Raw genomic sequence first — 72,089 nt, 5'->3', positions numbered from 1 at the left:
TATACTATTTACCTGGTTCGGCGGTCGCCCAACACTTCATGCCGGAAATCTCCGGCACAGGCCCGAAGTGTCAGGTCCTCCCGGACACCTTTCAGTCATGGGATCGTGCTCCACCACTCCACTCTCTTTCTCGTCCCCTTTTCCCATCCCCCACTAGAAAGGCCTGGGAAGAGTAGCTGCTCCTCTGATTTGTCTTGTAAGCCTAACGATCCTTGGTGGCGCACGCCCGGGCATGGGCGTGCGCCACCGCGCCATACGGAACCGCGCCATAAGGGAAGAGAGGAATGTGGGAGTGAAAGTGGAAAGAGAGAAAGAGGAGCCGTAGCGGAGGGCTACGGAGTAATTTCGACTACCTGGGGATCTTTAACGTGCGCTGACATCGCACAGCACACGGACGCCTCTTCGTTTCGCCTCCATCGAAACGCAGCCAATGAGGTCGGGTTCGAACCCGGGTACTCCGGCACAGTAGTCGGGCGTCTTGCCACTGCACCACCTCGGCGGGGCATGCTACGTCTCCTCTGGGCGACCCACTGCGATCATATTTCTGTCGAGGGAACGCGCCGAGGCGCTACAGGCTTGGTACGGACCGGCCAGTCGAAAAAAACTACAGAACTGTGTCAAAAATACGACAAAATATCCTGTAGTTCTGTCGTAACCATCAGATTTTTCTGCAGTTCTGTAGTACTTTTCTGTAGTTCTGTAGTTTTTCTGTAGTATATTTCTGTTGTATGTAGTTCTGTAGCACATTTCTGTTGTAACTACAGAAATTTCTGATGTTACGACAGAATGTTCTGTTGTCACAACAGGTTTCCCGTCAAAAACCGCACAGAAATTCTGTCGTAACATCAGAAAATTTTCTGTAGTTTTTTCCGACTGGGCACTGCTTCTGTACAATGACTCATCGTCACCCGCCTCAAGATAGCTGCTGTCTTCAGTGATGAACATAGCATGTCTCCATGACGTTCTACTTCCATTTCGTAAGCGTTCTTTTCGTGGATTCGGCTAAGCTGATATAAGTAAGCCTGTCACGATTAGGGATTTGCTTCCGTGTACACTTTACCGTGTTGAAGCACTTGTATGGGGATCTGTGCGTTGTAACAAATTTACAGTTTCGTGTAACACCGCATAATCAATCTCTTAGCTTGTAACGCATTCGCGCACAGAATGCCATTCAACCGGTGTGACAAGAGAGGTCAGTTGCAGTCCATTACCAAACGTAGTTCTTACGAAAGGGCTTTGCGTTTGTGCGAGACTGTTTTCATGTTTCCTGAGCAAAGTAGTTGTCTCAAAGCATATACGGCCATAAATCGAGACACCACCTAGTACTTCTGGACACAGTCACTAATTTATATCTAATTTTTACTAACTTGTTCATATGGTTTTAATTTTTTTGTTTCACGCAAATCGTCTGAATAGGAAGTTATACTGGTATTGCACTTTAGGAATTTAGGCGCTTTTCTGGACTTCTGCGGACGGGGTGCTGCGCATGCACTAGACAATACCCAAACCGTGCTCATAAGGCGAGCTGAATCTTCATAGTCACACGATTAGCGGCCTGCTAAACGTTGTTTCATCGATCTCATCTGAAATGATGGGCGAGGTGACGTCGTTACGGAGAGGGCATAAATTTTGTTATACTCACTGACAGGTTGATGGTCGTCAGCAGTGCTGTTCTTCAAAATGTGACGCAGACAGTTGGCGTGCCGCTCACTTTGTTCCAGGCATTTGTACTCAGTCATGTAGTCTACGAAAACAATGAGTGAGTAAAATTAATACCCACCGGAAGAAAGGCAGTGCTAAAAAAATATATCCTACGACGTAAAGTTTAGTGGCAGGTCCTGTAGCTAGCCGCAGTTGCTTGAACGTGACAGTTTTATGAAACATTTTCTACATTACGCGCCGGAAACCTAAGGACAGCGCACTAGGCTGAAGTTTTGAACCAGGCTCATTTTCACGCAGCCGAAAACGTGAAATAAATTTAAGAGCGCACTCAGCTTGAACGATGGACAATACGATCGTTTCTACCCACTTGTTACATTAAAATCAAGGTGCTCTGAAGCGGCTCGTAAACTATAAAGCAAACTATAGCACCTAACCATGAATCCATCTGCTGCCAATAAGAGAAGCTAATATCGATTAACGTTGACCAGTAGTGTAGCAGTAAACAGCGAGCAAGAGTTTATATAACACGAAGAACCTGGCGGATGATCATGAATATACGCACTAAAATACAATGAGAGCAAGGTAAAATATCAAACTGCCCACGGAACGAAGTACTCAATTGCATTCAAGACATTTTGCATCAGAGTCCCTTGTTCTTTCGGCAGCATTATATTTGTCAGACAGGAAGATGTGTTGATGATAGGACAAGACAACATGGAACAGGTATATCGGGAAAGTCACGTTTCAGCCTTGTAGTGCACTGCAGACAGCGAAAGATGCAAAGAACAAAACAGCCGAGCCAACCTTCATAATGTGCAGGAATTATTATCTACCTTTTAATTAGCTTTCATAAATTTCATGCGAGGTGATAGAAAAATGCTTCGAATATAACAAGCCCCTATAGACGGCATTCATAGATTGCAAGAAGCATTTGACTTAGTCAAAACCTCAGCAGTTATACAGGCATCGTGAAATAAGGGTGTAGATGAGTCTTATGCGAAAGTACTGGAAGGGGATGAATTGCTAATAATGATTGATGAACTATACAGGAAAAGCAGAAAGATAGGCTGAAAATTAATATTCAGGAGACTAAGATAATGTTCAACAACCTCGGAAAGGAACAGCAGTTTACAATAGGTAGCGAATATGTCTACTTAGGACCACAGATCCGGACCATGAAAGGGAAAATGGGAGAATGGGAGTACTTAAGAACCGAACAAAAACATGGCTAAATGAAGTTGAATGCGCCCATCAACAGAGGTAAGACGAATAGGCGCAGCAGATGATTACAAATCAAAAAATTAACACGACCATTCCAAACAAAGAAAGCTCCAGAAAAGGCAAATCATTTAAATGGTCTGAAACTGGAATGAAGTAAATAAATACCACAAAAGTGACGCACAAAAAGGGAGACGATAGATAAATACTCAAGTACCATTGCAAAAACAAACCAAGGTAATATTCAAAAGTCTCGCTCGCAAAAGAGAAGCATCCTACAGGTGATATGTTATTAAGAAAGTAACATCCACAAGCTTAACATAAAATGTGTCATGTTAGCACTTCAATTTGATACTATCCACGAAATTAAATGGAGCTGTGATAGAGGCGTAATAGAAGCACGTGCTCAACATTTCAGGGAAAATCTGTGTTCATCCTGAGCTACGCTTAAATGTTAATCCTAAAATTGTGACGTGAAACAAGTGTCTTTGTGTTAGATTGGTCCCTAAATTAGGAAGCAACTTTTTAAAATAAATTACAAGAAGTTGCAGCAGCAATCATTAGATATGAGCACGTGCTCGTTTGCTGACGTTAGCTGTCAAGAAATGTTTAACACATTTTTTAGGGGGGAATCTGTATGCGCGTACGTGGATTCCACTGTGCTTCTGGTGTGCGACTAACAAACTCACACTCACCCTGGACTTTCTTCTGGTCACAGAAGATCTTTCGCTGAGAACGGTAGGCAAGCTCACTTTTGTGATATTTGTTCACGTCTGCTACGCAGTTTTCGTGGAGGTCAAGCTTGCATGACGATACGGTCTCTCCAAGGCTGAATAGAAAAAAAAAACAGTTAAAAAGAGTGAGGGCCTGTAGGCCGATTTCGTTCGTGACTTTAAACCTACTACGGCGCAGAGAAGACAACACAAGAGACGACACCACATGTGCACACTACCAACTGTTATTGGTAGTGTGCGCATCACAGTCAGCGCTCAATGAGCATATGTTACATAGTAGATGCACAAATTAAGATATTAGGGATTAAACAAGTACACGCACAGGAGCTAGAGTCCGCAAGGTGAGACGAAGATTGGGAGTCATTAACGTTGTCACGCCATGCCTTTAAAGGTGTCGCTTAAGTGTTCCAAAAATATTAAATACTTTACCTGCAGATTTCAAACCTCTGTGGCCCAGAAGAAGGGGAAATGTCCGAGGCACTGTTGAGCACTTCCCTAAGCCTTTGTGAGGTGAACTGCAGGTAACACTCAAAGACCTCTGTGGCGTTGCGTGTGGCGCGTGGTTGGATGCACGGGCCTGCGAGAGACAACTGGGCTTTGATAGCTGCGTGGCATGGTGGTAGTAACGAACTGATACATATAATTCACAGATGATCATTCATATTGGGGTATAGACGTTTTAGTGTGTTTCCAACAGCATGTTATATAGATGCGCTATCGTCGATGTATAAAGAAATGTAATATAGCATGCAGCGCCAGGTGAAAAGTGTCGAGTGGTCCTTGCATCAATGTTTCGAACCGGACTCTCCTCTTCCGCCCTCGTATTTCATCCAACTGAGGCGCCTTTAGTTTCTTTTGTCTCTCTCTCCATCACCACCGCTCTTTATCCTTTTTCTTTCCTCACTACTCCCTTCCTCTTGTCGCCACTTTCCTTCTCCGCACAGTAACAATGAGCCTTTACTGCCAACTCCACCTTCAAGTAGTCCCCCCCCCCTCCCCTCCTCCCTCGCCCATATATCATTCAGTGCTCGGACCACCATGGCTCAGACATGCCACATGACGCTGTGATCTTATCACACTAGACAACGCCGCTGAACAAATTGTGCAGAGGTGGAGCAATTCTAAAAGCTAGAAGCTTACACATAACTTAAGCTGATAACTGCCCAGGAGGTATGCGTTTTCCGCCGAGTACGATGATACAAGCGGCTAAGTATCACAGGGGGAGATGTTGGTCCTTGTTTCACTCAAGCGTCAGCCAGTAACCTGCAACTTGCAATACATATTTGTTTCGTTTAGGGATCATGACAGCGTACAATGTTACGGTACAAACCCAATATTTTATACATTTTTCCACATGTTCCTAAATTTTCATTTAGTATTCTGCTGGCGTTCTCTACGCTGTAGTGGTGATTAAAGATTTAAATGAACTAGGAGTGCAGTAAACTGATTTGGCGCGGCTTAATAAATGAATCAGTTGTTTTTAAGGTTCAGTGATACTTGAGCTAATCATACGAAGACATACTTTCAACCCCCTTTTGGTAGCTCTGGGGCTTTGACGTGCGGGTATCAAGTCCCCACCCGGTGGAATCTGGGACACAGCAGTCGCATTTAGTCGTAGGAAAGACACGATATTACTCTAGAGTGGTTTGACGTCATTTCAAGTGAGAAAAGAGTGTCGGTGGTCTAAACTAGTCCGCAACTCTACATTACCATGTATCTCATACAGACGATGCGAAGTTTCTCAAAGCTAAACAACACATAACGTAAAGCGCAGTACCTTTTCCCGTTATAAAGACTTTTTTCTCGAACATGCTTCTTGCGACATGTTTTATTGTTATTATCACCCTCATTTATACGCGCCGGACATTGATTTGCCCAGCAGCAATACGCTTACTTGAGGCGCCATAACGAGAATACTTTCTACGTAACCTGCGCGAGTCAACTGCAATGAAAAATATCTCGGTCTGGGGATACCGTAATTAGCCGATATGCTTACATCACACCATCACACGTTTAGTGTCATGACCATTGAGCGATCATGATAACGTGTTCAGGATAGCGACAAGCACACCCTCGCCCCTCCGTCGAAGCCAATCACGACTATATAAAACGTAGTTGTGAAACAAATGGAACCGCGACAAAAACAGGACGAAGACGAGAAGTGGACAGGACGAGCGGTAGTACAACTCTACCGCTCATCATGTCCACTTTTCGTCTTCTTCCTGTTTCTGTCGCGGTTCCTTTTCTTCCACAGCTATGTCGAACCAAATGGGCCAAAACTTCCTCCTGTTGAATTATATAAAACGTAGTTCCTATTTAGTGGGAGCCTTTAATTATCGTTGATACCATCATGTAACATACGTTTCTGTTAACAGAACAAAGTCGGCATCAATGTTGTCAATAAGGCTATGCAGTTCATCTTGCTTTAGCATCAGTCTTCGTATGTTAGGGAAGGCGATGCTAAGATGCTTGCAAGACGAAAGACGTGGGTGACTTATTGGCTTAACCTGTTTTGTGGGGTGTCAGGCAGTACTTTGCGAAGAGTTGTAGGGGAACTCGGTGTTCTTATCGCTACCAACAAGTTATTTCCCTGTCTCGACTACGCTATCAGAAAATGCGTCATAAACATACCACTTGTGTTCCACATGAACTTTAACAAAACGTAGCTTGAATACGCAGTTTTTGGGTCGAATGAACTTTCTCAATTTAGAGCGAGCAAGCTGCATGGAAAAGGCATAATCTTCTCTAATGGCGTAGTTTGTGTCCTTTAGTTTACGTGCACAGGCAGGGATACTTTCTTTAGTTTTGAAGTGTGCCAGCTTAACAATGATCGGGCGCCTTTTATCAGACTCGAACTTACCCACCCGGTGGGCACGTTCAATACTGCTGGAGTCTATTGTGATCTCAAGCTTATTCGAACAGAATTGCAAGACTTCTGTTTCTGATGCAGTCCAGCTTTCGTTTTCATTGTCATCAAGGCCTGGCACGAGCAAGCTGTCACGAAGAATTCTGTTGCTGACATCAATGCTAGCGGCCTTCAGGATTATAGGTATATATATTGCCACGTAGTGGTGACAAGACCGTAGACACCAAAAGAAGACACCGGCTTGATGGTACTGAAATTAACTCTTTATTGGGCTGACTTGCTCCCGCAAAATAACTAAGCAACTCGGCGGCGGCGATAAAAATAATCGTGCTCGTCGATCGTCGAACAAAGAATGCCCGTCGCACTTGTAAACGCTCAATTTAAAGGCTGCTCAGAACAATCTAGATAATGTCGCAAACTGCTAGTAGCAAACCCTGGAACATTGTAGAAACATACGCGAGTGATCGGAATCTTCGAGACAGATCTCGGCGTATCGTTCGCGACAAAGAAAATGATAACGCCTCGTATCGCGACAACGAGTATGAACAAACACGGGATACAGAATTGATATGCGTGCCAGAATCACAGTGATAAGGCCGCATGCCGGCGGCTGTTAAAAAACAACAAATACAGTTTTAAATGTTTTGCGGCATTACTCCTCGCTTAAAAAAAACGTCGCCACTGTGTTCCAAAATAAACAAAGCAATTTAAATAAAATCATTACAAAATTTAAACACCACGGATTCATTAACGCGCGTAATAAGGCTTGAGACGAACAACATGTGCAATTTTTGGGCGTGCGCGTCGCCGTTGTGATGCGGACGGTCCGTCGGGAATGACTTCATAGTCCAGTGGTCCGACGCGGCGAATGATTTTGGACGGTCCAAAGTATCGACCCAACAACGTTTCACTTCTTCCGCGACGGCAAATTAGTGTCCAAACCGTGGCGTCGTAGTAAGTTGTATCGTCGGCTGTCGGTGCGCTCTTGGTCTTTAATACGCAGCCGTGCGAGTCGCCGGGCTTCCTCTGCACGCTGCAGGTAGGCGGTGACGTCCAAGTTGTCCTCGTTGGTTAGGTGCGGTAGCATTGAGTCGAGCGTCGTCATGGGCTCCCTGCCGTATACAAGCTTCAACGGGATCGCTCTGGTCGTCTCCTGGACTGCCGTGTTTTACGCGAAAATCGCGTGCGGCAAGATGGCGTCCCAGGTCTTGTGTTCAGCGTAGACGTACATGGCGATCATGTCCGCAACCATTTTGTTCTGGCGCTCCGTAAGGCCATTGGTCTGGGGGATCTCTTGGAAGGACCGTCTAACGCCGAGCCCGGAAAGAACAACCGAGGTGCGTTGTGGAGTGTGTGGATGCGTTGAAGGGGACTGAAGGGGGGTCCGCAAAAAGGTCAGGTTTCGCGCCCTTGGCCAATGTCTTGACATCTGAATAATTGCGTGTCCTCATTTCAGATAAAGAAGGGTATTTTGTTATTTTACCAGAGAAACTTTTCAGCGAAAAGGCACACAATTTCATTGTGAAGAACTTTAAACCTGTGCGCGATAATGCGCTAATGCAGAAGCGCGAAGCGTTAAAGATGGCGGAAAATATGAATTTGGAAGGCCTACGGTCATCGATCATGAAAGCCGAAAGAAATGTTCTAGATATATTTTTTTCAGCAAAACTCATAAAACTGGTATTCCTTACCGTTGCATTGTTACCGAACGGTGCACATGGCAACATGTTGTTTCAATGTTTTTACAAAGCTGTTTATGTTCACTTTCTGTAGAAGATCCGTTTCTTGTGCAAAATTCAGCGGCAGTGGTAGAATATTTAAAACGCTGTAGCCCACTTGTGTGTGGGATGCTTAGTATAGATATACAGGATTTATAGTATTCATTACCCCATGATAGGCGCCTCCAGTTTGTTAGGAAGTGTATAGAAGAAGACAATGACGAAGAAGGATTCATTTCGAAGAGCGGTGTCTATGTCGGATCTTTATTGCAGCTTGTGTCTTTTTATCTAAAATCCACTTTTGTATAATAGGATGGTAGTTTGTATATTAAAAAAACGGGGGTGTGCATTAAAGCAAAAGTAGCGCCTGTACTAAGTAATATATTTCTTTTTTATGTGGACAAAGCTATCTAAAACTGTTTAGACAAAGATGTAATACAAGTTTTCAGATATGTGGACGTATATTTGGTTTTTGTTGGAGGCTGTGATCTAAGAGACGCAGGTGGAAGATGTTTTAAATACCTTTACCCGTAATGGGTGTGGTCTTAAATTTACCTATGAAACACCGGAAAGAAATCAGCTGCAGTTCTTGGATATGAGACTAGAAGAAAAAGGCGACCATGTGTGCTGGTCATTTCAACAGAGGTCTGAAAAGCCCTTATTAAATCACAATTCAGCACATTCGGAGATAGTCAAGTGCGGCATAGCTGTGTCGTGTTTGGGATCGGCAATCACAAAATCCTGTGTCCACACTATCGACAACAGTTTCAATAAGCAGGTTCGGAGATTAAGGTTAGCAGGCTTCCCGAAGGAAGTGATAATACTGGCCTGCAATAAAATCCTGAAAAAGTTAAAGGCATTTGGTAAGCGGGATCTATCGGGCACAAGTAAAAATGAAAAAAATTATGCGGTAATACCGTACGTTCACAAGCTATCCCACAGGCTCAAACAAGTTGGCAATAGATATGGGGTTAAAGTGTTGTTTTCGGCTCCCAATAGGCTGGAAAAAATTTGTGCTATGGTAGATAGGAGATCTAAAGAACAAAAACAAAAAACTGGCAAAAGATGTAAAGTAAAACATGAGCTTCGTTTTATGCCATGCGCAGAAAGAGCAGTCTATGATATATATTCCCTTTACATGCGGGAAGAGGTATATAGGGCAAATGGGGGAATGCATCAATACGTGCCTGCGCCAGAATAAACCTTTTTGAAAGCAGTTTCCTCATCCAACTTAGCACTACATTACAGAGATTGTAATCTTAATGATCCCGATTCGTCGAAGGTGTCGAAAAAAGCGTGTGCTCCGATCCTTGATAAAGCTAAAATTATTTTCGGGAATCAAAGCAAATTGACCAGGTAACTCAGTGAAGCTTTTATCACATCCATAAAAATAGTGGCACGTGCGTTAGCACACCACCAGTAATCATCAATGATTGTGGACTGTCGTATTTGGATCCATAGCTGTGTTTTTGTTTGTGTGTGGGAAGGGATAGCGCATGCGCTTCTGGTTGTCATGTGAGAATATATTTCATTACACCTTCAGTTGTTAGTCCGAGCGCTTGTCTTGTCGTCTCTTCTTGTTCCTCGTCCCCTGTCGCAGCGCCGGTATAATATCGAGGAGGCAATGTGAGGCAACACTAAGGGGAGAAGAATGAAGTGTGTGAAAGAGAAGCTCGCCACCTGTCTGTTAGCGCACCAGGCTAACGTGAAGTCGTGGTCTGTAAAAAAACCCTTAACGATATTTTGGTAAAATTTGTAACATCTGGTTTCAGAAAACCACATGCATTTAGCTCTAGCTTATTTTATTACGTTGTTGCTTATATGTTTTATCTTGTGATGGTTGCAGCGCGTCATTCGGCACAAAGCATGCGATATCATACTATTTTTTTCAGACATCTATAAAGTTGATTTCGCATTCTATTCTTAATTAGACTAACTGACAATAAGGGATCAAACTATGTGATAAGCAGAAAACATAACTTGAAGAAGACGCCCGATTCGACCTCTCTGGCTGTGATGTGAGCGTCTTCATTTAGTGATTGATTGAAAGCTTTTCTGGCATCAAAGTGTCGGTCGCCACTATGCGTAAAGGGCCTTTTCAAGCTAAGTAGTAAATTCTAGAGGATATAGAGGTACTACATTATTAGGAAAGCAGCCGAAGAACAGAGTACAATTCCTAAGCATAACTGAGTGTGGATCTCTAGACCAAGTTTGTCAACATTTCCTTCAGTTTTTATTTGTTCCAAGTCAATGCGGAAGCGTCAGAATTATTTCTTTTCTTACTTGACGTTGTTGCAGTCTACACTTGTACTATAGCGTATCTTGCCTTCGAAAAATTTTTGCGGCTTCGATCATTTGCACTTGTACGCATACCATGCAGCTAAATATGTTATTGTTTTTTTGTGCTTGTTTATGTGAGAGAGCACATTGACACTTGTCCAGAAAGCAAGTTATTTTACGTCCAGACAAGCACACGTTAGAAATTCACCTCAAATCTCAAACAAATCTTGAAATTCAGAGCGTTGTTTCAACGGAGTAAATATTTTACCAATAATGCGGTTAGAATATTTGTTTAGAGGGATTGTAGAAAAGACGGAGACGAACAGAAGTACTGCTACTTGCACATAGCTGAAACCGTAGTTTTAGCATTTACAGTATTGTCACCGACAAACGTGGCAAACAGTAGAAGACCCAGCTGGTCCTTTAATGCGGCGAGGCTCGAAATCGAAGAAGACGCTCGGTCACGTGCCAAGATATGGTTCGGCCACATGGTGGCGCCAGAAGGACAGCGGTGTAGCAATATCATATTGCTTGGGACGGATGATACACCTATGTAACAAGATGAATAGGGCCATGGAAACCAGGTCAGTGTCACGCCTCGGTCCGGGATGTCAAGGCTCCTTTCGCTGATCGCGAAGGCCTCGGAGATTCCGCAACGTACTTGCTTGGAGAGTACGTGGCGGATTCTCCCTGGCCGTCGCGGCCAGCGAAAGGAGCTATGACATCCTGGAACGAGGCGCGACACTGACCTGGTTTCCATGGCCCTATTTATCTTGTTACATAGGTGGGTAACCCGCTCCAAGCAGGATATGGCCGCACCGCTGTCCCTCTTCGTGTTCTGCGGAACACGATATGCTCTGTCTTTTTTGCAAAAGCTAAAAGGGCACCCTACCGCACGTTTTGCCAGAATGCACAAAGTTCCAGACCCATGAGTTTTATATACGGCTCGAGCTCCGCATTTTGAATTGAATTTGAATTTATTGACTGCTCCCTTTGTAACGGACGGGAAACTCACTAGCCATGCCCTAGCCTTGAACGTAACACATATATACATATTGCATGCGCACGAAGGCACAGTAACGCCCTCGTATGTTATTCAGTAAAATTCACGCAGTTTGGGCATTAACGTGCGCGCGCTATGGCCCACCCGCTTCTTGGTCTCTTCTTGGTCGTGGCCGCCCGGCTACCCCCAACGTTGAGCTGAGAGACACCGAGCGCGTGCGGTAGCATGGTGCCATCTTTCGGTGATGGCGTGAGACCATGCAGTGCAAGAGCATATGCTCAGTGGGCTCGTCCACCTCACAAACTCACAAGGCGGAGACCTCGGGACGTCTCGAGCAATTGCAGCAGTAGTAGGCATGAACGCGCCAATGACGTGGTCGAACATGGTCACCTGCGAAGTGATGCGGTGCAGGCGGAACAAGGCCTCGATGGTGAGGAACCAAAGTTCCGAGTCCGATGACAAGAAGAGAGGGAGCTTGAGAGCGGAGACCACGGACTCATGAGGTGACGCCGTGTGAGGCGACGGAGGCGGTACATGAGTGGAGAAATCCGTGTCCATGGCTTACACGATCGAATGTAGGCGGTGTCTCGAGCTCCGGGCGCTGGTAGGCTTAGCGAAGCGGTTGATGCAAGCGCAGGGCAGGAGCAGAGAGCGAAGACGTGAAGTCCGGAGTCACTAAATTTGTGGAGATGAACCACGGTCTCCACAAACATATTTGGAAAGACCCGCTGAGCCAGGCGGGAACGGGACAGCGAATGGATATGATCGATAGTAAAGTACCGTTTCCGAAAAGCTGCTTGATCATTTGCTTGGTTGAAGTGTAAGGTTGTCCTGTTCTGTTGTCGATTTCCTTAGCAAACATTTACTTAACAGATATTAAAATGATTTGTCTGTATTTTTACCGTCTTCATTCTGATGAAGGAAAATAATGTTAGCTTTCGTCCATGATTCCGGTACCGTCGATGACACCAGGAAATCCGTATACAATGTGACCAGATTTGCTATCCCGGTATATTTCCCTCCTTCAACAAGTCTGTTCTTACCTAATTTTTCCGAGTTGATCTCCCCATTTTCATAATTTCTAATGCTTTCTTAACCTCGTCCTTCGTCACTGGTGGAACGTCTGACTGTTTTTTATTACTGCCAATCTCATTATTCTTCTGACAACTTCGACTACTGTATAGATCAGTATAGAACTTCTCGGTTACTTTGACTACCTTGTCCATATTCGTGGTGACATTGTCCACCTTGTCATTTAGCACATACATCTGATTTTTACTTATGCACAATTTCCTCTTCGCCGCTTTAAGGCTGCCCGCGTTCTTTAAGGCATGCTCAATTTTCCCATGTCGGCTTCTTTACGGTTATTGATTACCTTTTATATCTGTTCCCGTTCTATCCTGTCATTTGGTTTGGAAGCTTTCATTTTTAGGCGTTTCTTAATCAAATCTTTCACCTCCTTACATAGTTTACCGTTATCATCTCTAACTATCCTACGACCTACTTCTACGGCGCACTCAATAACGACATCTCCGAAATTATTGTTCATTGTAATCGAGCAAAGCTGTCATCATCGGCTAAAGTTGAATATCTATTCTGTAGCGAAATCCTGAATTCTTCTGCACTGCCCCTCATCGCTAATTCGTTGATGGACTTTTTTACGTTCCCTCTTCAGATTTAGAATAATTTGATATTTTATCATCCTACGGTCACTGCATTGCACTTTCCCGATTACCTCGACATCCTGCGTAATTTCGTGGTTAGAAGAAAGTGTGAAGTCATTTTCCTTTTCAGTGCCCCTGTTAAGGTTTTCCCGTGCCATTTCACGTATTTTGTTTGCTGAAGAAGATATTCATGATCCTTAAGGTATTACGCTCTTCAAAATCAAATGCAGCCTCTTTTTTTCTCTACCTTGACATTGAAGTGACCCCTTAGTACCGTATACTGCATTTTTATTTTCCCCATTGCAATTCTACATCTTTGTAAAAGCAGTCGACTGTCTGGTCATCATTACTACATATAGGAGTGTAGGCCTGTACAACCTTCAGTTTATACCGCTTATTAAGCCTAATTACGATGCCTGCCACCCTCTCATTAATACTATACAATTCATCTATATTACCCGCTATATACTTATTGACAAGGAAACCTATGATCCTAGTTGTCGCCTCTCTGGTAAACCTCGATAACACAGTACATGCCCATCCTTCAGTACCGTATATGCCTCATTCGGCCTCCTAACCTCACTAAGCCCTATGACATCCCATTTCATACCTTCTATTTGCTCTAAGAGCAGTGCTAAACCAGCTTCACTAGCTCGGATTCTAACGTTAAACGCTGTCAGAATGAGTTTACAATGGCGGCCTGTCCGGAGCCAGAGATTGTTAGCATCCTTTGCTGCGCTGAAGGCCTGACCGCTGCCGTATTGTTGCTTCGCAGCCGCTGGCGACTGAGGGCCGGGAGTTTCTTGGAGCATTCACAGGATGTTACTTAGGTTATGTCATGTATAACGAATAAGCATAATGACCCTGGACTAATTCTATGTCGTCATTATTTATATTTAATTGTCAAAATAAATGTAATTGAAAGCATGCCACAAAGCTGAGTAGCCATAGAGTTCAGTATTTTGAAAAAAAAAAGAAAAACAAGAGGAAAAAATAGCACCCTATGCTTTAATAAAAAAAAAAAAGAAACATATACTTTTGTAACTAATAAACGCGACCATCACACTTATTCAGGCCGCTTTATTAAGCATAAAAAGTTGCATGGTGCCAATACACAGCTGTGGGATCGATTTGAAGTTAGTGAGCGTTCCGCATTCCGCATTCCGCTCCATGATTCTGTGGTATTATGTATTTTATGTTAGAAATGGCGACGTTTAAAATCTGCGTTACTGTCGATTGTAGGCATATATTGCAATTTGATATACAATTTGTACAACACGTCGTAAAGAGAATGCAGTTGAGCAAACTGCAGCTTCAGACATTTCTTAATGCACGAGTGCACCAAGCTATACTTTTCGATTCATTGTGTATAAATACAACTCGCAAAGATCACACTAAATTCGGAGTGTTTATATCAAAGTAATTTATTCGATCTTCTATATAACTGCGTATCTATGTGATGCTCATTGCATGATTATTTCTGTTAGCAGTTGACTGCATAGCGGGCGCGGTATTGTATATATAATGGTTCTGATGGAATTTGGGATCAATTTCTTAGTTTCTTTGTTTCTGGCATCCCTTATGTTTTTCAAGTAAATAATCTGGTGACCTGATTTCAAGAAATTCCTTTCTCATATAATCTAATTTGGTAAATATAAAAAATGCAAGACATGTTACTGCATCTTATCGATGACCTATTTCCCCTCTAAAATTTATAGCACTGTATTAACTTGATTCCTTGATTCCTTAAATTCCTTCATTGGTCCACACATTTCGAATGTGCTTATAACCACAATATTCCGGATTTATGAATGAATGAACCGCAAGGAATTAAAGTTTTAGTAGGTAATACACACTGGAAAAATACCTTCCATAGAAGATATTTTCCAATTTTCCTCAGTGGCGGCAAAAGCAATAAAATATTCCCTTCAGAAATTCTGAAAAGAAACATTTGCAGGTTTTACTATGGGTGTTAAAGAGAGATAGAGAAAATGAATGAACACTGTGTAATTCATTACGCATTATTTTAAATCTCGTTTGCATGGGAAAAACAACTAGGCAAAGCGGCTCGCGCAACACCCGATTGTTAGTCATTTTGTTTCCCAAAGCTCTAATTTCTTACCACTCAGCCGCTAGCTGAGGACTAAATAGGACTGAAACAATCAAACATGTTGCCTTAAAGAAAATTTTCACTAAAGTGACTTTTTCTACATCACATACAAGAGTGGGATCATTATAAGGCAAATGGAAAACGTTTGACCGCGTCACTTATTGTCACGTAGTGGTGACAAGGCCGTAGACACCAAAAGAAGACACAGGCGTGATAGTACTGTAATTAAATCTTTACTGGGCTCACTTGCGCGCTCAAAGGAACTAAGCAACTCGGCGGCGGCGGCGACAGCAGCCAACGTACTCGTCGATCGTCGAACTAAGAATGCCCGTCGCACTCGTCAACGCTCAATTTAAAGGCCGCTCAGAACCACCCAGATAAAGCCGCAAACTGTTAATAGCCCACCCTGGAACATTGTGGAAACATAAGCGAGTGGCCGGAATCTTCGAGACCGATCTCGGTTCATCTTGCGCGACAAAATAATACAGAATCGTATCGGAACGACAACACATAATCGATACCCGCGCTAGATTCACAGTGACAAGGCCGCGTGCCGGCTGTCTAAAAAGAACAAACAAAACTCGAATGATTTGCGGCGTTGCATCATCATCATCAGCAGCAGCAGCCTAGGGCGAAGGCCTCTCCCATATTTCTCCACTTAACTCGGTTCTGTGCTAGCTGCACCCACTTCACCCCTGCGAATTTCTTAATCTCATCCGCCCACCTAACTTTCTGCAGCCCCTTGCTACGCTTTCCTTCCCTTGGAATCCAGTTTGTTACCCTCAGCGACCATCGGTTATCCTCTCTTCGCACTACATGTCCTGCCAATGTCCATTTCTTCTTCTTAATTTCCACTAGAATGTCGGTAACGTGAGTTATTTCTCTGACCCACTCTGCACGCTTTCTATCTCTTAATGTTACCCCTACCATTTTTCGTTCCATAGCCCTCTGAGTTGTCCTCAACTTAAGTAGAACTCCCTTGGTTAGCCTCCACGTTTCAGCCCCCTAGGTGAGTACAGGCAAGATGCAACTGTTGTATACTTTCCTCTTGATCGATACCGGTAAGCTGTTAGTCATAATCTCATAATCGGCGTTGCTCCCCCCTCAAAATAAACAAATACAACAAGTAAACAAAATACAAGAAATAAAATAGCTAGGGCCTTTAACGCGCTTTATAAGGCTTTAGGCGCACAATATGGACGATTTGTTCTGCGCCCCTGAGACGTGGTCGTGCCGTCGGGGATGACTTCATAATAAAGCGGTCCGATACGATGGAGGAATTTGTATGGGCCGAAGCACCATACGAAGTCGGCTCAGATCCATACAGATAAAGTCGCAAACTGTTACTAGCACACCCTGGAACATTGTGGAAACATAAGCGAGTGGCTGGAATCTTCGAGACAGATCTCGTCGCACCTTGCACAACAAAATGATACAGCATCGTCTCGGGACAACAACACATAATCGATACGCGCGCTAGATTCACAGTGGCAAGGCCGCGTGCCAGCGGCTCTCTAAAAAGAACAAACAAAGATTCGAATTACTCGCGGCAATACGCAACATTTGCTATGCATTTCTGCCCAACCCGAGATGGCGGACGCCGGCTTCATGTTTCTGTCACCACTTCTACTCCAGTTTTTTTTATGACCTCCTTGGTTGAAATCCTCACTCCATAGTTGAAACTAGTGGTTGCAGGCAATGCCTTCAACCACTAGTTTTGAACGACGGCAGAATCTAATTATCTAGACCTTGGATTAAGCTCTCTTCAATTTTTAAGCTCTCTTCAATTCACACATCTCAGACCATCAACATTCACTAGTTTTTTCACACATTTCAGACAGTACCGTTGGAGATGTGTAAAAAAGCTAGTGAATGTTGATGTTTTGGCGCCGTGTATTAGGTGAGACATTTGCATGCCTTGTGTTTCCCTATCGATGACAATTTAGGATGCAAATTAGAGGGCTGGAAAAGTGGTTATGCGGGACGCCGTAAGTCACAAATACCTTCCACGTTTCTTCTTGATGTTCTGTAGGCCAAGAAGCTTTCCCTTTGCATGGTGGTAATGCAAGTGAGAAAGGATGGATGATGAACCATGGGAGGCTTACTTTGCGACTGATGGTTGCAAAGCTCAGCGCATGTCGATCGTTGATGAGTAAACTCTGACGCTTTGTTCAGTGCTGAAGAACTTTTATTTCGTTAATTTTAAAGAAACTCGATCGCATGATTTTATTTCAGTTCACTTTCTGCCGACTCATGGCTTCAACTAGTCACCCCCAGAACGCGTGCTCGATTTGCGAAGACCTTTCTCATATCGGCGGACGCGGGCCGCCGCCAGTCCTGAAGACCCGTCCTCCACCACAACTGGCATTCGCCAATAACCTCGGGTTCGCCCTCGCACATATCGATATTTAGCCGTTTCCGCCAATAAGCACTCCTCAGCCAATAGGCGAATCTGTCACCAAGCTTTAACAAATAGATAATTGGCAAACGTCGCCATGGCAGCTGTGGCTAACAATCGTATAACTAAAGGTGATCCGGAATCACTGCGGAATCTGCAGTGACGAAATGCGGAAGCCTGAGTGTTGCAGCTGCACACGATATATCACGTGCCTCTTTTAGAGATTTCGGATTGCAGAAATTATAATAGCAGATGCGCCTTTGACGATATTGTGTAGAAAGCTGCGCATGTTCTTTTCCTTTCTTCAGGCGAAAGCTTTTTAGGCTCACGGTGAAAATACCCGTGTCCACAAGATTTCTCCGCGACATGCGAGATGTGTCAGCGAGATTCCGCGAGTGACATATACTGCACCTTTCCATTTCTGTAAACCAATTAGAGAACACCGGTGGGCTGTGATGCGTTCAACGGAAGGCCGATTCTGTTGGACAAGGGGCGTGTGATGTACCAAAGTGCAGTATAGGAACGATCAGGCCTACGTATTCCTCCAGTGCAGATTCTGCAATGCTCTCGAAACACAATTGCGTCACATCCCGTCGGTGACATAACAAAGTCACAATTCCGACGTCCTCGAAGGTCACGTGACCAGAAGTGAGGTACCACTTGTCCGGTAGTGTGGTATCACGGGATCACTTTGGACGTCGCCACTACTTCGATTGGCCATTTTGAAGTCCGATTGACTTATTTGGCTATAATTTATTAAATAATAACTCCACATGCACCAAATGTTTTTCATGATGATATCTTTTCATCCCCAATTGACTGCAGTTATTTTCTTTTTCCTATCTCCCCTAAGTTCGACGCAATCGTGCCTACGATTTTCTGGTGAAAAACTCAAGCATAGTCACTTAAGGCTCACGTATTAATAAGCGCATGACGAAAGCTGCTAAACTATGCTTTCGTCACCTCGTGTTCGGAGGGACTTTTAGGACAAAAGAACATGGAAACAGCCGTATAGCCTGAACAACACAAAGGAGGTCAAGCCACATGTTTTGCTATCCTGTCGAAGCTATTTTGTCGGCCAAGCCCGCTTTAGTTATCTCTGGCACTTTTGGGGGCTTATAACCTCGCTCGGTTTCGGGGGGAACTTGCTGCGTTTACAGGGTATGTGCGAGGTTACGAGGTTGGTAAAGGCTAGTAACAGCCGAGAGCAGACTCGCAATAAGCCAAAGAAAGTCGTGTCTATTATGACAAACATTGTCCAGTGGACAGAACAAAGCAAGAGGAAAGTGCAGTGTAAACAATTTCTTTTTTTTGCACGCGTAATAAGTTGAGCAACATTCGTTCGCAGTGGCCGAGAAACTGTGTTAAAAGTTAGCGTAGCATAAATGGCGGTCGTCTGGTCAAGCGCCATTTTTGGCTCATTGTAAGCAGTGTTGGAGTGGTCTATAGTTTGTGCCGCTTCCTTGTGGTGCGCTATATGTCGGACAAACTGAACGATGCGTGAATAGGCTACAAGAATACCTCAATTCTTGCGATAGCCACTTTTGAAGCTATTTACTACTACTTGCTTCGTTTCTCCTGAAGGTGCACCCGCCTTTTCTTCATAAACCAGTAGTTACATTCAGAAACAAACACCATAGCTCAAAGAAATCTATGAAAGCGTTCTTTACATACATTATAAGAGATGACTAGACTATTCGCTCTCCTTGAAGGTTAAATGGGACAGCTTTAAAGGCCCCGTTCTTGGAGGCATCTGGCGTTGCTGTTGTCATTGACAGCGTTGACGTTGTGATAGAGAAACTCACGGCCATGGCACGTGGCAGTTGGCAGCTGACATGGCCGTCGGCTGACTGGTAGCTGGGACGCGAGGCGTCCGAAGACGTCGTAAAGTTGACAGGCGCTGACAACGCAAGCTTCAACTTCCAGATGGGAGGTCAGAATATAGCCTTCGGGAACAATTCAAACCCATTAGTGTTACACGGTGCCTCTAAGCCGCGCAGGGCACGTCCAATACACCGCTTCGTTAAAGTAGAGATGTACCCCTGCGGACAAAAGTAAACGCGGAGCACTCTATTTGCTTCTAATTTTATTCACGCGTTGCATAATTGAAACTGTCAGTCGTGGTATGTGCGAACCGGTAGTAGACGACAGTGCACTTCTACTTGGTCAAACATTATTTTCTTATCTCCGGTACAGAAGGAGTGATTTTAATTTGAACGGAAAGCGTGCTCCATTTACTTACGTCCGCACCTGTACATCTATGTCCTATCTTTAATACAGTGTGGTGTTTTATGGCTGTATGCTGGTATATGCGGTATAATAGAGGAAAAAATCAGACAACTTGTTAAGCGAGCAGCACACTGAATGAACGCGAATAATACTCGCGATAGAAGCCGGCGTACAAAAGCAATTAGTGTTGTCGCGTCATGCCCTCAAAGGAACAGCTTAAGTGTACACCTCATTTTGTATCTGAAAATGAGTTTAACTTTTTGGGCCGTACCTATCTTATCAAGAAGTGGCAGAAAGTTAGGTCTGGGAATGACATCAGGAAGCTTGTGAGGATAATGCCGATATGGCTAGCACAGCACCAGGTTTATTTGAGAAGCATGGGAGAGACCTTTCTTTATCACGGAGTGTAGTCACGCTGCTTCTATTGCCGCTGCTGGTGATCATCTTGACTTACATTGACACAGGCGTGTTACGGGCCACCGGTATTTTCCAGCCCTGTCATATGCTCTGAAAACATGTCATCGACCAGGTGAGCCCAACATTTGTCAACGACTGCACTATTTTTATCTTAATTTTTGAACGTGTACTCTCTTACTAGCTTGGCGCTGTATACGCCGGATCTCACTTCCCTTTTTTTTTCTTTTGTAGGGTGCACGATGCATAGCGTTCTTCCTGAAATTAATATTAGTTGAAATCAGCTCTCTGTCCTCTCTCGTAGCTTGCACTCTGTCCTTGTTTCAGTGCACTGCTGTCCACCATGAACCATTATGGGTACCGTGAAGTAAAAAATTGTCAGCCGTTTGCCTACATCTCTAGGCACCTGCCAAGGCGGGTAAAAGAGAAAAGCACCGTGTCCAATTTTGGAAGAGAGGATGGAGAGATAGAGAGAACTATGAAAACAAAGAGGAAGAGAGTTTGAGGTAACAATTCGACTTGTGGCTTACGAGGCAAGCCACGTTTGTCTGAAGCCTAAACCAACTACCATGTTGGGCAGGTGGCAAAATGGAAACACAAAAACCCCCTCTCAAACTTCAGATGAGGAGAAAAATGCGAGAATAAAGAGAGAGAGAGATATAGACAGGGGAGACAATGTGCGGCCTAGTGGATTGAGAGGTTATGCAAATGTCTTTTTAAAGCTTAGTACCAAATTTTAATGCGAAAAAAAAAACTTAATTCAGCCATCCTTTTTCTTGACCAAGACAACTGGAGAAGCCCAAGCACGTGTAGACGGCTGAACGACACGGTGCCTTAGCACATTGTCGTCCTGCTCCTCGATGACCCTAAGCTCGGGGGGGGGGGGGGGGGGGGGGGAAGCAGAGTAAGGGCGCTTCCGTTGTGGAGCGTGAGTACCGGTGTCTATGACATGAGTGACAGTCACACTGCCTCCCAGGACCTCTGCTGAACGTCAAAAGAAGAACGAAAGTAGTACAGCAGTGTAAAAAGTTAGGTATGTTGAATAGGGTCCAGGCTGCCGTCAATAGTAGTCGCGAATATGTATTAATGAACGAAATTGGGAACAGAGGAAGGCGGGTTAAGGGCACTCAACATACGTTCACTGGACGTAGAAGGAAATGGGATTATAAGGACAGGGTCAACCGGGTCTGCGCGTCCCTGGCAGGTCCCAGCAAGAAAGGAACAACGAGAGGGAAACGTGTTGCAAATGTTCCCTTTGGTAACACAGTGGTCCACACACCAAACGGCAGGAGGGGGGGGGATATTTCGGTAAACAAATCGTCGGCTGGGGATAATTAACACATTAAGCAGCAAAACAAAGCTTTAACAGTTGCTTTATTGAGGGCTAAGTACAGGAAGCTTGATTACTAAGGGAAGCATCTTCAACGAAATATGAAATTGTATGTTTCAACATTAGTATGAGAGGTGGTTGATAGCAAGGCGTTTCGAAAGGAACTGATGAAGTTCCTTTCAATGCTTCATGAAAAGGGACTGCTGACGCGAGATTACTGAACGATACTCTTCTCCGTCAGCAGTGACTTCCAACAGTAGCTGCTCCATAGAGCGCCCGCTGGTTTCTGGAATGAACCAGTAGACAAGGGAGGCCCCCATCAGAGTGACGGCGCTGAAGAACCAGCCAGCAGCGACGAAGGTCAGCGTTTTCTGAACTGCACCGAAGAAGAGAGCCACGGCAAACGAGCTGAGCCAGTTAAAGGCGAACGCCAGGCTCAGCAGCATACCCCAGTCACGCAGTGGAACCTGCGCAGCCATTTCCAAACGGTGTGAACTGGGTGTGGCACACAGCGACCTCTCGATGACTACAAGCAGCGTAGCGAAAGGCTCGAGTTATTGTCGACCGCTTAGGCACTGCTGGCAGCTCGCTCTGTACACGGTCGTCATTTTTATTTCGCCGCCATCGATACTTACGGCTACAGCTGGGATTCGATGTCCCGAGCTTAGGTTCGTTAGCCACTGCCAAAGTCATACACGTTGCTGGCTGTAATCAGGGAAATTTGGGTGCCCATTTCCTAAAGAATACAGCAAAGGTATTAGATTAAAGAACTGCAATTGTTTTATTAGTTCACTGTGATTTCCATCTGCGTGAAGAACTTTAAGTAAATTATCTCTCACGCTAGACGGACGAGTTGTGTCGACAATTCTATCACGCTTCTCCTCCAACCCCATCTACCACTCTGCTTATTAACTACGAGAGAAGCCTAAGACATGCTCATCTGGAGGCCAGATCGCCGAGCGTACAGAAAATAGTGAGTGGTATCAGCGCCCCACAGAGGCACGAAACAAGGGCTACACAAAGCATCATAGGAATCAGCTGCATTTTCTCTGCAGAGGTGTTTGGGATTCATGCAGCAAGCTCAGCCCTGTGCAAAAAAAAGCTGTTTCTTAGCATTTTTATAGCACAAGCCATTCTACAGAGCTCCGCTTGGGCGTTATGTGGCTGAGATCCCAAGAACTTGGCAGGGGATCGGAGGTGTACTATACCGCGTAGCGAGTCCGCCAAATGGACTGAAAGCAAGTACATACTCTCCCACTAGCGCTTCTATCCAATGTGATATCATAGCGATAGCAATACTGCGGCAGGTTTCGGCCCGTCGCGTCGTTCAAGCAAGGCCCACGTTTGACCTTGAACAGCCGCGAAAAAGAGGAAGAACGCTCAATCACCGGCAGCTAATGCTTTCTCCTTTTCATTTATATGTGGCCGGTAGCTTACGATGTCGCGTCATACTCTTAAAGGATGAGCTTAAGTGTCCCCAATAATGTAGCACCTTACACTGATAAGGCCTGATAGGGGAATAATGTAGCAGGCAAAAGAAGCTTCCGTCGTGCTATGGCAATTCAACTACGGTTAACCAGAGTTAAACCACAATACTTTTTTATAATCCCAGAAAATAAAGAAATAAGCTATTTTGACTGCGCTACTCGACAGCTACGCATGCCGTGAGATCAGTTGAAGAAACACTTTCCATGGCATCTAGCCCTCTTGCACAGCTCATGTCTCTGCGATTCACGTTCCGAGCAAATTTTCCACTGCTGTGTCTCGGCAACTGTTTCTCTCTTGGGCCTTAGCTGCCTCCGCGGACGTTGGCGTAGCCAGAGAAGCGAGTATGACTTTTCTATCATCTCTGCTTGTCAGTTGGCGGTGGAGGCTCATGTTGGTCTTCAAGAAAAACCCCGAGGTCTTACTGAAGGATTGCTCAAAGTATCACATTGCTCCTTTCTTGCGCCGCTCGCTTTGCCACTGCGAAAGAAGGAGGTATTCGTGTAACGAGGGGGCCGAAAGTCGAGAAAATGCGTATACAGAAGGAGGAGGTGGAATTCTTTCAAGGTTGCAAAGTAAACTAGGCGGTTTCGTGTGTGTCATAAACAGCGTTAAAAACACTTAATATCACTCGTACCAAGACGACAAAAAACATGAGTGCATATTGCAGCGGGACGCTAAATTACCGCAATGGCTCTCTCCCATTGGAAAACATTCAGGCTCACAGTGCGTATGTTCTCAGAGCAGCAAGTCGTTTTTTCGCGGCATTCTAGGAGCCTACTATTATGCATTCTTAAAGTGTAAATCAAGTCGGAGACAAATTATAGTGACAATCCCTGGGTGAGAGCCTTGTATAAAACTGTATACCTGTATAAAAGGTGGTCGACAGCCACGATGACCCAACGGTTACCAGCTCGAGTGACTGGCAGTAGCCCGTAAAGATACATACCCAGCACTTCCACCACATTTAAGAATACGTTCAATCTCAGGTCGGTGTTCTGGTCGAACGTTCAACTAGCAAGCCAGTCTCTTGCGTCTTCTTCTTTTTCTGCTGTCTTCTTTGTTAGCACGCGCCTTTCGACATACGCTCGTCTTCTTTACAACATTCGCCGAGCGTTGGGGCAACACTACAAATTGTTTATTTATTCATTTATTTATCTTGTGTGCACCGACACAACTAATTCTTACGCGGCTTATTCTTTGGCTGTTTTTATTATTCCTGCGTCTACACAGCTCATCCTGGCCTTCTTAGCAATTTTGGATCGCAGTCTTGGGGTCAGTAGTTATTGCGCCTACGCTACTGTCCATGAGAGCTTAGGCAATGGCTACTTCGGCCTCCTCTGCTGACGTGACTGCCACTGCTGCAAAAATCCAGACTCGTCATTTCTCACTCGTACCATAGTGGCAAAGTATTTGATTTCCTTTTCTCTGGCCTCGTCGACGTAGCCTACAGCTCGGTCGCTACTGTATCTTGGATGCTTACCGCACTGTTTGCTCTCTAGATGCATGCCTTTCACTCCCATGTTTTCAAAGAGCGCCTTCTTTAGATCGTACGACAGCTAAGCTGTATAGTATCATGCAGCCTGCATTGCAGACCGAGAGCCTGAATATTTCTGCTTCCTTATGCGCCTTTGCGATCTCTTGAAATGTGTGGCATATGCTCACTTTAAGTAGCTTTTCAACGTTCGTGTACTGGGAAGTCCAAAATCTGCTTCGTAGACAGCGCTATGATTGCATCAACCGAATGTACCTGACGCGTTGAGGTTCCAGTAGGGTAGAAAGTATGTAATGGGGCTTATCCTGAAGGCTTTTACAGCTCGGACTTACTGAGCTTGTCTTACCAATCTCCTGATCAGTCCAAGTAGTCGTTCACTAGTGGATAAAAGCCCTCCGCGCTGCTCAAATTCTCAAAGCTACCAGCAGGGCACTGTCACGTTCCAAACGTACCAGCTCGGCGGCGAGTAGCCAGCTGATCGGTCCAAGCCCGAAGGAATAGCCTATCAGGTAGGCAACCAGCAACACAAAATTCAGGCCTCGCGCAACCGGGTGCTGATCCCCTGAGCGGCTGCACATGTCAACAACTCCTACAGCGAACAGCATTAACACGCACACACAGGACGACGCGAGGAAAAGCCGGCGACGACCAAGTGTGTCCATGATCGCCGCTGAGACCACGGAAGACAGCAGCTGCAATTTAACAAGAAAATGCACGTCAGACTAAATTAATTCCACGTATTCGCTATATCGTTATCTTGACCTTCTTTTCATATGACCACAATATTTTTCACCGCTTTCCAAGCAGTCCTCTCTTTCTCCAAAACCTTCATCCCATACCTGGCCTTCGTTTGTCATATGAACTTTATCCACATTCGTGCCACTTCTTTCCCAATTAACCTGCCTAAACAAGGTATTTTCCGATTACACCACAGCGCCGTCGACTGTCTCTTACAGCCATCTTGGTTTAATCCATTAGTTCCTTATTATTTCTTCTTGAATTGTGTTCTACAATTTAATGAAGCAACACAATGTGTCTGCCTACATAGTGTTGCTAGTAGCAATATGAAGGCTAAGGGCCAGGCGCCTCTGCAATCTTGCACTTGGCTGATGGCTTCCTTGCCTTCGGCTGCCTCCGATTAATAAATGCCGATGGAATAGTAGAGAGTTTAGAGTCCTTTTTTTGCATGCAGCAAATTTTAAGAGTGTGCGACTCAACCAGATTGTCCAGGAAGTGACCATTGTACCATTTTAATATAATTCTAGGTCACCCACACATCGTCGTTGAGCGTTGCCGATAGCGGCACGTCAGAGTTAATTTTAGGGCCTGAAAAAGCCAGATTAAGTCATAGTTACGCATTAACTGCCCTTTCGTTTGGTAAAGTACAGTCACTGCTAGGTTAAATAAGCCGATTATTCAAAAGAAACAGTGATCCTTAACCCGGGTTAAACAAAAACGTGCTGGAAGGCATGGCCAACTAGACAAAAGCCTTTGGCGCCTCTACTACGTACATGTGGGTGGCGCAGATTGTAGATGAACATTGTATGGGCGCTGGACACTTCGAAGTGCGAAAAACAACGGATTCATGATGAGAGAGGAGTCGCTCGTTAGCTTCATAGAGCAGCGACCACTGGGCTGCTAATGGTTCAGCCCGACCGATTCTGGGCAGCCAAACTGTCATTCGCTCCGCATCACCAGTCGCAAATGGTATTTTGAATAGCCGCTTGCCATGCTGTTGCTTTCTCCTGCGCTTCACTCGAAAGCGCAGCAACAGAGTATTGAGAACGAGGGCCTATACTAGAAACAGCACGGAAAGGGCGCGGAACGTAGCGAAACGTGCTATTCGTGTGCACATAGAACTAGGGGATGGGAGGAAGCAGCACCAAAACACGCGCGAAAGCATATAACAGCACTATTTGGCAAATAGGAGGGTACAACCTATGGGAAGGCGCAAGGAAGGAGGCAAGTGACAATTTTTACAAGATGGGAATAATGTCAAACCGAAAGCTTTTACAGGCTTATGAGTGTCCGTTCGTCCGTGTGTCCATGCGTCCGCGAGAAGTGTCACACTGCTTCACAAGATGGCACGGCATAGTGTGTGCGTGCGTGCGTGCGTGCGTGTGTGTGGGCGTGCGTGCGTGTGTGTGTGTGCGTGTGCGTGCGTGCGTGTGTGTGTGTGTGTGTGTGTGTGTGTGTGTGTGCGTGTGCGTGTGCGTGTGTGTGTGTGTGTGTGTGTGTGTGTGTGTGTGTGTGTGTGTGTGTGTGTGTGTGTGTGTGTGTGTGTGTGTGTGTGTGTGTGTGTGTGTGCGTGCGTTCGTTCGTTCGTGCGTGCGTGCGTGCGTGCGTGCGTGCGTGCGAAACGTTTATTTCCACCAGAAAGGAGGCCTCCTACTCCCCACCCCCGCACGCAAGCCTAGGGAACAGGGGCCGGGACCTCCGCGATTAGAGTTAGGCAAAGAGGTCTTGGTTCCTTGCGGCCTCTTCTGCTAGGCGGATGGCTAGCTTATGAAGAGTTGGGTCCTCGCTCCGCAGAAGGATTCCCCAGGCTTCTCTACTAACTATTTTTGTATTCGCCCCTGGGGAGCTAGCGCATTCCCACATTATGTAGTTGAGGAGCCCTCTTTCCCAACATTGCTTACATTTAGCGTCCTGTCTCATCTTTCTGGACGTGATAGGCCCAGACCGGGTAGATGTAATTCCCTGCCTGTAGACGCCGCCATGCGGTCGCCTCTTTGTTGCTCAGACGCTTATCCAGTGGTGACATATCAGTTTTCTGCTGTCTATAACTTTCGGCTATTTTTGTGTAATTTAACATACGTCCGCCCATGTACTGGCAATCGGGTGGCTCCCCGGTTACCCGAAAGTAGAGAGCTCGGGCCAGCTCAGGCCTCGTTCCCAGGAACAGACACGTGCGCTGGAGTCCATATTAAACTGGCTTTTCTATTCAGCTGTTTTCCGGTCAGGATTCTCACCGCTTCCGGTGCGATCCTGCCCTTCGCGTAATTTTAGATTGCTGTTTTATTGTCACTAATTATGAATTTTGTTTCCCTGCGCACGCAAGCGAGCGCTATCGCAACTTCTTAAGCTGTTTCGAAGTTACGGCTTCTAATACTGGGGCGCCTCTGCCGTTGACTACCTAGGCTACCGCGGCACCCAACTTTCCACTCTCCGCATCAACGTATGCAACTGCCTTGCTGTCAAGTGGCTCGAAGCGCTTTTTGAGTGCTTCTGCTCTCTTTTGCCTCCTTTCCGCTTTGAATATGGGGTGTATGTGTCGAGGAAGAGGGGAGATGATTAGCTTATCTCGATATGTCAGTGGGATGCTCGACTTTTGTTACTTCCCTTTGACTGCAAGCCTACCATACTTTAAATGCCTCTCCCTGTAGTTGTCTGGCTTAGCCTTTCAAGTTGCGACGCTCTGACTGCCTCTGCTATTTCTTCCCACGTATTGTGTACACCCATAGCGAGCAGCCTCTCTGTGGATGTACTCGTTGGTAGGCCCAGGTCCCTCTTTATGCATCGTCTAATGAGTGCTTCTAATTTTCTTTTTTCCTCTGCTCTAAGGTTTAATTATGGTGTAGAGTAGCTTATGCGGCTTATGACATATGCATACATAAGTCTGATTAAGCTTCTTCCATTAAGCATCGGCCCTTCAATGTTATGTTCCTGAATATGCCTAGAACTTGTGTTGCGTAGCCTTCCAGTTTCTTTAGTATCCCGTCGTTGTATCCGTTCTCTAGAATGAATAGTCCTGGGATTCGTGTTTGGTGAACCTTTGATACGGACATTCCATCCACTTTGAGATCGAATTCTCCGATTTGCTTGCACTTCAACGACTTTGAGTTTTAGACTAGTAGTCCTGATTTCTGCGGTGAGCATCAAAGCCTCCTACTAGCCACGTAGTCCACGGCTGTGTGCCGCTGCCAGCAGTCGCCTCTCTATGCTAGCATCACTCCCCTGGTTTACCCAGAGCTTGATGTCGTCCTGTACATGCTACATTTGAACCCCTCAATGTTGCTCAGCGCTTTTGGGAGACCCCTAATCGCCACGTTGAAGAAGAATGGGGAGAGACATGATCCCTGCGGTGTGCCCCTGCTCCTTGCTGCAATGTGGGAGACTCAATGTCTTGGAATTTAATGCCGGCTGTTCTGTCGGTTAAGACGTCTCTTATGTAATTATATGTTCTGGATCCCACTGCGATCTCCTGGAGACCGCTGAGAAGCGCCTCATGCCTGACGTTGTCGAAGGCTTTCATTAACTCTAGGCCCAAGAGTACTTTGGCGTCCCTAGATCGTGAGTATTATGTCTTGTTTTAGTCGGAGCATCACGTCCTGCGTGCACAATCCTGGTCGGAAACCAACCATCTCGTGCGGCCACAGGCTGTTTTGCTCCATGAAAGACGTTAGTCTCTGTTTGCACCACATGCTCCATTAATTTCCCTACGCACGAGCTTAAGGAAAGTTAAGGTTTTCCAGTTTTGGGGGCTTGCCCAGTTTTGGTATTAGGATTACGTTTGCCACTTTCCATTGCTGGAATAGCATAAAGTGAGATTGTAAGGTCATCAGCGCGTGACGTCATCGGTCACGACCAGACGTGGCGTCATGGCAGTTGTCTTCATCAGGCGATTTACACATATACGAATCTGACCCCACCGCGTATCCGATCCAGGCATCCGTGCTGCTCCTTTAATTTGGTGATTCATCGAACGCCGCACCACACAACATACCGAAGCTGACACAGTACAGCAAGAGTCAGCCGAATTTCAAAGGCTTTCGCCTCATCACACTTCAGAGGTACAAAGTGCAATAGCATTTTGTTTATTGCAGGACTTTAGTGGGCGCACCTAGACCCTTTACGGGGCCAATCACGCATGCGAATACGCATTTGCCATATCACGACGACGGTTGACTGCAGTGATGAAAAACAGCAAAGGGCTGGCATTTTCTATAGTCGGCAAACGTAGAATACACAATACGGCCTATTCGATTCAGCATTAAAGAACATGACAATGACACCGTTTTTTGCCTTCCACTGATTAGCAGTGTACGAATATAGTAGCCGAATTCACGTAGGTGTCATCCGTTATTGGCAATGCAGATGGAAGCAGACACGAACACACAGCAGCGCAACTGCAAAGAAGAGGTTTGGACTCTTCAGGCGCCTACTCTCAGCTGAGGATACAGTAAAAACGTTGTTCCTGAAAGATTCTAACTTATGGTTTAAAACAACCTTCGGTACGTTCATCTCGGCGTCCAATAGGCTCCTAAAGGACGAATGAATGGAATATAGGAGCGTCCCCTTTGAAACGGGGTGGTAGCAGTAGCTCTCATGCTCATTTTTCCCTATATCTTAATTATTGTTTTGCATTGGTTCCCTATACCATCATTCTATTAATTTAATTTTCTTCTACATTACTAACATTATGTCACTTTTCTGCTTTCAAGCCACCAATCTTCCAGTCGTGTTTTGCTAGCTTCCACTGGATGGAATGGATGGAATGGATGGAATTAGGAGCGTCCTCTTTGAAACGGGGTGGTCGCAGTAGCTATCATGCTCATTTTTCTCCCTATATCTTAATTATTGATTTAGATTGGTTAACTAAATCACTACTCCTGACGATAAGCGCCATCTATGGCAGAAAAATGAAAACTGGGAATATTGGGGGGGGGGGGGGGGGGGGGGGGGCGCCAGATGCGCTTTCTCCTTGCACTGCCGTTCTCCCGCTCCCTTCCGAGCATGTGCAGAGCTCGCGCGCTGCTTCTGCGGCGCACCCCAGAGTACCGTCAGCAGCACGGCTTGAAGGAAAATCTGATTGCTTGATTTTCATTTTCCGTAAATCTAACTTGAATAAGGTGGAAAAGTTCGTTTACAATGTGTACTCTCTGAAGCAGACAGTAGAAAACTACGATAAATACAGAACGCGATGTGCACTTAGGAAGTCCTCGATCGCATTGCAAACGCCGCGTCATTTGTGTTAGTCATTTTAAACGATAACTTATACAGCTCGTTCGCTCAATAGCCGCCAACATAGTAGCAGCAGTAGCCGTACCACATGTCGGAAATATTTACTCGAGGGCTGCGTAAAAAATTGCATCATGCTATAGAATGATACAAAACAATTTGTGGTTCTAGTAATTCATGATTGATTGACAAGCGATTTGATTCGCAGGCCACGGTCAATATTATTTGTCGTATACAGCATATTTTTCTAATGATGAAAGAAGGCGGTCTATACTTCGCATGTTCTCAAGGCGTCAAATTAATTTGTTACGATGTCCCTGAGAGGTTTGCGTTTAAACTTAAACATGGAGAAAAGCACAAGCGTTGTCCTGTGGGCAAGTATGGTTCTACCATTTTCGTACACCTAACTAACTAGCCTGCAGCAGTGCGATCGTGCACTTCAACTATTCTACGTAAATCAATTTACCTTTCTTGGTGCTTGTGCTATCTCTGGTAATAATCTCGCTTTCGCTCTGTATATTTCGCATCAGCTACAACATGGCCACCAATGTTCATCTGATTTGACAATGTGGCCTGAAATACAGTCCCCTCGAAGACATCAAGCGCAAGCATTATCTCTGGCCTTGTTCCTACGCTTGTCGAGAGACACTTTGTCTTCCGAGCATAGACTCTATATCGCCTCCTTTCCCACTCCGATAAAATTTGTTTCACGACTTTTACATCTAGTCTGTACCGTATTAAACCGGACAGTGTTGATCGTTCGTTCTGATTACCCTAAGCGGTTTATAATGCATCGAAATTCCTCCTAACGACATCCGCGACATCTCGAAAGTGGTTTTACACGAAGTGAGCCGCTCCATACGCACTTGCAGCAACGTCAAGATGATGGCAAATTCGGTCGACGGAAGCGGCACACCAGCAGCTAGCGCCAGGTTTTCGGCGCACTGTGGCGCCAAAACGATGCCCGTCAACTGCTGCACGAACATAACGTGGTAGGCCAGGAGTACGTTGACCGCTGAAGGAGGAACCCAGATGAACGCATCGTCGGTACGGTGACCCTCGCGATCTTCATTGGTTCCCCTGCGTCGGAGCAGACTGAGGGCCTGCACAAATAACCTCTTCATTTCAAGCACTACTTTACTGGAGGACGATATTGGGGCGGCAAGCCGATGAACGCAACGAACAAAGAACGGAGAGATGATGTTCGATAACCGTGAGATGCTTTTAATGATTCCCAGCGGGCCTAGCGCGAGCGCTCCTGCCCGCGCCACTGCCCGTTTCTTCCTAGTCCGTAACAATATAGCCTGTACTGAAATATAACTGCGGTTCCATGCTGATTAGAGGGAACCTAGCAGTGTCATTTATCAAAATGCGACGTTGTCAAGTTCAGACATCTACAAGTTGCAAAGCGAGGCAAGAATTGAGGCAACAACGTACTGGCAACTAGAGTTGCAACGCACAACAAGCAAAGTGCCATCCATTACTGCAGGTTATAACATCCCCCTCAAAAGACGTTCCTCTGCCATTGTCTTCAACAATCAGTCACGACATCGCGGTTAGTCTTCTGGCGCGATGTTGCAGGTGGTGTACACTATATATTTACATGCAATTAGATTAAAAGCGACGTCATCACAAACGGTTAACGCCATTGACTGGCTATGAGGGGCCCGCCGTTTTCTTCTTGAGCTGTATCCAACGATATTCTGGGTACCAGCAATTGATATTAAGGCGCTTCGTAGTCTACAATATATTACCTGCACTATGACAAGTCTTGTGTGTCGCAATAAATGTAATCACCGATACTCGTAAGAAGAAGTTAATAATGAAGCGCAATCATATCACATCGAATCAGAGAGGAGCCGATTATGACCGCCCATGAAGCTGCTAACAGCGGGAAGACTTTTTTTACACTGACTAGAAAAAAACTGTTGCTGCAAAACCCTACCTCGAATTTTTCGCCGCTCCGGCACAAAGACATTACTACGACCGTTGCACACGGTCCTCTCCTGTACCTCTCCCAGCGCCGGTGCTGCCAGGTGTACCTCACACCACTCGAACATCCCTTACTCACTCCTCCCAGATAATTCATTCTCCCTTTTATCAGTAATTCATTAACACCCTATTCACGTTATTTAAAGAAAACTGGCTTCGTGTAAACAACATAAGGAGCAGCTTATTGAACACATGGTATACTTGGGGAAAAGGATGTCTGATATTCTGTGTATGGCTGTTCTCCTCGGCTAGCGCATGGAGCTCACCAAAGCGGTAACTTGTTTTGAAAATACTTTTTCCGTTCTCTCCTCATCCTGTCACATACAGAAGCAACATCTCAATATCTCAAAAGATCGTGATCCCTTGAGCCTACAGAACAGAGCGTCCTTATTCAATATCACCCGCTCAACCATCCCTCACAACCGGATCTTCGAATTTCTCCTAACAGATGCTACCTGGCATTTAGCCATTCAGTGTAACTGCCTAAATCCTAAATCCAACCCCACGCTCCATCATCACTGGATTCTCACCCTCTACTTCGTCCATCAGGTTATCTTCTTTTAGGAAACCCGTCATGGGGAGGTGAACATTTCTGGGAATCGCTTTCATGATCATCCACTGAGGTCTCAATCATTTCCTCGTTCATTAGACGTATCCTGCAGTGTGAACTGCGACTCTCCCACACCTCCTACAAACCACCAGATTGAATCCTGTCTAGCAGTCCACGAAACATGAATATTTGTTTTTCCAATCGTCCTAACGAACGGAAACTCTTCAAAGCACATTTCAACTTCACTGCAGACTCGCAATAAGTATGACGCCCTTTGAAGCGGCGAGTATAATGTCCCACACGCCAGCGGTCGACATCACACCACCCAACATCCAGGCAGACTTCAGTACTCCTCAGCATTATTTTAATAAAATCGATAACCCCGACATCCTGTCCCGGGAAGTTGTAGACTGTCAGCTATCTAGCTTCCTTGACTCACCCTTTTTCGGATCTGCATATGAATCCTTGCCCCGCACTCAAGGACATTTTTAAAGGTAATATATTCAGCTTAATTCACAACATATCTGCCCTCGAAAACGCAAAACTCATGTCAGCCACAAAACCTGGAATGAGTTCTGCTGAACCTAGAGAATTAGAATCGCACCACTGCTTCGTATGGGTGATGGGTTCGATTTGCAAATTGGGCGGAGGAACCATTACAAAGACGAAGTCACGACGGCCAGCACCCACACCCTCCTCTGATCTATCTGCGGAAGTGCACAGATAAGTCAGTAGCCCCAAAATTATCAGCTTAAGATCTTTAAACATTCATGTCATCAGCACTATACTTCCCTTGGAAGTATAAATTAGACTCCAATATGTGAAGAGGTTACCCGTTGCTTGACGAAAAAATCTCCATGGCGCCTACTTCTTGCTTTAACATTCCCGCTGCTTTCACCCGTGGCACCCCGCAAGATGCTGTTCTGTCCACCTTCGTATGCTCCCTCTTTCCCGCCAACTCTAAAAATCCACACCTGTCTCAAGTGCATTATGCTGATGACCTCACACACAAGTGCACGCAAAGCTTAACAGCAGGGATCGAGGCCAAGATCCAACAGGGCCTCAATATTATCGCGAGTTCTTGGCGGCCCGAGGCGGCATCCAAAAGGACAGGGCCAAGGACAGGGCCGGCGCACACAAAGCGACTATGTTCGCTTCTTCTTTCCTGTCTCATCTGTAAACGGTGTTTTTCGTCGTTTCCTTCTAATATGAACCAACCAACCCGACTCTACCCTCTTCTTTTCCAGACATTCTCTGAAATTAAACTGCAATCAAATTAGTGATCTTTATCTGGTGTCTATGGGCAGGGTGACGCAAAGTGTACTCCGTCACTTCAACTTACCAATACGGCTTATATATAACCACAGGTCACTTGCCATTTTGTTTCTGCTAGCACAAGCCTTTTTCTCTGCTTTTTAAGTCACGCTGGGCAGTATTAAATCCCTTGTTCTTCTGTCATTGGCTCTAGGCCTGCCTTGTTTACATCGTAATATGTCCCATAGAGCTACGCGGCTCACCATAAAAAGGCTAAAGTCACCTTAAAAAAGACCCATGTTTGAAACATTATCTGTCCGCAAAAATGTTCGCCTGCGCGAAACAACTCACCTGTGCGGCGCTGTGCCTGCGCGCGTGCGCCAGAAGCCAACGCGGGGATTCGACCGTGTGAAAGGCCGCAGCAGCGAAAAGCACAGCTGGCAATGCGCAGGCGGCTGCCAGCCACGACCAGTCCAGGAAGTGGCCCATGCAGCGACACAGCAGCACGCCTGCCCCCACGGACACGTACAGGCATCCGCCCTGGAAAGTGGTATTGTTCACTTCCCTCCACGTTTATATCAAGCTTTGGAGACTACTATTCCTGTTTGTTATTCACTCTTTGGTATTGAATGATATTTCTTCTTGGAAACTTAAAAATTATTGCGGATATTCACAACACAAAGTTTTGTACGATTTGTCCTCGCCCAAGTTGAAAAACTATAACTGCTGTGCACTGCTGGTGACACTGTCCAGCATCAGCCATATTATTGACGCCAGTTTTCAGGACAGCGATCAGAAGTGAAAAACGTTCAAACGTCGGTCATTCGTGAAAGTCGACACCCTTCCACCAGCGGGGTATGGGCGTGGATAACGCTTCAGCAGGTGGCATAATCAGCATGCTCCTGTCATGGCCTGCGAGACGTCATTCACCGCAGCATGCTGCACTGGGAGCACGAAGGAAAAATTAAGTTATAAACAACGCAAATCTTCATAAATTGCATCCATGTCATTACTTCCACAAAAATAAACTGCGTTGAGTAGCGTTTAACCCGCTACTAGTAAATTGAGCTTTTTATATTGCAGTTTCATTTTTATGGTATTCAGGAGGCAAGACTATAGTTTGACTAAAATTCTGACAGACGCTCATTCATTTAAGTGCGACCACGTTATGGACCAAAAAGTTTGTATTTAGGCTGATTGCGGATTATTATTTTTCTGCGACAAATGCAATTGCAATCAGCCCCGGCTTTTGCTTAGAGCATGTGCCGCAGTATTTTTGGTGCCGACAATTTTTATCAAAATATAGGAATCGCAGGCTCCCATGAGCGACCACCCAAGAAGATGAATATGTATATATTTCTTTTTTCATTTAATACTATTACTGCAGTCCATGCTTTAACGTGTCCTGCGCGCCATTTTGGTCCCATACAATATCTGCCTGTTTCGGTTGTACACACTACGAAAACACTCACCCAACGTCACAACCCCAATCATGAACGCACTAGAACGTTACACTGTGACGTCGTTAACTAGGTTATATCGCTTTATAAGATAAGCCAGAAAAATGTCTGGTCTACAAAATAGGTTTCAGTCATCAGTTATTCAAAAACAACCTTCTAAAATGCGCACAAGATATACGCAGAAACTTGTGCGTAGACTTTGTGCGTTAGGGAAGCGCGAGTACTAGCCGACATCTATTGGGGTGAAAATTGGGTTTTCCTCCCATTTTGAGAACTGTGTCCTTCGTGCAATTCCTGGGTAAACCGCGTTTTACCCGAAGACGAAGGGCGCTGCTCTACAGGCAGCATCCGTCTACATGAAACGGTCGTTGAAGTTAGACGTTAGCAAACGGAAGCGTCTCGAGTAGCGACATTCCGCGCTGATTTCAAGCCACTGCCCTAAACCAGAAAATAGAGAGCGTAGAGATTCAGACATATATAGTTATTTCAATTATATAGGAGGCCTTGTTGCAGCCGATAACAACACACAAGCCACTGGATGCATTTCAAGCAAAGTTTTTGTTTGGTTTATAGGTTTAGCGTCCCTCCAAAGCGACTCAGCTTTCAGAGACGCTGTAGTTAAGGGCGCCGCAAATCGCGACCATCTGGAGTTATTTGACTTTCACTGACATCATGCAGCGCGATGCTGCCTTGCTTTTTGCATCTACAGAAAAGCGTCCACCACGGACGAGATTCGATCCCGCATCCTTGGTCCCACCAGTCGAACGTCCTAACCACTGTGCCACAGCAATAGAGCTTTCCAGCAAGGACCATCCTGCACACAAGCAATGCTCCACCTCAGAGTAGAAAAAAGGGTACTCGAAAGTATTACAGTGGACACTCGATTTAACGAAGTTGAAGGAGAGCCGTGAATTACTTCGTTAAATCGACTGAGGCATTTCTCGGTCCTAAAATTTGGTGCATCTCATTATAAGAAGCGGCAGTATCCAAAAAGCAGCTGCAGCATCATACTTGCAAATTCTTATGCTCCCAAAATGAAATGCGGCCAGCAAAAATGACCGGTGCCGGTAGCACACAAGAAACAAAAATTGTTACTCATCAAGAAGAGCCCGAGAGGACTGCAAATTTGTTTTCCACCAAAGAAGCGATGATTTTGCCTGCGTAAAAAACGCTGGATGTCATATTCGCGCAAAAAACGATGACATCCAGCGTCATCTGCTGATGTCGCTGATTTGAAAGATATGATCGTGACGACGAAGTGAAAGAAGCCCACTTGGTGTAACTATAAAAACGACACTGTATTTAGTAGTCTTTTGCTAATGACCCAATGTTCTCGATTTGTGAAATTCTACTCTAATTCAGCAGGCTTTTTATTGCGAAAGCAATACTCCGACAGCCAAAGCGAGACCTCGGGTGGCAGCGGTGACGCCGTGAAGAGACGTAGCTATGCCGGGAAGAGGCGTAGCTACGGTCGCCTAAAAAAACAGCCTGCCATGACATTTGAATTCACGACACCCTTATGCCACGAGCAGGAGCTGCTAACTCGGGTCGCTCCTTTTATATGGGAGGGTGATATCGGAATTAGCCTGCCAAAACCGGTTGTATTCTCGTTACCCCTACGACTCGCAGGCACGTCCATACGGCTTGACTGAAGCGTGACTTTATATGTGGGTTGGTAGCTTAAACTCACGTCATACACCTAAATAATGAGCTTAAGTGTCCCCAATAATGCAGCACCTTACACTGATAGGGCGTGATAGGGGAATAATGTCGCAAGCAAAAGAAGCTTCCTCCGTTGCTTTCGCAATTCAACTAGGGTTAACCATAGCTAAACTATAACTATTTTTTAATCACGGTATTTTGCAGCTCTGTGGCACTTGTTTGAGGTAACTTCACAAAATTATGTTGCCAGAAAAGATCATTTCTGTGGTCTGAACATGCTCACTGCGAAATAGAGTGCCAACGGTTTGTTGGGACAACAGGAAATTTTCCATAATGTTTTAGCTTGGTGGGCATCCACAGTATCGCTAACAAGGGAAATAAAATCACATATTGTAAGATGGGGATTTATTGAGCAGATCAGCAGGACTCGATCAGCAGGACTGGGCAAATCAGCGGCGAACACAGCGACAGCGAACATAGTCAGGTCCAACACGCGCAGCGATCACAATGCCACTGCCTGGAATGTTTCTCGTGCACTACTTCCTCTTCACAATTTACCCGCGGGACGAAGAGGAGACATCCTGGCCACTTACAGCGTGAGCAAGACGGCAGGGTCATAATAGGGTTTGAGGCGCCGGACGTGAACAATCTCTCGTCCACGCCGGCGTAGATCATGAGACGGCGTAAAAGGTTCCACCACATAATTAACCGGGGAGGTACGCTCCAGAACTCGGTATGGGTCATGGTATTTAGCAAAAAATTTTGAAGAGATTCCAGGAGCATTGGAAGGTGTCCACAGCCACACAAGAGCGCCAGACGAGAAGTCCAGTGTCGAGTGTTGGTTGTCATGGTTGGATTTATGGCGGTACTGGGTGTTAGCTGTGAATTCGCGGGCAATTTGTCAGCAGTCTTCCGCATGCTGGGCTGCTTGAGGCGCAGGAGTATACTCTGATATGTCTGGCTGATACGGGAGTATGGTGTCGATTGTAGCAGAGGGGTGACGGCCGTAGAGGAGAAAAAAAGGAGAGAAGCCAGTAGCAGACTGTGTTGCGGTATTATAAGCGTGACATACGGAAGGACGAGGTCCCAATTTGAGTGGTTAGAGGAGACGTACATAGAGAGCATGTCGCCAAGGGTACGATTCAAACGCTCAGTGAGGCCATTAGTCTGGAGATGATAGGCGGAGGTGGTTCTATGAATAATGTTGCATTTGGTGTGCAAGGCTTTCACAACCTCACTCAAGAAAACGCGTCCTCTGTCGCTGAGCAGCTCTCGAGGTGCGCCGTGGCGAAGAACAAATCGCTGCAAAATGAAGGAAGCTACTTCTGACGCTGTGGCAGATGGAAGTGAGACGGTTTCTGTATACCTCGTCAGATGATCAACGGCTACGATAGTCCAGCGGTTTCTGTCTGCAATGTAGGGACGTGGCCCGTACAAATCAGTACCGACGCGGTCAGAACGTTGAGGAGATGACTTGCGACGTTGACAGGTGAGGCATGAGTGAACATACTTCAGTACGAAGGAGTACATGCCGCGCCAGTAGTAACGCAGCCGGAGACGAGTGTATGTCTTGAAGACGCCCGCATGACCGGATTGTGGGACAGCGTGGAAATAGTCAGAGATTTGCGAACGTAGCTGATGGGGAATAACTAACAACCACTTGCGGCCATCTGCGCAGTAGTTGCGGCGGTAGAGGAGGTTATCACGAATTTCCAATTGGGAAGCATGGCAGCGGAGAGCACGCGATGGAGAAGCAGCTGTAGGATTGGAGATAAAATTGAGGAGAGAATTTATCCAAGGATCTTGCCGCTGCGCTGACGGCATGTCATTGATGTGAAGCGATGGCGGGGGATCGTCTTAAGAGAAAAGGCTCGCGACCTCAGCTGTAAGGCGGCAGCGGGAAAGTGCATCGGCCTCGTGATGCTTGCGACCGGAGCGGTAAACAACGCGGACATCACATTCCTGAAGGCGAAGAGCCCATCTTGCCAGTGTGCCGGACGGGTCTTTCAGTGAGGAAAGCCAGCAAAGTGCATGGTGGTCCGTCACTACGTCAAAAGGGCGGCCATAGATGTAAGGGCGGAATTTAGTAAGAGCCCAAATAATCGCTAAGCACTCTTTTTCAGTAATAGAGTAATTGAATTCAGCCTTCGTGAGTGTACGGCTAGCATAGGCGACCGCGTATTCAATATAACCTTATTTACGCTGAGCGAACACAGCGCCGAGACCAATACCTCTGGCGTCCGTGTGGACCTCAGTAGGCGCTGTGGGTTCGAAGTGACGTAGGACAGGCGGTGCCGTGAGGATGCGGCGTAAAGCATCGAAGGCATCGTCGCAGGTTGGCGACCATGACGATGCCGGACAGGTCTGTCAAGGGAGCAGCAATGGAAGCAAAATTTCTAATAAAGCGGCGAAAGTAAGAGCACAGCCCGAGGAAGCTAGGTAGATCTTTGATGGAAGTCGGTTTGGGAAAGGCTGCTACGGCACAATGTTTGGCAGGATCTGGAGATACACCTTCTTTGGAGACAACATGGCCGAAAATGGTGAGCTGGCGGCCGGCAAAACGACATTTTTTTCAAATTGAGCTGCAGTCCAGCATCAGATAGGCAGGTCAAAACGTGATTTAGACGGTAGAGGTGTGTGTCAAAATCCGGTCAATGTCGTCGAGGTAGCAGAGGCACGTCTTCCACTTTAGGCCACGAAAAATGGTGTCCATCATCCGCTCAAATGTTGCCGGAGCATTACAAAGGCCAAACGGCATAACTGTGAATTCGTACAAGCCGTCGGGAGTTACAAAGGCTGTTTTGGGGCAATCAGCCGCTTCCAGGGGAACTTGCCAGTACTCGGAACGTAAATCTAGGGAAGAAAAGAGCTCGGCGCCTTGCAAACAATCGAGAGCGTCGTCGATGCGTGGGAGAAGGTAGACGTCCTTTCACGTAATCTTATTAAGGCGGCAATAACCGATACAGAAGCGGATACAACCATCTTTATTTTTTACGACGACAACAAGGGACACCCAAGGGCTGCTTGAGTGCTGAATCACGCCATTCTGAATCATTAGGTCGACTTGTTCTTCAATAGCCTGGCGTTCCGTTGCAGACACACTATATGGGCGCTGTCGCAGTGGTGCGTGGGTGCCGGTACCAATGCGATGAGTTACTGTAGAAGTTTGACCGAAACAACTCTGATGAGAGTCGAAGGAAGAGCGAAATTGATGTAGTCAGAGAAGCTGGCTTCGAACACGGACCATGATGGAATGTCCGCTTCATGGTTTCGAAACCATAGATTGGCTACGCCGGTGAGATAGAAAATCACGTTGCTTAATTTCGTTTCCGCGTCCCATTTGTTGTAAGCGCTCACTAGCTCATAGGATGTGAGCCAGTCCTCGACGTCATGGTCGTCAGTGTCGCTGAAGATGGCGGGGTCTCGCTGGCGGAAGGAGCCGGAACAGATGATGGCCGAGCCAACTTGTACGGCTTGGTGGTTAACGTCCTCAGGCATTGCAGGAGGTGGTAATGTGTGGCTGCGGAGTTCCAGGGCGAGAGGATAGATCTTACCCAGCACCTCCACCAAATGTAAGATGTGGGTTTATTGAGCAGATCAGCAGGACTCGATCAGCAGGACTGGGCAGATCAGCGGCGAACACAGCGACAGCGAACACAGTCAGGTCCAACACGCGCAGCGATCACGATGCCACTGCCTGGAATGTTCCTCGTGCACTACTTCCTCTTCACAATATTCCTATTTATATTGCTTTTCTAAATAATTTGAGCTCTTGTTACGTTCAAACTCTGAACTTTGGCTACCATTCCTTCTCTTATCATGTGCGATGATTTGGTGGTAATTTTGCTCCGTGATTTAAGTTTCACTTCGTCTGTAAACTCTTCACACTTTAGTTTGTGGAAGGAGCTCAGTAAGAAAGCTAGTGCTTCGTCTGCCGTAGCCGTATTTCAGGGCTACCTGTTTACCTGAGAGCATACAAAGTAGCGGACCCAGCGATGGCTACTAATGTTCCTTCCGGCCATGCATCCTTCACGCGTATTCGCTCCAAGGCGAGACTCACACTACACGGTCAATATAGGCATAACAAAGATATTACCACGTAGTGGTGACGAGGTCGACGACACAAATGAAGGGGGTCGATGATTGCACTAAAGAAACTCTTTATTTGGGCTGACTTGCGCTTGCAAAAGAACTAAGCAACTCGGCGGCGGCGATAGAAACAATCGTGCTCGTCGATCGTCGGACAAAGAATGCCCGTCACACTCGTCAACGCTCAATTTAAAGGCTGCACAGAACAATCTAGATAACGTCGCAAACAGCTACCAGCACGGGCTGGAACATTGTGGAAAGACACCCGAGTGGCCGGAACCTTCGAGACAGATCTCGGTGCATCTTGCGCTACAACAAAACTGATGAAGGTGTGACTCGCGACATCGAGCATTAACAAACAAAGATTACGGAACTGATACGCGGTCCAGAATCAGAGTCATAAGCCTGTATGCCGGCGGCTGTTAAAAAACAACAAATACTGTTTTGAAGGTTTCGCGGCAATATACTAACACTAGAGGGAGGGTATCAAGGAGGATGCGAGGTAATTAAAAAGGATGCCAACATGACAATGACACATCAGAAGAATTTGATGGACACTTTAACTCGTTATTTATTGGCGTGGTGAATGGCGTGGTGAATGGCGTTAATGGCATTGGTCTGCAGCTTTTCTCCCGGATATTCTTTACGCATGCGCACACCCTTAATTGACACGCGCTTTGTCAGGCGACTAATTATATATATATTTCATCTGTAAGAATTAGGTGGGTATGCTTTTTGAAGGTCATGTCATCTGAAGTTTGTCGGCAGGATTTAGTTGGAACGGAATGAGCGATAAGAAAACGAATGGTTGCACTAGATAGAGCATAATAAAATATCTCGCTGGGGAAAACGTTTGGTGCATGAAAATTAATTATTTATTTAGAGCCAATTAGGTCAATCAGACGTCGGGTATGCCGTATCACCAGTACTTTGGGGGCAGCATTACGTTCGAAGGAAACGAGTGATAAGAAAACAATAGCTGCACAAGCTAAAAGATGAAACAATCTCGCTGAGGAGAAATTAGGTGCATGTAGAGTAATTTGTTAATAATTATATTAAGTCCGAACCCGAAAGGGGTCACAAGGGGGTAATGCCGACGTCGAAGGGGAGTCACGTGGTACCTAACTTCCGTGGGGTCGTCATAGTGTGATGTCACAAACCGGAAGCCTATTATCTTGTTTCGTGTCTCATCTTTGTTCCACAAGGAATGCTTATGAATGCCCCTAATGCCGATGCCGCACTGATCTCAAACGGTTTTGAAACGTATACCTCTAGTACCGTATACATATTCATTAACATACTGTTGAAAACTACGGATATGTGAAGGATCCATCTCGACATAGATAAAAGGCCCCAATTTTACCCAAGTCCTACGGGCGTGCCTACAGAAATAGAGCTACCACCCTTGGCTCAAAATCAAACGGTCCTGGAGGATTCGCTTCTCGTCTCCTCCTCTCATGTCAGAGGAGCTACTGGAATTGACAGCTCGTATAAACTCGGTCATGTAGTGTGACCTAATGATGTCACACAACGCGTTGACCAGAGCACGTTATCTGCCAGCTAGTCTATGAGATCCATGCTCTAGATTTTTCGCCCGCCGACGACAGATTTTCTGCAGAAAACAGCCTTAATAACGCTGCTTAGTTTAACGCAACACTTAGTGCTGACGTTCCCGTTTGGAGCAATCTTCCTCAGCATTCTTCCACATTTTTTTTCCTGTCGACTTCCTTATCATCAGTCATCATCATCAGCTGACAGTGCCTGCAAGGCGAAGGCGTCTCCATACGCCTCCAAGTGACCCGATTCTGTACTAACTGCATCTGTTTGACCGCTACAACCTCCTTAACCTCAACTACCCACTTCCTGCCGCCCCCTGCTACGCTTTCCTTCCCTTCGAATGCAATTTGTTACCTTATGCGACCATCACTTATCCTCTATTAGCACTACATGTCCGGTCCATGTCCATTTCATATTGATTTCTCCTATAATGTCAATTATTCGAGTTATTTCTCTGACCCACTCTGCAGGCTTATCTTCAATACGTGGGACCAAACGGACTTCAACTTTGTCCTTTTGACGCTCGAGCATTGTCCTAATAAGACCTGCTGGAAACTATCAATGGGACATCGCCGTCCCCCTTAATAAGCGCTACGGCGTACACGTACTAGGAGTCCCCTACTTTCCGTAGCGGCCACCTCGACCACGTAGACGGGTGCGCAAAGGGAAACCAAGCCAACGGAGAAGCCCACGGCGAAGTGGCCGGCGTATAGGCTTAGCGAGCTGCCAGCCGAGTGGAGGCCGACCCAGCTCACGAGGAAGCATACGGAGCAGCCAAGAAGTCCTTGGCTCCGGCCCAGCCACTGGCACAGGACTCCTCCACACACGCTGCCCAGCACGGCTCCCGGTGACAGCATGCGGTTGAACCTGGACACAGACACGTGTTAGTCGCACGTCATTTCGCTTATACCTGTATGGCCAGCAAGTTGGACAGACTTCTAATCCTGAAGTCAGCTATTCGCAAACGTCTGCTACTGGGGTACGCCAAGAATAACTACCAAGAGTTTGCTAGTAATTTAGAAATTACCAGTTCCTTTCTTATTGATCAGTCAATAACCATTATATTCTTCCTTCACCTGGTCACGACACCGTGTTTGGATTTCACTTTTAAAATAATTTCAGCTCCGTTCCTCAATATGAGTTAATGATAACAGTAAAAAAAGGGACTACAGAGTTTTGGTCCTCTCGCCTCTCGGAAAAGAGACTTTCCTTCGATCTACAATTTGCTACGAGACGGCGCTTTTTTGTCAGCTGGTCACCAAACGACTTTAAATTTTACGTTCTGAGCACCTCTAGTCTCAGAAGGAGAAAATGGAATGTGGCTACATTTTATTTTATTTTATTTTATTTTATCAGGTCACGCATCCTACCTCTTTCCTGTGAGCCATTTTGAGCGCATGGTACCAAACACATACGTTCCTGTATTGAAAACGTTAGTGGGATTTATGCATTGCTTAAGCCTAATAACACGAACGAAAGCTGTGAGCGGTAATCCCTGTAACCCCGCCTTCAACAACCTGCGGCCTTTTTTTTTTAATCGACAGCGTAACGGCACCGTGTCGCTGAAAAGCTGGCGTCACTTTTGTTGTTGTCAATGTCCGTTGTAACATGAATATAAACAATGAATTAAAGGAATTCCGAACATACCAGGATTCAACCTCCCGGCCTTCTGATTGCGGGACCAGCATGCTACCGTTACACCAGTTTTTTTTTTATATTGCACCCAAAATATACAATATTTACAAAGGAGCCGCCAGCCATATTTGATTTACGTACCAGGTTTAAAATTATTTTAATGATTAAAAAATTTCAATGTGTCAGTCATATGCAGATTCCACAAGTTTTCATAAGTTCACAATCTCTTGCAGCCCTTTCCTTAAAGTATTTTCTAACTGCCCGTACATGAAGCGATGCATGACGCACTGCCAGCCTGCTTCCCCACATACTGCGCAGGCCCAACGCCATTAAAAGATCATATGGAATACCGTCCTCATTTTCAGTCTGGAGATACCTTATTCCGTGAGGGTCAAGCGGAAAATCCTTTAAAAAGTTCTTTGGAGAACGTCCCAGAAGAAAACTGCTTCCCAGCAGTCCAAGAAAACATGCTCTATGGCTTCATCCTTTTTACATAAGAAACAGTGGACTCCCATGGGACAAATATCCCTTTCTCTTGATAACCCGCTATGTAGACAAAAAAAGAAAGTTTTGACTGCATGAGTAATGTCCATTTTTTAGCTCTTTTAAGGACATCTTGGCCATGGCTAGCACTGTACACGGTCCTAAACCATTGTTAAGGGAAGAGTGAGTCACATATATATCTGCTACGTCCCTTCCGTGTCACATTACTAAGATAATGCGATAAAAATGATGTATAAAAAAGTGACTATCTTGAAGAACTTCTTTCAAATATTCCGTAATATTCCCTTGAATACAGTGCGCTGTAATGAAAAATTCACGCAAACCTCTACTAAATCTCAACTGAATAAAAACATGTAAAAAGGAGCCCTTAGTATCCCTAAACAAAATTAAACGGCTAACTGTCGCACAAATAAATGACATGCAAACTGTGCGTGAAGTTCCGTTGGTTCTTTTTGCTCTGTGCACCACAGACGGTAAGTTGAGACGACTTGAAGGCAGTAGCTTGAGAGAAGAATAACTGGATATTTATACACACAGAAAACATTCACAACATTTACATCAGAGTTGCAAGGTGGAACTGGCTAACAAGGAAATATTCCCACCTCTGCATAGCCGAAGCTGCAGAGTATTTAAACCTAGCCCAGGACGCCGGACTGGACACACGGGCTCAGTTTAAGCAACGTCCAATCACCACAGACGTCCACATAATTGGTTCGTTGCGACGAACAACTCCCCCTTCTACCTTAACAGGACTAAAACCCTCTGTCTACGAAAAAAAGGAAGAGCAAAACTAATAGGGTCACGTCCTTCCTACCTTCCACGGTACACCTGGTCGTTCACCTGGCCGTTGCAATGTTAGAGTCAATGAGTAACGCTGCTACCAAAAACACCGCTGCGGCTGCGTTTCGATGGAGGCGAAACGAAGAGGCGTCTGTGTGCTGTGCGATGTCAGCGCACGTTAAAGATAAAAGACTTCTTATCGGGCAGAAAAGCCTGCATGATATTGTTACGGGGATGTACTTGATGTAAAAGCACTGCGATGGGCTGAACTCGACGCCTAGACTTCAGTAGCCGTGCAGTATCCACTCTGTAAGCGTCGTCCTCTTTCTCAACGCTTTGTCGTGTCCGTGTTCCTCGGTCGTCGTCTCCGTCAGTGAGCACATCACTTTGGTGCCACGTTTCCAGGTAACACTACCCCCCTCGGCAAAAGGCAACGTCGCGGTGCGTATTAGGCGTGCGATGTGGAGGGGGAGTAATATGGCTTTAGGCGGGCGACATGTACGATTTCGGAAGTGGGTGTAGCAGTCGGTGACTTTGGGTGGAGCGGTGAAATCTCATAGGTCACGTCGGTCACTACACGGTAAGGACCTGTGTAGTGGGGCAGAAGTTTTTGACACAACCCCACACGACGGCACGGAAGCCAGAGCAACACCAGAGATCCGGGAGGATAGTGCACATCGCGGTGGTGAGCGTCGTAGCGGCGTTTTTGAGCTCCTTGAGAGATGGTGAGATTGTGACGAGCAATCTGGCGAGCAGCGTCGGCTCGGGCGATGGTATCGCGGGCATAGGTTGTGACGGGGCCAGCGGCGGGAAGCAAAGTGTCGAAGGGCAGTAAGGAGTCTCTTCCAAAGAGAAGATAGAATGGCGAGTACCCAGCAGTGTCATGACGCGAAGAGTTATATGCAAAGGTGACAAATGGCAGACTAATATCCCAGTCGCGATGACTGTAGGATACGTACATTGCGAGCATGTCGGTGAGTGTGCGGTTAATACGCTCCGTAAGGCCGTTCGTCTGAGGGTGATACGCAGTGGTGAACTTGTGCCGAACGGAGCAAGAAAGAAGTATTTCCTCAACTCGGGAAAGGAAACAGCGGCCACGGTCGGTAAGTAGTTGGCGGGGAGCACCATGGTGTAGTATGACGTCTTACAAAAGGAAGTCAGCAACGTCTGTGGCACAGCTGGTTGGAATGGCGCGAGTGATCACGTATCGCGTGGCATAATCAGTGGCCGCAGCGATCCATTTGTTTCCTGACAAGGACTCGGGGAAGGGCCCTAGGAGGTCAAGGCCAACACGAGAAAATGGCTCAGTCGGGATAGCAATCGGCTGCAGGTGTCCAGGTGGTAGCACAGGGGGTTTCTTCCGGCGTTGACAGAGGTCGCAAGCGGCTACATAACGTTGGACAGAGCGGTAGAGTACAGGCCAGAAGAAACGCCGGCGCACGCGGTCGTATGTGCGTGAGAGGCCAAGATGACCAGCTGTAGGGGCGTCGTGCATTTTTTCGATAACGGCAGAGCGTAGATGTTGGGGAACGACCAGCAAGTGCTCAGAGCCATCAGGTCGCATGTTGCGGCTGTATAGCGTATTCCCATGAAGGAAGAACAGGGCGAGGGAAGAGTCACGGCTGTGTGTGCGGAGGCGGTCGATAAGAGAACTGAGGGTTGAGTCCAACCGCTGTTCGTCGGCTATGTGGGAAAAGTCCGACATAGAGAAGGCACAGGAGTCCGACTCATGGTCAGTAGAGGAAGGGGGATCGACGGGATAACGGGTCAGACAGTCTGCATCGTAGTGAAGCCGACCGGATTTGTATACAACGGAAAAGGTATACTCCTGCAAGCGCAGTGCCCAGCGGCCGAGGCGGCCAGCAGGATCCTTGAGAGAAGAGAGCCAACATAAGGCGTGGTGATCGGTAATTACAGTAAAGGGTCGGCCAAACAGATAGGGTCTGAATTTTCCAACGACGCAAACGGGAGCCAGGCACTCCTGTTCCGTAATAGAATAGTTCTGTTCTGCTGATGACAGGAGACGACTGGCATAGGCAATAACGCAATGTTGGCCGCGTTGTCGCTGTGCAAGAATGGCACCAATCCCGTGGCCACTGGCGTCGGTGCGAAGTTCCGTTGGGGCAGACGGGTTGAAATGGGCCAACACAGGAGGATTGGCGAGAATAGCGATGAGGGTGGAGAATGCGTTAGCCTGCTCTGGTCCCCATGAGAAAGGAACGCCTTTCTTCAGGAGATTGGTGAGAGGACGAGCAACAGTAGCAAAGTTTGGAACGAACCGGCGAAAATAAGAACACAGTCCTATAAAGCTGCGGACATCACGGGGTGAACGGGGACATGGAAACGCACTGACAGCGCGAACTTTGTCGGGATCGGGTTGCACACCGGTGGCATTCACCAAATGGCCAAGCACTTTAAGTTCGCGGCGACCAAAACTTCACTTCTTTGAGTTCAGTTGAAGTCCGGCACGACGGAAAAGTGCCAAGATGGAAGAAAGGCGACAAAGATGGCTTTCGAACGAGGGCGAGAAGACAATCACGTCATCCAAGTAACATAGACAAGTCGTCCATTTGAAGCCGCGGGGTAAGGAGTCCATCATTCGTTCAAACGTAGCAGGGGCGTTGCAAAGTCCAAAAGGCATAACCTTAAATTGGTAAAGTCCATGGGCTGTGACAAAAGCTGTCTTCTCGCGGTCTTGTTCGTCAACAGAGATCTACCAGTAGCCGCTACGAAGGTCGATGGAGGAAAAGTAGCGGGCTCCATGTAAACAGTCCAAGGCATCGTCTATTCGCGGCAGCGGGTAAACATCTTTCCTTGTAATCTTGTTCAGATGTCGATAGTCGACCCAAAAGCGCTAACAGTTGTCTTTCTTTCTAACGAGCACGAAAGGAGATGCCCAGGGGCTGTTCGAAGGTTCGATGATATCGTCGCCCAACATCTTGTCGACCTCCCGCTGGATGACTTGGCGCTCAGAAAGGGACACATGATAAGGCCTCCGATTTACAGGCTTTGTATCGCCGGTGTCAATGCGGTGAGTCACAACTGATGTTTGGCCCAGAGAACCGGCAGCAAAGTCAAAAATGTCGGAGAAGGATAACAAAAGGTTGTGCAGGTCCTGAGCGTATTCGGGGCTGAGGTCAGAGGCAATCATTGCGGAAATAGGGTCGGTAATTGTGTTGGAGAGTACGGGTGTTGGAAGGACGCTTGAATGTGGGCACAAATGGTGCAGTCTGTGAGAGGGGACAAGGTAGCAAGGGATATTTCATCGGGGAGAACTTGGGGTGACAGACTGAAGTTCAGGATAGGAAGGTATGTGCTGTTCTGTGTAATGTGTACGATGAGATGAGGAAGAACGACGTTGCGGTCAAGAAAGACCTCGGTGATAGGGCAAGCAAGATAGTCACCGTCAGGCACAGGCGGGAAAGGTGAAAGGTAAACAGCAGAGTCAGGGGGCAGGCGAGCGAACTCAGTGTAGCGAAGGCGGGGTACAGATGGAGGATGTACTGAGCAGACAGGTAGGTCCAAATGCAGAAGGCCGCTGGAGCAGTCGATAAGGGCAGAGTGGGCCGTTAAAAAGTCAAGGCCGAGGATCACATTGTGAGGGCACTGGTTGAGGACGTTGAACAAAACAGGGATGTGATGACCGGCAAGGGTGACTCGGGCAGTGCACTGCCCAGTCACGGCAGCAGTACTGCCATGGGCAACACGAACGGTGGGCGAAGCGGCGGGGGTCTGTACTTTCTTGAGGCGACGGCAAAACGATGAGCTCATGATCGAGACTTGGGCACCAGTGTCAATGAGGGCAGAGACGGGAACACCATCCACGAACAGGGAGAGGAGGTTACAGGGCGAAGAAATGGGCAGTAGAGGATTTCCAGGTCGGGGTACCAATGCAGCGTCACGTCCGGGAGCTGCATTGGCTAGTTTCCCATGAAGCGGCCGGCAGAGGACGCGAGGAACTGCGGCTAGGTAAGGCTCCTCTATTTTTTTAAAGGTACCGACAACTACCCGAGCGCCCTCTCGAGGGGTCCAGGGGCATCGCTAGCAGACGACGCGTGGCACTCTTTCGAGCGTATACCGCGTACTCATGAAGCCGCGCTCGGTGCACACATAAACCGATTCATTCAACAGATTTGTGTCCTCTGCTGTTCAGGCAACTGCAAAAGACAGGAATAATAACTTAAACATGCGTGTGCTGCATAAACGTTGCAGAAACGCGTGCGTTAACAAGCCAGCTCATTCTTCTGAACCATTCTCGACTCAGTACAGCGGCTAGGAAGCTGTTCAATAATTATGCTTTGAAATTTGTAGCGAACTTGAAGTAGAAACGATATTTCACTAAACGTATTGGGCTCGGTTCCTTACTAAAAAAATAAGTAGGCTGCGACTTTCCTGCAACTTTTGGGAACGTCGTTGCGCATAGAGCTCTGATGAAATAAGGGCTTCATTGCGTTTGTAACTGTTCGGGTATACTCCGTTGTACACACTTTTTTGGCTCGAGTTTATTTCGTTTACAGTATTCCAATAGCTTTATTTTTGAGAAAAAGTCAGTTTCTTTGCAGCTGTGCATTACCAAGGCATGTATATCTTCCAACAAATACAAAAAAAGTCGGGTATGATGTGATAAAAAGCTCGCGGATAATGTTTTCTGACTTTGTATTCTTTATTTGCTTTATATTCTTTTCCTTATAGCCTGTCGACCAATAATGTCACCAGTAAGCTTGGATGCCGCCTCTTGAAACTTGACGAGTCCCTGCGCGCGTTCAGCGGAACATGTGTGCATTCGATGCAACGCCGCGAGACTCCTCCGTTAAAACAATGGCTCTATAGCGTTTCACACTCACGGTTGTTTTTCCACTTTTCATGGTACAAAGTTTTGTTTTTATTTTTTAATTTTATACTTAATTTTATTTTTTAATTTTAATTTTTAATTTTATAGGCAAATTTTGACGTTCCATTTCGATCACTTTGACACATTCGCACCCTCCTTTTTTTTGCAATGTTTCATTTTTCATTTATATCAATTAACTGATCAATAGTACTGACAAAATTTTCTTAATAAGCATAATCAAGCATTGGCTTTTCATTCTGAGCATTTTGACAGCATTTATTGCACTCGTAATATTGCAGTCCTGATATGTTCGGGAAAGTAAGGGGGCTCGAAACGGCCGTGACTTTTCACTAGACATCCACAGTACAAGTAATGACTACATAGTCATAGCGTTCTTGATATTTTGCTCATGAAATAGCATATGCCCAAACAAAGGCCATCCCGGGTAAGCGAGCGGCTTTTTAAGCAGACAGAAATCTCTTCGCATAGTCGGGTGCTTTCCGTGGCCATGAAATTTTACGCCCGATTTCGTTAGGCCATAGCTTTCTTCTGTTGCTATTATCGTCACCGCGAAGAAAGTTTTTTGCGTCTTCCGCACTGTTCCGGCAGCCGAAAGCACAGCAGCCCGACGCAGCCGCATGTGACGCGCACTCTTCAAGATTTGAGTTCAGTGATGTAATTCTTGCGTCCGCTTAAGTACTGCATATACACTCCTAAAGATGCAATAGACGCATATGAAGCACTTTTTGCTTAACTAATCGGCTAATATCACGCTGGCAAAGGCAGACCGCCATGCATTTCAGCGGCGCAGCCAGCTCCGCTGGACACTTTGGGCGGAGCTTGGCGGCGAAGAGGTCACGTGCAGCCAACCGGCCTATCGGAAGGAGGGGCGGCTGGATCAAGACCTGTCGCTGCCTTTAAAAAATAGAGGAGCCTTACGGCTAGGAATAGGTGAACGAGAACGGCGGGCTGGCGGGGAAGCAGGCCGACTGGACACAGGAGGAGGCGGAGTAGTAGCGGTGCGGGGCGGCTCATAACGAGGCGTGAAACGGGGGTGACCGTAATTGGAGTAGCGGTCAACGTAAGGAAAACGCCGAGGTGGTGATGTCCAGCGGCTGCGGCAAAGGCGAGCGATGTGGCCAATACGCGAGCACGCGAAACAGATCGGCCTGTCGTCAGGGGTGCGCCAATGGCGCCGTGGCCTAATGGTTAGAGCGCCCGTCTCGGCTGCGGGAGGTGGTTAGTTCGAAACCCACCGCCGGACACCCACCGGTAAAAATGGGTACAAGCGTCCCCCGGCCTGGCGCTCGGCTTTTCCAGGGGTGTGCGTTTGGGAGAAGCTCCGTAAACCCCGCTGCGCGCCCCTCCTCCGCAGTGGGCCCAAACCCAGTTTCGAACCTCGCAGCCTGCAAAGGTGGTTCTGTTTGTCTTTCAAAGGCACTTCCTTTGACCCCTCACCTGAAGTGCTCCCTTAGAGCACTTCAGGTGAGGGGTCTTGTGGCCCTTGTGGCCAAGCGGTGGCCTTGTGGTAGAGCATCCGCCTCGCATTCGGGAGGTACCGGGTTCGATCCCTGGTGCCGCCGGGTACCCACCGGTTTTTAAATGGGTACAAGCTTTCCCCCGGCCTGGTGCTCGGCTCTTCTGGGGTGAAATGCTTGGGAAAAGGGGTCACGGCCCAAATAGTTGCGCCGATGTGGCAGTGATTCGTTCCGCCATCGGACAACAATAAGTCCGCCTTGAGCGGCAACAGCCCATTATGTGGCCCTTTTTTTAGGACTGCTGCAGCTGAGGCTCTAAGGGAGCACTTCAGGTGAGGGGTCAAAGGAAGTACCTTTGAAAGACAAACAGAACCACCTTTGCAGGCTGCGAGGTTCGAAACTGGGTTTGGGCCCACTGCGGAGGAGGGGCGCGCAGCGGGGTTTACGGAGCTTCTCCCAAACGCACACCCCTGGAAAAGCCGAGCGCCAGGCCGGGGGACGCATGTACCCATTTTTTACCGGTGGGTGTCCGGCGGTGGGTTTCGGTATCGGTAGCGTGGCGCGTAGGTGTTGCGGGGTGTAGCAGTGGCGACCATGGGAGGGACGGGGCTCGAACTGTGGTGTTCCACTGTGTTACTATAGGGGACGCCCAAGTTGGCAACCTCTTGACGAACGACAGCTTGAATGGGGGATATCGTCGCTAGGTTGCTGTCCGAGGATGGCGGGTTGGATGCAGCAGGAGCGAGCGCTTCCAGTTCACGACACACGATGCGTGTCACATTTTCAGTGTTGGAAGGTTGCCTTAGAGTCGGCAGATCCTCGCACGTGGAGGTAGGGGCAGTGTTGGGGAGCCGATCGAAGCGATGTGCAATGCGTCTGTGTTTGGCCTGCTCGAAATGTCGACAAACCTGCAAAACGAAGTCAACCGTAGCACAGTCCCGACAGAGTAGAAGATTGAAGGCATCGTCGGCTATGCCTTTGAGGATGTGCCCCACCTTATCAGGTTCTGGCATGTCTTTATCAACTTTTTGGCAGAGGGCCAGAACGTCTTGTATATACGTAATATAAGGCTCGGTAGATGTCTGGGCACGTTTGGCGAGGTCCCTCTTGGCGGCGAGTGGACGGCCAACCGGTTTTCCGAGCAGGTCACGCAGTTTTTGTTTGCAAATATCCCAGGAGGGTATTTCTGCTTTATGCGTTTCGAACCAAACGCGTGCCGTGCCAGTAAGGTAGAAGATGACATTGGCCAGCATCAGCGTGGCGTCCCATCTGTTGTGCTGGCTAACACGCTCATAAAGCGAAAGCCAGTCCTCGATATCGACCTCATCTGTACCGCAGAATGGGCCAGGATCACGGGGGTGGGCTACGACGACAGTTGGAGTTGCGGAGGTAGATGGAGCCGCTTCGGTTGTCATCGAGACGGTTTCGAGGTGACGGCCACAACGGAGATCCAGCTTCAGATTGTGTCGACCCCGCGACCTCCACCAAGATGTTACGGGGATGTACTTAATGTAACAGCACTGCGATGGGCTGAGCTCGACGCCTAGACTTCAGTAGCCGTGCAGTGTCCACTCTGTCAGCGTCGTCCTCTTTCTCAACGCTTTGTCGTGCCCGTGTTCCTCGGTCGTCGTCTTCGATAGTGAGCCCATCACTTTGGTCCCGCGTTTCCAGGTAACAATATTGTTACGGACGACGACGTAACGTGGCCCCGAGTCATGTTCTGTCTCCTGTCTTCATCGGCTTACCGCTTCGTAACGTTTGGCAGGAGGTGCGGCGTACGACATCCCCATCCTCACCTTGGAGCATCGAGACCATCTTCAAGCCGGGACCATCACCGATGGCCCAGGGACATCGCCGAGCAGCTTCGCCCCAGCCCTTCAAGCACAGACCTCAACAACTACCATCGCCCAGCCCCCAGCCCGGACCTGAAGACAAGGAGAACAGATGTGCGAATCAGAACCGAGACGAAGGACCCGAAAGACCCGAATGATCCGAATGATCCGAAGGAACCGATGGACACGAGCACGCAACCCCCGCCCAAGCTGCCCGACGTGACCTCGAGCCATCGGTCCCATGGACTCTGGTGACGGATGGTTGACAGCTCCAAGGGAGGCGGATCACCCACGCATCAGACATCGTACCGGCAAGCCGTTCTATTCTTCGTTCTTCCTCTTATTCTTCAAGCATCCAGACACGCCCATCATCATGCCATAAAATCAATAACATCGCTAAACTTCCTCGTCCACGATCGGGACGATGGCTCGGTGGCCCCGGGTCATGTTACGGACGACAAGGAAGAAGAAGCGGGCAGTGGCGCGGAAAGGAGCGCTCGCGCTAGGCCCCGCGAACATTCATTAAACGTCATCTACCATCGCCATCGGTCATGTTCTGTCTCCTGTCTTCATCGGCTTACCGCTTCGTAACAATATTTCAAAATTTAGAATCTCCTACGATAGAGTTAGGAAGCAAAGGCACACCGCAGGGCTCAGTGTTATCGCCTTTCCTATTCAACATGGCAATGAGAGGCGTCGCGGGTAAACTTAACGAAATCAAGGGGCTAAATTTTAGCATGTATGCGGAGGATATTAACCTCCGGATTAACCATGGGAGCGATGCGAGTACGGAGGAACGCCTGCAGGCAGCGACCGACATCATTCTCGATTACGCGGCTAAAAGGGGACTTTAGTGCTCCCCGCATAAATCTGAGTTTTTCGTTTACAACCCAAAGTACCTCCGCTGCAAGAATAGCGGGAAGTTTCATATTCAGGTGGAGGAAAAACCGGTGGCAAAAGTAGATCAGATCAGGATTTTGGGGATGGTCATTCAATCCCACTGCCATAACGGAGAGGTCCTGAAAAAATTAGAAAGTTACGCGATGCAAACCCTCGGGCTCTTGAGGAGGGTCGCCACTAGAGGAAGAGGCCTCAAGGAGAGAAATTTACTAAAACTAATCCAGGCATACGTAATAAGCAGAATCAGTTACGCCTCGCCCAACCTGGACATCAAGGCCGGCGAAAAAGAGAAGTTAAACTGCCTGATTCGAAGATGCGTTAACAAGGCGCTAGGACTGCCCATGGGTACCTCGAGCGAACGACAGCTCGAACTCGGGGTGCATAACACGTAGGCAGAATTGACGGAGGCAGTGGGAGTCTCCCAATTAGAGAGACTAAGCACGACCGAGACGGGCAGGGTAATCCTTGCAAAAGTAGGCCAAAACCCAGACAGGTGCGTTCAAAAAAAGTCACAATTAATAATGAAATCAGGAATGTCTTGGTAGTCACCCCCCCCCTTCCCTAGGAATATGCATCCAGAATTTAATGTTGAAAGAAGGGCCAAACGAACCGAAGCTCTAGAGCGACGGTTCAAGAACAAGGGAGCAAAGGAAGTAGTCTATGTTGACGCGGCAAGTGGCAGAACAGGTGCGGCGGTAGCTTCGATAGTCGATGGCCGAGGGGCACCGGTATCCGCGGCAGCCATCAGAGGCCTCCACATAGAGACTGCGGAGGAAGTTGCGATAGCGCTAGCTTGCGTAGGAACAGAAGCCGAGTTCATAATTGGCGACTGCAAAACTCTCATCCAAAATTTTGGGAAGGGGAGGATATCGCCGGAGGTGGCCAAAATCCTCACCCAAAGAACAATAAATAGGAAAATTCAGTTAATTTGGACACCCGCTCACGCTGCCGTCCCTGGTAACGAGGCGGCTCACGAGCTAGCCCGAGTCTCTGCTTCCGGGTAGCCGTCGAGCCCCCCGAACACTGGGCATACGACGAGCATCTGCAAAATTACGGGGAAATCATCGACCATTATAAATTGGGACGTAGACTGGTACCCCCGCCGGATGTTAGACTAAATAATAGAGAAGCTGTCGCGTGGAGGCGGCTACAAACTAATACGTTCATGAACCCGGTCTGGGCGTTTCGCGCGCTTCCAGACCTTAGGAACAATGATCTCTGCAAACACTGTGGGGCGAGAGGGACCCTCGACCACATAATTTGGGAGTGCCTACAATTTCCAGGGATAGGGCAAAATATAACAAGTAGAGCAGCCTGGGATACCCGGCTGCGAAGCGCGGACCCTGCGATCCAGCACCGCACCGTCCATCTGGCGAAAGAGGCCGCAAGAAGCCAAGGACTACCTGCCAGCCTCTAATCCGCGGGCGCACGACTCCCCGTTTCCGATGGAATTAAATGTTGTACAACCAAACAACAACCAATCCCCAGGTGGTCGAAATTACTCCATAGCCCCCCACTACTGCTCCTCTTTCTCTCTTTCCACTTTAAGCTCCCATTTTCTCCCTTTCCATACGGCGCGATCAGGTGTCCCCAAAAAGACATGTTATACTGCGCCGTTTCTTTCCTGTGAACTAATTATTGTTATTATATTGTCACGTCTCGACAGAACGCCAAGGAGGGTCGAAATATAAGACGGTTTGATTATTGTCCTAGAACGAGTCTTGCGATCAAGCTTCCTCCTTCTTCTTTCAGCTCGCGCTTGTGTTGCCATAGTCGTCATCTTTTGCGTCATCTTCTATGCGGCATTTGCCCCCTCCTTAGGAAGCATCGTCCCGATGAGAACAAAAGGAACTAGGAGGTTAAGGTCCGACTGAGTGGTATGGCTTCATACGCACGACGTGGACGACGTCAGCTTGGTGCTGGCGTCGCTTTGATGTCGACACCCCGTCTGGCATCACCTCATAAGTGACGTCGGTTAAACGTCGCTGAACAACATAGGGTCCAAAGTATCGGCGCAATAGTTTTTCGGAGAGTCCACGGCGGCGAATAGGTGTCCAGACCCACACTTTGTCGCCAGGTTCGTACATTACATGCCGGTGTCTCTGTAGCGTTGTGCATCATGCTCCTGCTGATTTTTGATCCGCACACGAGCTAGTTGGCGAGCTTCCTCTGCACGCTGAGCGAATTCCTCGGCGTCCTGATCGAGATCATCGGTGTCGGCATTCGGGAGCAACATTGCATCCAGCATAGTTGTTACTTGTCGCCCGTGAAGGAGGCTGAATGGTGTCATGCGAGTGGTGTCTTGGCGGGCCGTATTGCAGGCGAACGTGACATAGGGCAGTATTTCGTCCCAATTGTTGTGGTTTACGTCGACGTACATGCAAAGCATGTCTGCGAGGGTCTTATTGAGGCGTTCCGTCAACCCATTGGTTTGAGGGTGATAGGCAGTAGTTTTACGGTGACTGGTACCACTGAGGCGAAGAACGATTTCCAAAAGTTCGGCCGTAAATGTAGTTCCTCGGTTAGTTATAATAAGTGCCGGAGCGCCATGCATCAGGACAATGTTCTCAACGAAGAACCTAGCTGCTTCGGCGGCGGTACCCCTTGGCAGAGCCTTGGTCTCCGCGTAGAGGGTCAGATAATCAGTGGCGACAATTATCCATTTATTCCCGGCTGTAGATGTCGGAAATGGTCCCAGGAGGTCCATGCCAATTTGCTTAAAAGGTGTCGCTGGCACTTGAAGAGGGTGGAGTAGGCCAGCTGGCTTTACAGGGGGTGATTTACGGCGCTGGCAGTCAATGCACGTACGTACATAGCGTTTCACTGTCGCCGGCAGTTTTGGCCAGTAGTATCCGTGCTGTACTCTAGCCAACGTGCGGGTGTAGCCTAAGTGACCGGCGGTTGGCTCGTCGTGGCACGCTTGCAAAACTTCAGTGCGGAGAACCGATGGGACGACGAGCAGAAGAGTGTTTCCCCCAGGACGGAAGTTCTTCTTGTAAAGGACGTTGTTGCGAATAAAGAATGAAGAGATTACTCGGGCGAAAACCTTCGGAACAACCGTAGTTCGCTTCTCCAAGAAATCAATAAGAGGGAGCAATTCCTGATCCTCTCGCTGCTGTTGGGAAAGCGTTGCGTCATCTATGACACCTAAAAACGCAGTGTCTTCATCGGTCATAGTGGAAGGTTCTACCGGCGCTCGCGAAAGGCAATCTGCATCTGTGTGCTTCTTTCCAGATTTGTAAATAACTGCCATGTCAAATTCTTGTAATCGAAGGCTCCAACGCGCGAGTCTCCTTGAAGGGTCCTTTAAGTTCGTCAGCCAACAGAGAAAGAGTGATGGTCGCTGACGACTTGAAAGGGGCGAGCGTACAAATAAGGGCGGAATTTCATAACCGCCCATACCACCGCAAGGCATTCTTTTTCGGTTGCTGAGTAGTTCGCTTCTGCTTTAGTTAGGGTCCTGCTGGCGTAAGCAATTACCTTTTCCACGCCATACTGGCGCTGCACCAACACAGCACCTAAACCCACGTTGCTGGCATCCGTATGAAGCAGTGTAGGGGCGTCGTCATCAAAGTGCACCAGGACAGGTGGTGTCTGTAGACGCCTCCTCAGCTCATTGAAAGCTTGTTGCTGTTCTTCACCCAGCGAAAGACAGCGTTGTCACGAGTCAGTGAAGTTAATGGCCAGGCTATTCGTGAGAAGCCAGTAATAAACCGACGGTAATAGGCGCAAAGACCCAAGAAGCGCCGCAATGTCTTCTTGTCCGTAGGTGTTGGGAACTTGGCGACTGCGGAGAGCTTCTCAGGATCCGGCCGAACACCTTCTTGGCTGACGACGTGGCCTAAGAACTGCAGCTCCTCGTAACCGAAGTGGCACTTCTCGGGTTTTAATGTGAGGCCCGCAGATCGTATGGCCTGAAACACAGCTAGCAAACGGAGTAGATGCTCTTCAAATGTAGCCGAAAACACTATCACGTCGTCAAGATACACCAAGCATGTTTGCCACTTAAGTCCCGAAAGCACAATGTCCATCAGTCTCTGAAATGTTGCTGGCGCCGAGCATAAACCGAACGGAAAGACTTTTAACTCATACAATCCGTCGGGAGTGATGAATGCTGTCTTCTCCCGATCCCTCTCACCCACTTCTATTTGCCAATATCCACTTTTCAAGTCCATCGACGAGAAGTAACTTGCATTTCGTAGGCGATCCAAGGAGTCGTCAATGCGAGGGAGAGGGTACACGTCATTTTTGGTCACTTGGTTGAGCTTGCGATAGTCTATGCAAAATCGTAAGCTGCCGTCTTTCATTTTAACAAGTACCACGGGGGAAGCCCAGGGACTCTGTGACGGCTGGATAACGTCGTCTCTAAGCATTTCGGCCACCTGGCGCTGAATGGCTTCACGTTCTTTCGGAGCCACACGGTAAGGATTTTGTCGAATCGGGCGAATCGAGTCATCCGTGATAATTCGATGTTTTGTCAAAGGCGTTTGGCCGATCCGCGATTCTGAAGCAAAACAGTCTCGAAATTGATCTATGAGATCCAAAAGGCGGTCCCGCTCTGAAGAAGACAGATTTGGGCTCACATCAACGATGGTTACGGGTGTCTTGCACACTGATCCTCTCTGTTGCAGTAAGCAGCAGTGCTGCGCATTTGGGAGGCTGTCGAAAAAGGCCACAGTTGTGCCTTTCGGAAGTTGCTGGCGCTAGTCGCTGAAGTTTGTCAGCAGCAGTTCGGTATGCCCATTGGTCAAGTTGACCAGCCCTCGAGCTATAGAAACACCTCGGCTGAGTACCAGGGTAACTGCCCGTTCGGCGACGCCATCGCCTGTATGCGCCACGTCGCATTTCACTTCAACAAGAGAACATTATCTCGGAGGTAATGTCACCGTCTCATTGGCGACGCGTAAGGGCAATAGTGGTACTTGCGCATAACCAAGGTCTTCATGATTATTGGTGAAGGCAACGATGCTGTCACGGATGCTGATTACAGCCCCATGAAGACGCAGAAAGTCCATGCCCAAGATGAGGTCTTTGCAGCAGTCAGGGAGAATAACGAAGCTGCCAACAAACACCGCGTTTCCTATTCTTATCCGGGCAGTGCATTTCCCTGGCGGTGCCAGTATCTGACCCCCAGCACTTCTTATTACTGGCCCAGTCCATTCAGTTTTTACTTTGCGCAGGGTGTCGGCCAGTTTCTGGCTAATAATTGAAAAATCTGCCCCGGTATCCACCAGAGCATGTACCGCCAGCCCATCAATGGAAACGGCGAGGTCAGCGCTAACAAAATTATCTGGGTTGATCGTCCCTTTCGGCATTTGCGGCGGAAGCGCGGCGAGGTCGGCGCTGCCAGCTTCGTCGTCATGGCTGATCATCTGGTACGGCATTTTCGGCGGTAGTGCGGAAATGTCAATGTTAGCGGCGGCGTCAGAAGCCCGGGTTGTCGGCAGCTGCGGCGGTGGTGAGGGTTTCGACACTTTTAGACTGGTTGCAACCTCCCCTCGCGAGGTTGCAGCTCTTAGTTTCCCCGGTGAGGGCTAGGAGACCACCGTCCGCTAACATCAGTAGTGTTGCGACGCGTCGGCGAATAACGCTGTGGCGATGGGGAGGAGCGGCGGCGGAAGCCCGGGGATTCGGTTTCCCTGCTGACCGGAGGGTCGTCGTCGATTTGTGCAGAATCAGTGTCGAAGCGGCGGCGAGCAGAAGCAAGCGGAAAGGACTGCCCCTCTTCGCGGTGGCGACAGTACCGATACACATGGCCAGGTTTTTCACAGTAGAAACAAAGTGGTCGGCTGTCATAACTGCGCCACCTGTCAGTTCGGCGCAGTTGAGAGCGCCTGGGAGGCGCCCACTGAGGCCTCTGGAGGAACCGAATCTCCTGACGGTTCGGTGAGCTCGGTGGGGCGTGGTCTGGAGGTGGGCGACGAAGGACCACAGCATAGCACTCGGGCTGCGGCTCGAGGTAAGCTGCAGGAATGTTGGCCGTGCAGCTGATCGGTTTTGGAGCGTGGTATGGTTCGGAAAGGGGTGCCGCGTTGTCGACTGGATGAGACTCGTTGCATGGTGTAGACGGTGATAGGGCGTATCGAAATTCATTCCTCACTGTTTCCATGAGGGCCCCTGACGACTGAGCCTTCGTAGTCGTAATTCGCTGCAGCTCCTCAAGGACAATGCCTCTAATGATGTCTCGAAGAGTGGTCGTATCTGTTGCAGTCAGCGCCGCCGCAGTCGTCGGGGCACAGTTGACCGGTCGGTTGTACTGGTGGCACCGGTCTTGGAGGGCTCGTTCGATAGCCGTAGCGTCATTAACGAACTCACGGTTTTAGGGGGGTTGCGGACCAAGCCGGAAACGCCTGTTCTTTGAAGCCATGCATGAAATGCCGTAGCTTCTTTGGTTCACTCATATCAGGGTCGGCACGGCGAAAAAGGCGAGCCATATCTTCCGCAAACATAGCCACGCTCTCATTCGGCTTCTGGATGCGCACTTCAAGCAGGCGCAGCGCATTGTCTCGTCGATCCGTTCTCGCAAAAGTATCTACCAGCTGGCGGCGGAAGTCATTCCATTTGGATAAGCTGGTCTCGTGGTTTTCAAACCACGTTCTAGCATTACCCTGAAGGGCAAAATAAACATTGGACAGCTTCTGGTCTGCGCTCCATTGATTTATTTTGGCCACTCGCTCAAACTGGTCAAGCCAGTCCTCGACATCTTCGAATGCGACCCCGCGAAAGCACTCTGGTACCTTGGTGTTCTGAAGAGTCACCGGCGTAAGGTTGGTATGTGCCATGGCTTGGGCGACCTGACGAACTTGGGCATTTGAAGAAGAGTCGTTCGGCAGATGGCTGTACTCCGGGGCTAGGCCTAGAAGGCGGCGGCTAGTGCGATGGACAGCAGTGTCGATGTCTGGGATCCGCTGTGGACTGCCGGAAGGAGTCTTATGCATACCCCAGCGCGCTCCACCAGTGCCACGTCTCGACAGAACGCCAAGGAGGGTCGAAATATAAGACGGTTTGATTATTGGCCTAGAACGAGTCTTGCGATCAAGCTTCCTCCTTCTTCTTTCAGCTCGCGCTTGTGTTGCCATAGTCGTCATTTTTTGCGTCGTCTTCTATGCGGCAATATATATTGTTACGTGGTGGCACGACAAGCGATGGAACACAGCGACTCAACAGAAGAGGAACCCCAGGTGGTCGAAATTACTCCGTAGCACCCCACTACTGCTCCTCTTTCTCTCTCTCCACTTTAAAGTCCCACTTTCCTCCCTTTCCTTACGGCGCGGCTCAGGTGTCCCCAAAAACAAATGCGACAGATACTGTGCCGTTTCTTTCCTGTGAACTAATTATTGTTACTATATATATTGTTACGTGGTGGCACGACAAGCGATGGAACACAACTCAACAGAAGCGGAACCCCATGTGGTCGAAATTACTCCGTAGCACCCCACTACTGCTCCTCTTTCTCTCTTTCCACTTTAAACTCTCACTTTTCTCCCTTTCCTTACGGCGCGGCTCAGGTGTCCCCAAAAACAAATGTGACAGATACTGCGCCGTTATTTTCCTGTGAACCAATTATTCTCATTATATATATTGTTACGTGGTGGCATGACAAGCGATGGAACACAGCGACTCAACAGAAGCGGAACCCCAGGTGGTCGAAATTACTCCGTAGCACTCCACTACTGCTCCTCTTTCTCTCTTTCCACTTTAAACTCCCACTTTTCTCCCTTTCCTTACGGCGCGGCTCAGGTGTCCCCAAAAACAAATGTGACAGATACTGCGCCGTTTCTTTCCTGTGAACTAATTATTCTTATTATATATATTGTTACGTGGTGGCATGACAAGCGATGGAACACAGCGACTCAACAGAAGCGGAACCCCAGGTGGTCGAAATTACTCCGTAGCACCCCACTACTGCTGCTCTTTCTCTCTTTCCACTTTAAACTCCCACTTTCGTCCCTTTCCTTACGGCGCGGCTCAGGTGTCCCCAAAAACAAATGTGACAGATACTGCGCCGTTTCTTTCCAGTGAACTAATTATTCTTATTATATATATTGTTACGTGGTGGCATGACAAGCGATGGAACACAGCGACTCAACAGAAGCGGAACCCCAGGTGGTCGAAATTACTCCGTAGCACCCCACTACTGCTCCTCTTTCTCTCTTTCCACTTTAAACTCCCACTTTCCTCCCTTTCCTTACAGCGCGGCTCAGGTGTCCCCAAAAACAAATGTGACAGATACTGCGCCGTTATTTTCCTGTGAACAAATTATTCTTATTATATATATTGTTACGTGGTGGCATGACAAGCGATGCAACACAGCGACTCAACAGAAGCGGAACCCCAGGTGGTCGAAATTACTCCGTAGCACCCCACTACTGCTCCTCTTTCTCTCTTTCCACTTTAAACTCCCACTTTCCTCTCTTTCCTTTCGGCGCGGCTCAGGTGTTCCCAAAAACAAATGTGACAGATACTGCGCCGTTTCTTTCCTGTGAACTAATTATTCTTATTATGTATATTGTTACGTGGTGGCATGACAAGCGATGGAACACAACGACTCAACAGAAGCGGAACCCCAGGTGGTCGAAATTACTCCGTAGCACCCCACTACTGCTCCTCTTTCTCTCTTTCAACTTTAAACTCCCACTTTCCTCCCTTTCCTTACGGCGCGGCTCAGGTGTTCCCAAAAACAAATGTGACAGATACTGCGCCGTTTCTTTCCTGTGAACTAATTATCCTTATTATATATATTGTTACGTGGTGGCATGACAAGCGATGGAACACAACGACTCAACAGAAGCGGAACCCCAGGTGGTCGAAATTACTCCGTAGCACCCCACTACTGCTCCTCTTTCTCTCTTTCCACTTTAAACTCCCACTTTCCTCCCTTTCCTTACGGCGCGGCTCAGATGTTCCCAAAAACAAATGTGACAGATACTGCGCCGTTTCTTTCCTGTGAACTAATTATTCTTATTATATATATTGTTACGTGGTGGCATGACAAGCGATGGAACACGACTCAACAGAAGCGGAACCCCAGGTGGTCGAAATTACTCCGTAGCACCCCACTACTGCTCCTCTTTCTCTCTTTCCACTTTAAACTCCCACTTTCCTCCCTTTCCTTACGGCGCGGCTCCGGTGTTCCCAAAAACAAATGTGACAGATACTGCGCCGTTTCTTTCCTGTGAACTAATTATTCTTATTATATATATTGTTACGTGGTGGCATGACAAGCGATGGAACACGACTCAACAGAAGCGGAACCCCAGGTGGTCGAAATTACTCCGTAGCACCCCACTACTGCTCCTCTTTCTCTCTTTCCACTTTAAACTCCCACTTTCCTCCCTTTCCTTACGGCGCGGCTCAGGTGTTCCCAAAAACAAATGTGACAGATACTGCGCCGTTTCTTTCCTGTGAACTAATTATTCTTATTATATATATTGTTACGTGGTGGCATGACAAGCGATGGAACACAGCGACTCAACAGAAGCGGAACTCCAGGTGGTCGAAATTACTCCGTAGCACCCCACTACTGCTCCTCTTTCTCTCTTTCCACTTTAAACTCCCACTTTCCTCCCTTTCCTTACGGCGCGGCTCAGGTGTTCCCAAAAACAAATGTGACAGATACTGCGCCATTTCTTTCCTGTCAACTAATTATTCTTATTATATATATTGTTACGTGGTGGCATGACAAGCGATGGAACACGACTCAACAGAAGCGGAACCCCAGGTGGTCGAAATTACTCCGTAGCACCCCACTACTGCTCCTCTTTCTCTCTTTCCACTTTAAACTCCCACTTTCCTCCCTTTCCTTACGGCGCGGCTCCGGTGTTCCCAAAAACAAATGTGACAGATACTGCGCCGTTTCTTTCCTGTGAACTAATTATTCTTATTATATATATTGTTACGTGGTGGCATGACAAGCGATGGAACACAACGACTCAACAGAAGCGGAACCCCAGGTGGTCGAAATTACTCTGTAGCACCCCACTACTGCTCCTCTTTCTCTCTTTCCACTTTAAACTCCCACTTTCCTCCCTTTCCTTACGGCGTGGCTCAGGTGTTCCCAAAAACAAATGTGACAGATACTGCGCCGTTTCTTTCCTGTGAACTAATTATTCTTATTATATATATTGTTACGTGGTGGCATGACAAGCGATGGAACACAGCGACTCAACAGAAGCGGAACTCCAGGTGGTCGAAATTACTCCGTAGCACCCCACTACTGCTCCTCTTTCTCTCTTTCCACTTTAAACTCCCACTTTCCTCCCTTTCCTTACGGCGCGGCTCAGGTGTTCCCAAAAACAAATGTGACAGATACTGCGCCGTTTCTTTCCTGTGAACTAATTATTCTTATTATATATATTGTTACGTGGTGGCATGACAAGCGATGGAACACAGCGACTCAACAGAAGCGGAACCCCAGGTGGTCGAAATTACTCCGTAGCACCCCACTACTGCTCCTCTTTCTCTCTTTCCACTCTAAACTCCCACTTTCCTCCCTTTCCTTACGGCACGGCTCAGGTGTCCCCAAAAACAAATGTGACCGATACTGCGTAGTTTCTTTCCTGTGAACTAATTATTGTTATTATATATATTGTTACGTGGTGGCATGACAAGCGATGGAACACAGCGACTCAACAGAAGCGGAACCCCAGGTGGTCGAAATTACTCCGTAGCACCCCACTACTGCTCCTCTTTCTCTCTTTCCACTTTAAACTCCCAATTTTCTCCCTTTCCTTACAGCGCGATCAGGTGTACCCAAAAACAAATGTGACAGATACTGAGCCGTTTCTTTCCTGTGAACTAATTATTGTTATTATATATATTGTTACGTGGTGGCACGACAAGCGATGGAACACAACGACTCAACAGAAGCGGAACCCCAGGTGGTCAAAATTACTCCGTAGCACCCCACTACTGCTCCTCTTTCTCTCTTTCCACTTTAAACTCCCACTTTCCTCCCTTTCCTTATGGCGCGGCTCAGGTGAAACGAAGAGGCGTCCGTGTGCTGTGCGATGTCAGCGCACGTTAAAGATCCCCAGGTGGGCGAAATTACTCCGTAGCCCTCCATTACGGCTCCTCCTTCTCTCTTTCCCCTTTCTTTCCCACCTTCCTCTTTCCCTTACGGCGCGGTTGCGGTGTCCACAGAAAACAAGTGAGACAGTTACCGCGCCTTTCCCTTTCTATAAATAAATCAGTTAAATAAATCAGTTCAGTCTCCAAAACAAATACGACAGATACTGCGCCGTTTCTTTCCTGTGAACTAATTATTGTTATTATATATATTGTTACGGGGTGGCACGACAAGCGATGGAACACGGCGACTCAACAGAAACGGATCCTCAGGTGGTCGAAATTACTTTGTAGCCCCCACTACTGCTCCTCTTTCTCTCTTTCCACTTTTAAACTCCCACTTTTCTCCCTTTCCTTACAGCGCGATCAGGTGTCCCCAAAAACAAATGCGACAGATACTGCGCCTTTTCTTTCCTGTGAGCTAATTATCGTTATTATATATATTGTTACATGGTGGCTCGACAAGCGATGGAACACGGCGACTCAATAGAAACGGATCCTCAGGTGGTCGAAATTACTTCGTAGCCCCCACTACTGCTCCTCTTTCTCTGTTTCCACTTTAAACTCCCACATTTCTCCCTTTACTTACGGCGCGATCAGGTGTCCACAAAAACAAATGTGACAGATACTGCGCCTTTTCTTTCCTGTGAACTAATTATTGTTATTATATATATTGTTACGTGGTAGCATGACAAGCGATGGAGCACGGCGACTCAAAAGAAACGGAACGACGTGATGACATGACGATGAAATATGCTTTAATGGCCAAGGAGCTGGCGTCAGCGCTCCTCCTCGCGCCACTGTCCGCTTCATCTTCGTAGCAATATTAAAAATAAAAGAGCGATCAGCTGTCCTGGCACGGCTCGCCTGTCGTCACGAGTGCAGCGCTTTTGTTAGGCGCTTGCCGCCGCATTCCATCAGGTGCTAGCGTGAATGGTCGTCTCACCTGCGACTGCGGAGTCGAGACGGCGAGCTCAAGCTGGTGTGCACAATGCTGTCTTTATCTCCCTCTTGGGAGACTAACTGCCTGACATTCTGCTATAGTAACGCACCCCGAACCTCGCGATGCCCTCTTGTCTGCGCACCACCTGTGTCCACTCCTGCTACGAGCACAAAGAGGAGCTGGGCTCATAGGCACATATTTTCCTCGACTTCCCGCGCTAATTCATTGTGCCTGTCGATCCCGTACACTCCACTTCTACATGGGGCCAATGGAGCCGTTTAGAATTAATTCATTCAAAGGATTGAAGCCTAGCGCCCGTTCAGGTGTATGCACTACTGCTCAAACGCGACCGCAACACTACATCCTAACAAAAAATCCAGATATTGCGGGGCGCAACAGCAACAACAACAAAAAAGCACCATGCACACAGGCATAAAAAGCAAAACAGGAAGTAAAACTCAAGAGTGATCACTTCGCAGGGACACAATTTGCGGGCACAAGTTGCGCCTCATACAAAGTTCAAGTTCATGCGCAAGCATCAGTTCTCGGGTTCGCGCGCACCCTGATTACCAGAACACCCACACATACACGAACACTAGCAAGGCTTCAGCACTCATTAGCGCCAGTGTTTCGTCCGTGCACGCCAACCTAAATCTCCCCAGTCGCACCCCCTAACGCTTTGTGCACTCGAGCCGGCGTGCGACTGTCTTGGACCGCAGTGGCAACTGAGTGAAAAATCAACCGCTTGTATCCCCCTAGGTCGAATACCTCCTGGCTATCGTTACAGCCTAAACCCTCACCATGTGATGCTCCCGAGGGCATGCTCTGCACGTTACGCCGCGACAATGCGTATTGTGCCTTGCCCTGTTCCCCACCTTTGCACGAAACCACACCCGTGCGACGCTTAGTCTCGAATACTGAGAAATAGATAGCACGGTACCTTTAGCGTGCCTGCAATATCTGAGCTATCCACCAGTCCACTGACTCTTTACCTCGCTGGGAACATATCGCCCCATTTCTTTCATCACAAACAATCTGAATGTCGTGCCCCGCCTGAAAGGCGTTTGTCGGCTACGTGGCTACATCGAACATTGAGACTGCAGGAGCAACCTTCCTGTCGCCTAACGCAATATTGTCTAGCGACAATGCTTTGTCATCGCGCGACGTGTTCAGGCGTTTGTCGGGTGCGTTTGAAACTTGCACGGCCCTCTACTGACCCGTCTCCAATCGCAGCCTCAAAAGAGGAGCTCCTGCTGAGGACGGTAGTATAGAGCACTTCATGCAATTTGCTAGGCACTAGGCGCCGTTGCACCTGCCACCTCTCGCTAGCTCCACGAGGTCGCGTCGGTTATCCGTGATAGGTTCTCGCTGTTCGAACCGCCCCTTCTCGGAGCTTGCCTAAGGCTGTTTTTGCGGCACCGCAGAATATGTGTCATACGAACCTGGCTCGTTTTTGGCGATAGCTGACTGCTTTCCTTTTTATCGTTTGACGCTGGGGAAGCTGCAATGACATCCTCACACAGAGAGCGAGTCGGTAATTGAGAGCTGTCGTCATCAGACGCTTAAAATCGACTGTCTCGATTACATTCGTGACACAAGAGCAGCGCTGCTCGTTTTCATTGCTGCCCCCCCAGTGCGGCAGTAAAACTGCGCTGTTTTCCCGCGCTGCCGGAAGCTTAGCCTCGCTTCCTGTCATTTCTGTAGCTTCCCCTGGCAAAAAGATGCTACAGCTAACCGACTGGTTGTCCACCGTTACTTTACTGCTGTTTTTGTGGTCCTTGGGAGGCCTGCCTGAGTAACTGTTTTCCACGTCCGGTGGCGTAACTGCTGGTTCTATTTCGGACATTTATGCGCAAACTTCCCTCATCCACCGTGTTGCCATAGCAACCTTTCGATCAGCTTCATAGCGCTCCGCTTTTGCAATTTCAATCGCACGGTCCAAATCGAGCATACTGCCTCCAAAAATGAGCGCACTTCCTCCTTTTAGCCTCCGAAATTCTGCCTGCAGCTCCTTTAACCGCGCCTGTTGCGTTTCCAAAATTAATCTTTTATCCATTTCTGCTTGTTTTCCTCTACCGAGATTACAACTCAGAAATTATCCATGCGGATCCACGCACCCTTAAAACTGCCCAACCAACTCGAAAGCAGAGAGACCCAAACAATGGGACCAGGGAAACTCACGGTACAGTGTTCTCACGGTTTGATGTGTTGATCCCTGTAAGGCCGCGGTGGCCCTTTCTTTAATGTTTCGGCGTGCGCGCCGCAGAAAACGGCGATGGACCGTTCTCCAAGCTACGAGAAAGCGACGCGATCGATTACGATCGAAATTCCGAAGGAACGAGCAGCAACAATCCAGTAACAAGAACAAGAAAAAGAAGAAAAACAAGAAAAAGACAAGAAGGAGCGAGAATCTCCCGCTCCCTTCGATTAACATGGAGCCAAATTCTAAACAAAACAATCAAGAGAGGAACTGGGCCAGCATGGTCAAGAACGGGAAGCAGCCGGTGAGTGGGGTCGCCCCTCCTCCTCCCAATACTACCTCTCCACCTACACCAAATTTGGTAGAAATTGAATTAAGAAAACAGATAGCAGCCCTAAAAGCTCAAATAGAGCTACTAACCAGCAAACAAGAAACTGCACTAGCTAAATCTCAGCCGCCTCAGCAAGAGGAGGCGATGGAAAGCGACGCAGAGCCTAACATGGAAAACAAACTAGAAGCTATGATGAGGAAGATTCAGGAATCCATTCCCTCCATAGTATCACGACAGATAGCGAAAGCGATGACCATTCGCAAGTATGCTAACACAAGGAGACCAACGAATCCCGTAACTCACAAGATGCGTAGGGTGATCAGTGAGGGTGAGAAGCTGCAACAATTCCCCCTCCAGAATAACAATCTTCAGGCACAACATGGCGGAACGACGAACTAAGGAGAGTCCTATAATTTTAACACAGTGGAATAGTCGAGGCTTTAAATCAAAGACTAAGAGAGCGGACCTTAGGATGCACCTTTCCACGTACGAGCATACTCCGGCAGTGGTGGCCGTACAGGAGCCAGACGGGAACGCGAGCCTCACAAACTACAAAACGTTCCAACTCGACCCCCTAACATGCATCTTCGTGCATAAAAATTTCACAGCAAATCTGATAGATCTGGAATTACAAGCCAGCTTTTCATACGTGGTGGTGACTCCTGCCCATAAAAAAGGATGATCCGCCGCTCCACATCCTGAACGTGTACTGCCCACCAAAAGCAAAAAATGTTACCTTCTCCACACTCCTGAGTAGGGCTGTCAGGGAAGCGGGACGAGATCCGTTACTAGTGTTAGGAGATTTCAATGCGCAGAGCCTCTCATGGGGCTACAACCGAGAGGACATACGAGGACGGAAGCTAGCGGAGGCAGCGTCCACATTAGGCCTAACCCTACACACCGACCCGGCGTACCCCACGCGAATTGGGAACTCGGCGCAGAGGGACACTTGTCCGGACTTAACTTTTTCAAAAATCGCGAAATGCTTTGGCATATAAAGCAGAAAATAGCCACATAATCAGCGTATATGCCAGCGCAGGAATCTCTTTTCTATGCAGTAGTCGAAATCCTCCATACAATTCTTATGTAGGATACTTAAGCAGAACGGTTCAATATAGATGTGGTACTTACTCCCCTGATGGGGCTGCGACCGATGGGTCACCGCCGTTTGCGGCGCGGGCTAGCCTACCAAAAAATTTTTATCTGTTGCAGGCCGTCATTGCACCCACCACCGTTTCGGTGGTGGATGACGGCCGTTGTTGCAGCGCGCGTCTTTCTCTCCCTCTTCCTTTTCTTTCTTCTCCATTTTCTCTCTTGTCTGTTAAAGATCCCCAGGTGGTCGAAATTCTCCGTAGCCCTCCACTACGGCTCCTCTTTCTCTCTTTCTACTTTCACTCCCCCCTCCCTCCCTTCCCTTACGGCGCGGTTGCGGTGTCCACAGAAAACAAGTGATACAGTTACCTCGCCTTTCCTTTCCTATAAATAAATCAGTTTTTCTGTCTGCTTGAGGTAGTGGAGGTAAGACGCCCGACTACTGTGCCGGAGTACCCGGGCTCGAACCCGACCTCGGCGGCTGCGTTTCGAAGGAGGCGAAACGAAGAGGCGTCCGTGTGCTGTCCGATGTCAGCGCACGTTAAAGATCCCCAGGTGGTCGAAATTACTCCGTAGCCCTCCACTACGGCTCCTCTTTCTCTATTTCCCCTTTCACTCCCATCTTCCTCCCTCCTCTTATGGCGCGGTTGCGGTGTCCACAGAAAACAAGTGAGACAGTTACCGCGCCTTTCATTTCCTATAAATAAATCAGGTGGCTCAGCTACAGAGCCAATAGCAGGCCGTGCATTTTCTTTTCCTTCTTCCTACAGCCACCACAACAAAACAACAGCGCTGAACGAGAGCACCTTTGGCGCACAGAAAGTACACCCACAATTCTGTTTCCAACCTTTTTGTTTGCTATAATGTGTGTTGTGCAACCATGTAAGCCGATTTTGCTCCTTTGTGTATTATCTTCCAATCATTGACATGATCTAGCAGTTTAAGAGGAATATTGTGAGGGACACGCTCAAACGCTATTTCCAAGTCTACTTGAAGCACTGCAACATGTGTTCCTGTAGAGTCGCATACCCCCAGAAGACTGTGCATATTCTGTATGTTTGTAATAATTCCTTCTCTAATATCGCGTATCGCGGCTGCCAACAATATTTCTCATCACACTTTGAGGCCTAGTCGTCAATACTTTCTTAAACATTTTGTAAGCCATAAGGGGTGTCTTGGGTATCCTTTGCCGTACACAATGTCTTTGGATAGGAACTATTAAGAGGAGCAAATATTTAGGCAAATAACAGTGTACATTTCCATAAATGTCGCGCTCGCTAACATGTAATTTGGTGGCGATACCATGCCGGTGACAACCACAACTCAGTCTAGTACGACTTCTTTAGGGTGAATGGCACCGCCACG

At 47.6% G+C, this 72,089-nt stretch overlaps 1 protein-coding gene across 1 annotated transcript; it reads right to left on the bottom strand.

Moving 5' to 3' along the window:
• Positions 1 to 21,805: 21,805 nt before the first annotated feature.
• Positions 21,806 to 44,819, bottom strand: LOC146180070 (facilitated trehalose transporter Tret1-like). Its single transcript, XM_084580319.1, has 6 exons — positions 44,779 to 44,819; positions 43,740 to 43,998; positions 34,715 to 34,903; positions 31,434 to 31,670; positions 25,059 to 25,298; positions 21,806 to 22,093 (listed from the first exon to the last, which is right to left on the bottom strand). Exons 1-6 carry the CDS (start codon positions 44,817 to 44,819, stop codon positions 21,806 to 21,808), a joined length of 1,254 nt encoding a protein of 417 aa, XP_084436445.1.
• Positions 44,820 to 72,089: the final 27,270 nt, after the last annotated feature.

The sequence above is a fragment of the Amblyomma maculatum genome, chromosome 9, assembly GCF_055883805.1.
Source record: "Amblyomma maculatum isolate TAMU_Amacu chromosome 9, ASM5588380v1, whole genome shotgun sequence".
Lineage (NCBI taxonomy): Eukaryota > Metazoa > Arthropoda > Arachnida > Ixodida > Ixodidae > Amblyomma > Amblyomma maculatum.
The sequence above is the reverse complement of the archived record's forward strand: the minus strand, read 5'-3'. Positions and strand labels throughout refer to the sequence as shown.

Excerpts from the sequence above, each read along its gene's own strand:
- LOC146180070 (XM_084580319.1), bottom strand. The coding sequence starts at position 44,819 with ATGCTGGTCCCGCAATCAGAAGGCCGGGAGGTTGAATCCTG. Across the intron at positions 43,999-44,778 it reads GGCCGGGAGGTTGAATCCTG|GTTCAACCGCATGCTGTCAC; the intron begins GTATGTTCGGAA and ends GTCTGTGTCCAG. Across the intron at positions 31,671-34,714 it reads GCAGGCACAGCGCCGCACAG|GCCCTCAGTCTGCTCCGACG; the intron begins GTGAGTTGTTTC and ends TTATTTGTGCAG.